The sequence below is a fragment of the Lepidochelys olivacea genome, assembly GCF_965140295.1.
Source record: "Lepidochelys olivacea isolate rLepOli2 genome assembly, chromosome: 14".
Taxonomy (NCBI): Eukaryota; Metazoa; Chordata; order Testudines; family Cheloniidae; genus Lepidochelys; species Lepidochelys olivacea.
The window spans coordinates 38,384,740-38,455,945 of NC_140424.1; the positions used below are offsets into that span (position 1 = coordinate 38,384,740).

General features: G+C 49.8%; 1 protein-coding gene and 3 pseudogenes across 4 annotated transcripts; 1 reads left to right on the plus strand and 3 right to left on the minus strand.

Annotated features, from left to right (window-relative positions):
* Positions 1 to 22,047: 22,047 nt before the first annotated feature.
* On the minus strand, positions 22,048 to 37,268 carry LOC311530836 (von Willebrand factor A domain-containing protein 5A-like; annotated as a pseudogene). Its single transcript, XR_014714577.1, has 15 exons — positions 36,878 to 37,268; positions 35,279 to 35,651; positions 35,030 to 35,105; positions 34,255 to 34,427; positions 33,462 to 33,576; positions 32,581 to 32,952; positions 32,174 to 32,318; positions 30,898 to 30,960; positions 30,233 to 30,396; positions 29,264 to 29,367; positions 28,802 to 28,995; positions 27,675 to 27,793; positions 26,310 to 26,445; positions 25,711 to 25,836; positions 22,048 to 25,267 (listed from the first exon to the last, which is right to left on the minus strand). The product of XR_014714577.1 is annotated as a von Willebrand factor A domain-containing protein 5A-like (transcript).
* Positions 37,269 to 42,673: 5,405 nt separating this feature from the next.
* LOC311530981 (olfactory receptor 6F1-like) lies at positions 42,674 to 50,538 on the minus strand (annotated as a pseudogene). The gene is made up of 2 exons: positions 50,521 to 50,538; positions 42,674 to 43,651 (listed from the first exon to the last, which is right to left on the minus strand). The product of its transcript is annotated as an olfactory receptor 6F1-like (transcript).
* A 9,098-nt stretch (positions 50,539 to 59,636) lies between these two features.
* On the plus strand, positions 59,637 to 60,524 carry LOC311530982 (olfactory receptor 6F1-like; annotated as a pseudogene). The gene has a single exon. The product of its transcript is annotated as an olfactory receptor 6F1-like (transcript).
* Positions 60,525 to 64,771: 4,247 nt separating this feature from the next.
* On the minus strand, positions 64,772 to 65,701 carry LOC311530912 (olfactory receptor 14A16-like; the record flags this gene model as incomplete). Its single annotated transcript, XM_084647944.1, has 1 exon — positions 64,772 to 65,701. The coding sequence occupies one exon, from the start codon at positions 65,699 to 65,701 to the stop codon at positions 64,772 to 64,774; it is 930 nt and encodes a 309-aa protein (XP_084504070.1).
* Between the last annotated feature and the right edge of the window lie 5,505 nt (positions 65,702 to 71,206).

Consider the following 71,206-nt stretch of genomic DNA (forward strand, 5'->3'; position numbering starts at 1 on the left):
CCCATCCCTGGGACAGAAAAATCTCCATCAATGAGCCACCCTTGTTTTTTTCCTAGCAAGAGGCTCCCAGAGAACTCCTCCTCAAACCTGTTCTCCTGGGAGCGTTTCTGGGAGGAGGCTCCCATCCTTCAGTCTCCAACTCCATCATGCAGTCTCTTTCACTAACATCTCTGCTCTCCAGCTCCACTTTCTGCAGCAGGACAAACGGAACTTCAGCTCCTAGAGAACAGACTCTGACCTCCTTCTGATCAGCAATGGGGTTTCACCATCCCCTCAGCCAATCTGTCAGCTGGGCTGGACCGGATTTGAAGGAGGAGGGTATCTAACAGGGTAGCTTGGCCTATGGCTGCCTAGCCTGGGGCTAGGCCAAATTGATGACCACAAGTGAGCCCCACCTGAGAGGAAACAAGGGAAAACAGCAGCAGAAGTACAGAAGCAAAGCGAGCTGTTCAGTAGACGGCCTTGGGCCAAACCCTGGAGTCCAGGGTAGGACTGGCTTCTCTCACCGTCCCTAAGGAAGGGGACATAGAAGACCCTAGAAACCCAAGAAGGGCAGGCCGAAGCAAAATCAGGCTGAGGAAGAACTCCCCACGAGGGTGGAAGGCCTTGTTCCTGTTCAAGACATTTTTGGACTTGGTTTGCAAGGAGCACGACCCAGGAAGGAGTGGAGTAAAGGACAGTCACCTGGTTGGAGGGCTGAGTTCCCAGCCAACAAACTGCAAGAGTGAGTATCAACGGGGTTGCTAGCCCAGCAAGAAAGCGGTGACATGAGGCCTGGCCGGCATCTAGCGGTGAGTGAACTCTGGTACACACCCAAAGTGGCTGTGTCTGGAGCCCTGTGTAGGCTCTTCTGTGGCAAGTTCCCATGGGTCAGTGGGGCCGGAATCTCTCCTGCTCCTTTGGTCTCTTTGGGCTTCCCACGAGATGTCTGGTGAACTGCCCTTGGACTCTGGGTCCAGCAGCACTCAGAAATTATTCGCTACCTTCAGAGAGACAGGGCACAGCTCAGCCTGTTGGGTAGGCTGGAGACTCACACTTCACTGGAACACACAACACTGAGGTGGTTTGGGAAGTATAGTAACAAAGAAGAAATTTAAGTGATACTAAGCAAGAGAAAGAGACACATTTCAAAGAGACACACAAAACACAACACACTTTGTAGTGACTAAAACTGAATCTTAATAAGTCACAATGTTTGTCTTAGCAGTTTCCAGACTAACATCTCAGCTTTCCTAACAGACCTTCTTTGATGTCCCTGTAGGGTAGAAAACTTCTGTCGAATCCGCTGATTTGATTGCTTCGTCTTCTGGTTTCAGACCCTCTGTTCTCCTTCTGGGGTGCCTGGACCCTGATTGTAACATCTCTCTGGCCCAGCCTCTTACACAGATGTGTGCTGCAGCCAGCCCAGCGCAGGGAGCAGTGGGGACAGATGATCTCCTCCTGTCAGACCAAGCAACAGGGGTCCCCTTGAGGCTTAGATGGAAGATCCCAGGCATCTCCTGGAGGTAAGAACCGTCCACTCTTCTGGACACTTGGGGCTGTTGCAACAAAGAGGGGGCTTCTGTTCCATAGCCTATTTGTCCTCATGACTGTGTTTTTTTCTTCTCAGAGGATGCATCCGGGACCCTGGAGACTGTTTCGTGCAGGAGGTTTGAGCGGGGAGAGATCACTCACTGTCATGACCCATGGGTCATTAACCCGGGTCTGCAGGGTTCCTGGGAGCAGCCACCCTCCAGCACGCCACCTGGAAGCCTACGAAAAACTGCTTACCTCGGACTTACGAAGTCCAGACCCAGTTTGAGGCTCCTATTGGCAGAGTCCCAGAGCAGCTTATCGGCCCCCTGGTATCTCCTTAAACCAGCAGCAGGAACAAGAAGCTGTCTGAACAGCCGCGCTCCTCCCCGGCTCTGGACCGTTTGTTGGCTGTTCCTGCTCCCACTCCCCAGGCTTGATTTCCTGGCATCCGGACTTGGGGTGACTCATCTGACTTGAGATTCTGAACACAATTTGGTCTTTTGCTTCTGACCACTAGGTCTGGCTGCCCATTACCCAGCCATGACACTGACTTTTCTTCAATTCCTTCAATGCCCTTCTCTGCTCTCCAGCTCTGCTCTCCCAGCAAGACACTCCGATCCCTTGGCTCCCAGAGTCCTGCTTGCCTGCTAGTCAAGGGCTCAGGGGGAGTGCTTGTCTTGCCCCCTCCCACACCACAGCTTCTTTTCCTCGGGGACTCTCCCAAGCGCAGAGGAGAATCCGTCCTGGCAGCAATTCAGGAAGTCACAGAAGGGACGGTCTGCTCAGCTCCCTCTGCAATGCCACTGCCCGAGACCATTAGGAGTGGGTGCCCAGTGACTGCGCCGGCAGCTCCTTGAGAGACTCCTGGGAGCAGGGTAGTCGTGTTTCACGGTGACCGCGGGAAGCCAAACAAAGAGTGCGGCATTGAGAAGACTCTTCTGCTGTCCCAAATGGTTTCTGTTCTCCTGCACGGTCAGACCGTGGGGCCGGGTGGAAGAGCTGTTTGGTGATGAGTCGGAGGATTCACCATACAGGTGCAACAGCTGCAGATCCTGGAGTTCCTCTGGTCGGGTTACCATGCGTCCAGATTTTCCCGGACATGTCCAGCTTTTTGGGTTTTCAATCGCCCTCAGGGAGGAATTTGTCAAACTCTCCAAATGTCCAGGATTTCCCTCCCAATGCAGCACTCTGGAGGCCGGGGGCGGGGAGCTGCCTGCTCTGCAGGGGAGCGCGGCACTGTGTCTGGCTCCGCACCCCAGACACAGTGCTCTGAGCAGCAGGCTAAGGGGGCTGGAGGGCTGGAGAAGGGGCATGGGGTCCCAAGGGACAGTCAGGGGACAGGGAGCACAAGGGGTTGGATGGGTCAGGGGTTCTAGGGGGAGCCTGTCAGGGGGTGGGCATAGGGAGAGGGTTCGGGGGAGTCAAGGGACAGGGAGCAGGGGGGGTTGGATGAGGCGGAGGTTTGGGGAGGAAGTCAGGGGCAGGGAGGGTTAGATGGGTCGGGCGTTCTGCGGGGGCAGTCAGGAATCAGGGAGTGGTTGGATAGATGTGGGAGACCTGGGGGTCTGTCAGGGGGCGGGGGTGCGGATAGGGGGCGGGGCAGTAAGAGGACAGGTAGGGGGTGGACTTCTGGGGGGGCAGTTAGGTTGGAGGGGTCTAAGGAGGGGGCAGTTGGAGACAGGGAGAAGGAAGGCTTAGATAGAGGGCAGAGTCCTGGGAGGGGGCGATCAGGGGACAAGGAGCAGTGGGGGTTGGATGGGTTGGCAGTTCTGTGGGGGGCAGGAAGTGGTAGGGAGGAGATTGGGGGCAGGGCTACCACTCCCTCCCCCCTCATTGGAGTGTCCTCTTTTTTGAAAGTTCAAATATGGTAACCCTACCCTATTGGCCCAGCCTCCACTCCTGAGAGTTCAGGCAAACCTCCCCCTGTTCTCAGGGAGTCTTTGGCTTTGGCGGCTGGGCCTGCCTGCCGAGACAGAGGACTCAGTGTTTCCATCCGGCTGCTCAGTTGCAAATGCAGCCGTCCAAAGACGTGAAGAATGGAAGCGAAAGAGCAAAGCTGGACCATCCGCTGAGCTCCTGCAATCAAGTGAGCCCAGCCTGGGACAGACCAGGGAAAGTGGCCAAGGTGGCTGGTGGCTGCAGGGAGCCAGGGGAGGAGAAATAAATAGTTCATGATGAATCCTAAGGGCTTTGTCTTGTGTGGTGAAGGGTTTAAAATGGGTCTAGTTACTATCACATTCAACTTTACAATCGCTGTGTGTGATTGAAGGGCAGGTCTGGAAAGGTCAGAGGTCCCTCGAGGAGCTTCAATCTCAGATTCTGTCCCTATTGCCTGCTTTGACCAGCTGATCTCAACCCAACACATCCCTCAGGTGGTCGCAGTGGTGAGCTCTTTCCCTCTTTTTCTGGATTAGCCGCCAGCATGGGGACAGGATACATGTGGCCAAGGAAATGGAGAGGCGTGGGGGTCACGTGCAGAGGCATGCAGATAACTTGCAGAGTTGCCTGTTAATGCAGCTCCCATGTGGGAAGCACGGTAGGGTACCGTGCACTCCGGGGCACCATTTCCAATTCTGGTGATGGCGGGGAGGATAATTTCACCCTGATTCCAGGGGCTACTTAGGCACCTGAAAACTTTAGTGTTTTGGCAGATAACTTAGCAATGAGCTGACAGGAACACTTGCCAGACTCTTTTCCGGGGAAGACAGCTATAAGAATGGATCCAGGGAATGGTTCTGTATCTCTGAGCTGTTTGGACACTTTCAGGGAACATTCCCGATGCAAGACAGAGATCCCCAAAGTTATCCTGGGTAACCCTGAGAGACTTATGGAAAACTAGCAGATCCCACATCTCTGCTGTCACTTTGCATGGACAAACTTGGACTGTCCCAACCTGTTCATATATTTTACCTACTTTAACCTCTCAAGAACTTTCACATATAAAAGAAAGAAAATTAAATAAATGACGTAGTACACCGATATAGGGCTGTAGCATAAACTCGACCTCAGAGTTGTCCCATTGAAATGGAATTATTCACAGCACTAATTAAAGTTAAACCTGCATGTAAGTGTTAAGCCGAGATTAAGGCCACAGTTTATGAGAGGTGCAGACGCAAGAAGAGAAGAGCTGTGCAAAGACTGAAATACCACTTGGAATTTGGCCCAAACAATGCATCATGAAAAATAAACTCATCCTGTTATACAGTAATAGAGCTGGTTCAAAAGGGTTTTACACTGACAATGCAACCTTTTAATGAAAAATGCCACTTTGGATTACATTGTTCATTTGAACAAAGTTCCCTTTTTAAAAAAAAAACATTTTGGATTTCTCTGCCCACCTGAGAGAGAAGGTGGAGTTTTTCCCACCAAAACTAAACAAAAATTTGATCATTGAAAACATTTGCAAATAAGTTTGAAGAATATGGCGGGGGGGGGAGTGGAGTGGTTTCTTCTTCAATTTTCATGAACCTCTCCACCATTGCTATTTTTGACCAGTTCTAATTATGAATAAATGTCTGTACGTACATGAATGATAAATATGTCTGCTACTGAAACATTTACAAACAATGGCTCTTATCAGGAGCACTGAAGTCACATTACGTAGAGAAACACCCAGGCCTGCAGGGTTCACATTCTCAAAGACATAAACAGCCCCAGGACGGGAATGTCACACACAATACAACGTGACTGGCCCGGATAGGTTAGGTCCGTGTTTTGCAGTTGCTGGCAAATTGTGCTTTTTTGAGGTCGGGGGGGAGGTGGGGGGGAGTTATATTTGAAAGGAGTTCTTCATCCTCTCCCACTCTCCTCCAGGGGTGCCGGAACAGGGGGGACCAGGGCCCACCACTTTTTACTGGCCATAAGTGTGAGCGACTGGATGAGTGGGGAGAGAATGGAGCTGGGGTGGGGGGGGCGGGGTTTTGGAGGCAAGGGGCGGCGTGAAGTGGGAGCTCAGGGACCAGGTGCTGGTTCCATGTGCCCTTAATCCTCCCTCATTCCTGGGGAGTGTCTCAGTCTCTGACATGGTCTCGTTCCCTTGCATCACGAGGATGTCACAGCCAAGATCATGGGCCAGCTTCACGTCATCCGGCAGTTGCACCAGATGCCCGAGGCGCTGCAAGGGCTGTGGCTCATCTGATGCTCTTCAAGGTTCCCCTCCCTGTTCAGCAAGTCCCGCTCCCTGCTGCAGGTACTGCTCTGTCTCACTGTAAATGGGGGGCTAGTGGAAGTGGAAATGGAGGCCCCTGGCACTCACAGAAACTCTCTCCCCTCTCTGTGGACCTTGGTCCTTCCCTCGGCCCCCCAAATTCCTTCATCTGAGGCAGGAGCTCTTTCCTTCACACCCACATCCCTCCCCTCTTTCCTTGATCTCACCCCCATCCCATTCCCCGTGCTCCCAGGCAGAGATCTTCCTGCCCCATATGGCGCAGAAGGAACTTTGGGTCAGGGCTACAGACTGTCTGTCCAACTGAAGCTCAGGTAGCTCCACATTTGAGGAGGTGAGGATGGGACAAAGGCTCTGGTCTAGCTTCATCTCCTGCCCTTTATTCTTCCTTTGGCCCTTCTCTGGGCTCTCAGAGTCTGACATGAAGAGGAGCTTCCTCCCCCCATGTCTTCTAGGCCCCGGGGTGTGTGACAGCCTCCCAGATGGGTGCAGTCAGAAGCTGAGCCACCTCAGGGAGCAGTGGGGACACTTCACCTTTTCCTATGAAACCAAGCAGTGGTAGTTCTCAAAGAGGCTGAGAGGGAAGAGCCCGCTCCCTCATGGAGGTAAGAGCCATTGACTTCTTTGGGCATATGGGTTTCTTGGGGGAGAAATGGGATCCCTGCTGCATAGCCTGGGTGGGAGCTTCCCCCATCCCTGGGACAGAAAAATCTCCATCAATGAGCCACCCTTGTTTTTTTCCTCGCAAGAGCCTCCCCAGAGATGTCCTCAAACCTGATCTCGTGGGAGCATTTCTGGGAGGAGGCTCCCGTCCCTCAGTCTCCAACTCCATCATGCAGTCTCATTCACATAACATCTCCGCTCTCCAGCTCCACTTCCCGCAGCAGGACAAATGAACCTTCAGCTCCTAGAGAATGGACTCTGACCTCCTTCTGATCAGCGATGGGGTTTCATTATCCTCTCAACAAACCTGTCAGTCTCTGAATGATGAAGGGCCTGAATGTCAGAATCACCAGAACCAAGAAAATTCCAACTGCAGCCAGTCGAGCCTTTGTGAACTTAGCTCATCTGGTACCAGGTCTGAAGTGGAGAGGTCTGAACTCATGGACTCATAGATTTTAAGGTCAGAAGGGACCATTATGATCATCTAGTCTGACCTCCCGCACAATCCAGGCCTCAGAATCTCACCCATCCACGCTTGTAATAAATCCCTAACCTGTGTCTGAACTATTGAAGTCCTCAAATAATGGTTTAAAGACTTTCAGGTGCAGAGAAGCCTCCAGCAAGTGAACAGTGCCCTATACTGCAGAGGAAGGTGAAAACCCCCCAGGGACTCTGCCAACCTGCCCTGGAGGAAAATTTCTTCCCCAGCCCAAATATGGCCATCAGCTAAACACTGAGTATGTGGGCAAGACTCACCTCCTCAACCCAATAAGAGCAGGGCTGGGCAGAGCAGGTGTGTAACAGGGAAAGGAGAGTGCTTTCCCCTGGGCTGCAGAGCCTGGGGCTTAGCTCAACTGATTACAGAATGAGTCCTATCTCAGAGGGACCATGTATTGGTCCCAAAAGAACCAGAGTTCAGCAGTGATAAAGCTCAGCTGGGCTATGAACTGGAATGAGAACTAGGTAGGAAGTTGAAAGCTGCAAGGAAAGCCGAGAAGGGAACTTGAGAAGAGAGGTAGGATGTGCCCAGGGAAACCTGCAGCAAAGAGAAAAGAGCAGACCTAGCTGTTGAGTACAGAGGCCTGGGCTGCTACCTGTGTCAAGGTGGGAGAGGGTTCCTCTACTGGCCCCAAAGAAGGGGGCATGCATGCACCCAGAGAGGGTTACGAAGCCCAGCAAGGGCGCTGCAGGCTGAGGCAGAGCCCCAATAATAATTCCCAACATGTTGTTCGCTTTTTTTATTAGCGGTGCATGTTAAGCTGATGTTTTCACAGAACCTAGCCACGAGGACTCCAAGATCCCTTTCTTGCCAGCTAACAGCTAATTTAGATCCTGTCATTTTGTATGTATAATTGGGATTATATTTTGTCATTTGGATTACTTCACATTTATCAACACTGAATTTCATTTGCCATCGTGTTGCCCAGTTACCCAGTTTTGGGAGATTCCTTTGTAACTCTTTGCAGTCAGTCTTGGACTTCACTATCTTGTGTAATTTCATATCATCCACAAATATTGCCACCTCACTCTTTATCCCTTTTTCCAGATCATGGAGGAATATGCTGAACAGCACTGGTCCCTGGCCAGGCCTTTGGGAGACGCCACTATTTACCTCTCTCCAGTCTGACAACAGATTATTTATTCCTAACCTTTGTTTCCTATCTTTTAACTGGCCTACCTGGCAATGCTTTCAGGATCATCCAATGATCCTTAATTGAATTGAATGACAAGCCTTTTGTGATCTTAATCACCCTGCCTCTGTTTATCAACAAACTCCCAGGCTCAAAGGGGGAAGCTGGGAGCAGCACAGAACTTATCACACTCAAGCTGTGCTGAAGCTAGGAGCTTCATCTGGGCCTAGGGCATGCCCTGTGAGCAGGCCTCTGGGCCAAAACATGGGGGCAAGAGCCCTCCCCTGCTCCCCCCTAAACGGTGCCCCTATCTGGCCTAGGCAGGAACCACATGTCTCCTAACCTGCACATCCTGAGGATCCAGAGACCTCTCTCCAGATCCTAGTGCTTCCAAAGACCCAGACAGCCTCTCTCTCTCCCTCCACCTCTTGCCAAGTCTACCCACAAGGGAGCTTTCCTGCTCCCTTTTAAATCCTCCCCCCAGTCTGTGCTTGCCCTGCAGGTGTGTTGGAGTGGGGCTGGCTGAGGCCAGAGCAGCTCCTTAACCCTTTGTTGCCCTGTTACAAGAGGTAAGGAATAAAGTCCTGCCTTCCCCAATTGCTCGGGGGAATCTTCTCAGAGCAATCAGTGTAGGGCTTTATGCCTCCCTACAAACTGATCACTTTACATGGTGTGTCAAGAAGCTGCACACCCCTCGCCCGCTTTGTTTAGAGCAACATTAACTGCCAGAGGGACTTCTGCTCTCAATGCGCCAGCCCTGGGGTGACCAGATACAGCAACTGTGAAAAAACGGGGCAGGGGGTGGGGGGTAATTGGCACCTATATAAGAAAAAGTCCCCTGAGTCCAGATTTGAAAGTATCCCTTCCTTCCCAGCTGCAGCTCTGTGGCTGCTTTGGCAAGGGAGAGCCCCCCGCCCCACCCCCCGTCCTTTCCAGCTCGAATTCAGGGGCTACTGTGGTGGGGGAGAGAACCCCACTTCTTCCCAACCCCAGCTTGGGGGCTGCTGCAGTGGTGGAGAGAGGGCACATCCATCGCATCAGAAAGTTTAAGACTATGGATATTAAAATATGAGTTGTGTGCTTTTAGGTGTAGAACAAAAAAAGTTGTTATTATTATTAAGGGGTTTTTTTTATGTAGCACTGTGACGAAGTGAGACTGTTCTTTATGTTTTCTCTGACTCCTCTGTGGGTGCCTCAGTTTCCCCTATGCATTTCTTAAGTATCTTGGTGGGGGGATAAGGGGATATGATAGTTGCAGAGCCCCAGAGGGCCAGTGTCATACCTTCAGCCTAGACACTGGCTAATTCCCTGTCTCCTGGCCACTGATGGCCTGGGCCCCTCCCCTCAAGGTGCCAACTGAAGGTGTCAGAGAACAAAGAGACCAGGTGTCCTCCTGGCCGGGGAAAGAGACAAAGGCCAGAGGAGGGGCTGGAGAGTTTCAGTTTGGAGCTGGCTGGGGAAACGGAGGGAGGCGCAGACGTGGTCTGGCTTCCCTGCCCCCCAAGATGGACCTGACTGAGGGGTCCTATTCTCTGTACCAACAAACTCTCTTTTAGACCGTGTTCCTGTCGTCTAATAAACCGTCTGTTTTACTGGCTGGCTGAGAGTTATGTTTGACGGCAGAGTTGGGGTGCAGGGCCCTCTGGCTTCTGCGGGAGCCCCGCCTGTGCGGACTCACTGCGGGAGGCACACGGTGAGGAAGGGGATGCTGAATGATCCGAGGTCAGACCCAGAAAGGTGGAAGCTGTGAAGCTTCTTGCCCTGGAGACAGTCTGCTCACAGCGAGGAACAACACTGGGAAAGATCATTGAGCGTGGTGTCCACACTGACAGTTTATTGCCAAAACGTTGCCACAAAAAGCTCTACGCCTCTCGTTGAGGCGGTTTTATTTTGCTGCAAAAACAGGAGACTTTTGTCGCTTGGAGTGACATTGCAGTGTGTTCGCTCACACAGTTTTGTCCCCAATCATAGACTCTCAGGGTTGGAAGGGAGCTCAGGAGGTCATCTCGTCCAACCCCTCCTGCTCAACACAGGACCGATCCCCGACTAAATGGGACATTTCAACTTGAATGGTCCCCTGAAATGTGTGTGAGCTATGATAGACTATCTGTTCCACCTTGTACTTAGCTGTGATACCGAGTACATTTCCCAGACTGAAGAAGAGTTCTGTGTAAGCATGAAAGCTTGTCTCTCCCACCAACAGAAGTTGGACCAATCAAAGATAACACCTCACCCACCTTCTCTCTCTCTCTCTCTCTCTCTCTCTCAAAAAAAAATGTTCTGTTGTTTTCAGTTTTCTGTCAAAATCTTTGGAGGTGGTTTGCACTGTGCTCCTTTCTACTCAGCTGAGGAAAGAGAGAGGGGAGAGGAGGGGGGAGAGGAGCTCCTAGATACATAGATTTTAAGGTGAAAAAAATCCATTCTGATCATTGTAGTCACATCTCCCGCACAGCAGAGGCTGGAGCTTTCCAGCCAGCGATTCCCCCCTCAGGCCCATCGCCCTAGGGGGCTGGTGAAGATACCCTTTGGGGGAGCTCAGGGAAATGGTCAGGCCCCACTCTCCGGTGTCGGGGTGGCTGTCTCTATCCCAGCCTGGTGCGGAGATGAGGCCCCAGCAAGGAGGGGAGGGAGGTTGGAGAGCCAGCCTGCCCCACGCTCACCCCACAGCAGCGTGCTGTGGGGCTGGGCCCGGCGCCCTGCTCTGGCCTGTTGGCTCTCCCCACTCTCAGATTTCCTGGGCGGCTCATTCCAATGAGTGGGGCTCAGACCTCTGACCACCCCAAGGAGACAAGGAAGGTCCCCAGCCCCACATATGGTGAAGGTAGGATGCTGGTGCCAGGGTAAAGCGGTGAGGGGCCTGTGGGGGGTTCCGGGGTGAGCCCCAGGGGATCGGAGCGACTGAAGAAGGGAGAGGGGGGTTGGTGTAGCCAGGAGCTGGGGGCATTCGGGCTGATGGGTAGGGTAGATGGACCGGGGTATTGGGGGCCACAAAAGGGCCCTGGGGGGAGTCGGGGTGCTGGAGCAGTGGCAGGAGGGGCTGGGGTGAAGACAGAAGGAGGTGTGGGGAGGGAAGTGGTTTGAGGATGGTGGGGGATGGGGGCGTAGGGACGGGCTCTCACCAAGCAGGAGGCTCGCTCAGATCTGGCAGGGGGTGAACCCCCTCTAGCCTGAGCCCACCCCTGGCAACACCCCTGGCTTGTCCCGGAGCTAGAGAGGATCTTTTAGAAGGAGGCATCCAGCCCTGATTTAAAGACTGCAAATGACCCAGAATCCACCACAGCCCTGGACAAACTGTTCCAATGGCCAATTGCCCTCTCTGTTAAAAATGTGCCCCTTCTTTCTCACCCAAATTTGTCTCCCTTCTGCTGCCAGCCATTGGCTCTCATTTCGCCTTTGTCTAGGAGACTAAAGAGTCCCTGGCAACCATCAACCCCTCCCTGTAGGTACTTCAAGTCAACTCTTTGTGGAAGCTTTGCTCACCTTCTCCCTGTTAAGTTACATAGTTTGAGGTTCTTGAGTCTTTCACTGTAAGGTTGCTTTTCCAGATCCCCAAATCGTTCTTGGAGCACAGGTCAGCACCACCATGTTGTGCGACAGACACTTGACAAAATTACTGGACTTAGTGACAGACATTGCAGGAAGGATTATGTCTTTCAGTCATTCAACCCAGATTCCAATTGCCATGGACATCACAACTCTGAACCATTTACCAAGGGATGTGGTGGAGTTGCCATCATCTGGAGACTTTACAGGAAGGCTGGAGTCTCCTTCTAAAAGCTACACTCCAAGTAGGGTCATAATTGATTGACTTTAAATAATGAACACGCCTTTAGAGCAGGGATGTCCTTGGGGAGCGCTGTAACCCCTGAGGCTCAGAGTTATGGGGCAGCTGTGTCTGATTCAAAGAGAGGGGCTGAGAGCCCCAGTCAGAAGTATGCACCTCCCTCCAGCCCAGGATTTAGGTGCTGAACTTTTTGAGGGGGCAGGTTTGGGACACACTCCTCTTAGCATCTCCCAGGGGCTACCTTAGGTGCCTGCCTGCAGAGCACGCTGGCTTTTGTGACTCCCAGTCTTAGTCCTGTTGCTCCCCATTCATTGTCCAGGGAGCCTGAGTATCTGTCTCAGGCATTGTGAACCCCAAGGGTGTTTTCCTTGCTGCTGACAAGCTTGGAGTTGCTCCACTCTACGTTCCTGTGTGAATCACAGAAATGCAGGGTGGGAAGGAACCTTGAGAGGTCCTCACTGCCCGGGGCAAGATGACCCCAGTGCCCTGCTATTGACACAACCTAAATCAGTGGTTTTCAACCTGGGATCCGCACACTATGTCTAAGGTTTCCAAAGGGGTTTGCACCTCCATTCAAAATTTTTTAGAGGTCCGCAAATGAAAAAAAGCTTGAAAACTACTGACCTAAATGATTCTGTGTTGGAATGGGTACTGACAGCAGTGAGATAGGATGTGAGAGTGGTCTGCGGCTTTAATGACGGGTAGGGAAAGCATAGGGTTAGTTGGTATCATGCATGCAACAGCGAAGGGATTGTTGTGACACAGGGGCCCCTTGGTGCCAACTGGCAAAGAGTTTGCTGTTTACAAGCAACTCCTGTCTCAGAACTGACAAACTCACTACAACTAATACATCTTTTTCAACGTGTTTATCCATAAAGGGTAGCATCCAAGGTGTCTACTGAAAGCTTATAATGTACTGCTACTCAATTATTGCGAGGTGTACATATAGGGAATAGTGTAGCTGTACTAAAAGTTTTGCTCTTATGGTCTTGGAGTAAGAGTTAGTCAGCAGGGAATCCTGCCTCGGTGATGGCCCATTTAACTGGGAGGGAGTTGTCATCCCTCCCTGGCTCATCTATTATGTAATGTTTCGCTCAATTGTCTACCAACCCAGAACAATCAACGGAAAGCCAAAGACACTATAAACATCAAAACCCCATGGAAGCAAAAAAGACGAAATGACAGGGAGGGGACGGCCCTGTCTGGGAATAAAGACAAAAGACTGATTCCATATATGATAGGAGAAAGAGGCTGCACTCGTTCACTGAGGAGGTACCTGGCCGAGCAGGGGTACTTTATGAAAGACCAGGTCCTAGCTCCGTGGGGCCTGCAATCCCTGTGACAGACTGAACTTTGGGGTGAGAATCTACTTTATTAGATAGGAAAGGTGACCATGAGTAAGCTTAGGCCCTAGTTTGTGCTTTATGATTTTGTTTTGTATGTAGCCATTTGCTTCTGTCACTCACTCTTGTTTCTGTGTGAATCTCTGTTCTTTATTAAATAAATTCCCTTTTGTTTTACTGTGACTGAACTCAAGTGCTGTGTGACAGAGGACCGGGGCGGGGGCGGTAAGGTGAAACTAAGGAACCCAGCGATCGGGGTGGATGCCAGAAGGGGACACTTTGAAGGGACTCAGGAGCTGGGGTGCATCGACTGTGAGGCTGCAGGGCTGGTGGAGACCAAAGGAGAGCGTCTGAGCGGCCAGTTGTGTCCGGAGCTCTCACTCAGCCAGCACAGGCAGGACTCCCTCGTGCTGGAGGCAGGGGGTAACAAGGTGACTCCCAGCCCTGGGCACCCCAAGAAGCATCATAGTTGTAAAAGTCTGGTTACATTTTACAGGGCCTGGCTCAGCACTGAGGGCCAGGCAGCTGTAGATATACCCGTCCATTGCCGCACGGTTGCTCTGTGATTCCGCAGTGTTCCTCCCCATACTTTGGTTGTAGTGAAGTGGCTTTCAACCTTTATTCATTGCAGACTCCTAAAAAATTTCCAAGGAAGGTATGCACCCCTCTGGAAATCTTACGCAGACTACGGACCCCCAAGGGGTCTGTGGACCACAGGCTGAAAACCACTGGTTTAGTGCAATAGCAGTGCCTCGCAATGTTTGCAGTTGCTACCAGGACTGCCATGGCAAGTTTTAACACAATCTGCATAAGCATGTGAATTTTAGAGCACTTGGAGTCATCCACTTAACAAGAAGGGCTTCCCAACCTTGGCTAGGGCAGAGCTGCCTTGGCTCTCCATTACTGTATGAAGCAGGGGGAGAATGAGTGGGAGGGGATCCACCCATCTATCTGCAGCAGATTGGGCTCAGAGAGGTGGGAAGTGGCCCACTCATCTCCCTGAGAGGTTCTCAGCTGAAAGAGAACACCCAGGAGGGCTCAATACAGCCTGAAAGCACAGCTCTGAGGCACGTGAACTGCCCCTGTTCACTTTAGTGGGGGTTCCCCTCCCCCCACCCCAGGGCTGGAGAGTTTCTGGTGTGTCAAGCACCCCCCTTCTCAGCAGTGTGTCCTTGGTACATGCCCCAAACCTGCCTGTTCTCAGCTCCCCCATCCAGAGGGGCAAGGGCTCCCCTGATCCTGGCCCACAGAAAGGCTAGCTCCACCTGAACCTGATTCAGGTAGGAGGAGACTAGAAGAAGGGGTCAGACCCCCATAGGGAGGCAGGCAGGCAGGCAGGGCCAAAAAAATACTGCAGAGCTGTGTGGGGACCATAAATTGGAGTGACCAGGACATCTCTGTAAATGCGCATGAGCTAGCCCTGACCTTAGTACAGACACACACAGACTTTCACTGCCATTCAGCTGGTTGTGGACATCCAAATCCCCTCAGCACTTTTGAAATCTCAGCCTGATCTCCCTGGGAAGGGAGTGACTCAACGCAGGCACACCTCCTCCTAGCTGGTCTGGGAATCAGTTCTCTCCCCATCTGGTGCCCTCTTCCATGAGTTGCTCACATTGCTACCCCTCCCTATAACTCAGGGTGCTCCCTTCTTGTGACTCAGCCCTCCGGCCAGGTCACTATGTGGCACCTCAGGGTAACGCAGTCCCAGCCGACAAGCTGTCCATCTGCCTTCTCAGGCAGCTTCTGTCCCCACGCCAGGTCCTGAGCCACTTTGTCGGTGGGGGGACCCAGGCACCCTCTGACTTGCAAGCTAGGCCTGCTCAGTCTGAGACCTGGTTGCTGCAGCCCAGCGCTCTATCTCCTTGCCTTCCCCTGGGTTCACCCCTGGAGCTTCCTCCATGCCCCTTTGCTACTTCACTCCTCTAGATCTCTTGTCAGACTCCCTAGCTCAGGGCACAACTCCAGGGCTTCTTTATCCCCCTGGATCTCCTCCTTGTCCCAGGCCAACTCCCTTTCTCTCCAAGGAACAACTGCAGACATCCTGCCTCCCAGCAGCTCGTTCCTGCATGGGCTTCCTGGCTTGATAATGCTCGCCCAGCTCCTCCCACAGCTGGGCTTCACCTGCCATTAGGCCCTATCAAGCCCTGGTTTCCCTCCAGGTGCAGCATCGAAGGTTAATTGGCCCCTCCCAGCCCACATTAACCCACTCAGGGCTTGTGTGGGGTGGACACCCCATCACACCCACATACCCAGTGCAATTTTCTTGAGCTCAAAGTCCTTACAAGAAAGAGAAGCATGGCTAACCCCCTTTTGCAGATGGGGAAACTGAGGCACGGAGGAGTCATGTGATTTGCTCAGGGTCACCCAGCTGGTCAGTGGTAGGCATGGAAATAGACAGCAGGCTCCCAGCTCCCCAGCCACTGCCTCCCAGGATATAAACACCAAGTTAGTGAAGAAAATGATAGAGGCCAGGATTGTCAAAGGGCCTCACGGGGGCCAGCTGAAATTCCAGGGGAGCTGGGCCTCTATATCCCTCTCAAAGCCCTTTGAAAATCCAACCCTAAGAGAGGGGATATTATGTCAATGTTTGGGTTTGTTTGTTTGTTTGTTTTTTGCATGTGTTTATTCTCCTTGACATGAGACAGGAGAGATTCTCTTGCCGTGAGCACCCTGACTGTGCTATGAACTAAGGTGAATGGAGCGTTAACTAACAGAGATACATGTGTGATTAATTCAAAAGTTGACGTGGGAACATGGAGGTTTTTGGGGGGGTTTCCCCAAGGTCAGACTGGCAGAGCCTGGGGGGTTTTCGCCTTCCTCTGCAGTGCAGGGCAGGGGTCACTTGCTGGCTTGAACTAGTGTAAATGGTGGATTGTCTGTCACTTGAGGTCTTTAAATCAAGATTTGAGGACTTCAGTAACTCAGCCAGAGGTTGGGGGTCTATTCCAGGAGTGGGTGGGGTGAGGTTCTGTGGCCTGCGATGTGCAGGAGGGCAAACCAGATGATCATGATGGTCCCTACTAGCCTTAAAGTTAACGTGATCTCCAGAGGGAAGACAGAAGCAGCATCCAGCAGAGCCCCTCTCAGCTGCAAGGGGTGCTGCAGGAGGCGATGGTGACCTGCTGTACAGCCTGGATCCATTTCATTTGAAACACATTAATTTCACTGACGCTCTGCTTAGGACAAAAATATTTAAAAAAACAAACAGAAAAACAAACCAACCCAAAAGGCTGCTTCATTCTGTGCTCATTAAAACCATTCCTGTTAGCAAAGCTCCTTCTAAAAAGAACTCTCTCCAATGAGCCTTGCAGTGTCTGTGAGTGTACCGAGACCGACAGGAGGACACACTGGTCATTACAACTTCGCATGTCTTAATGAGCACTCAGAGAAGGGCTCAGCCCAACACAGGGCTGGGACCAGCCTGGAGAGCTGACAACTCTCTCGAGGAATTACGGGCCAGCAGCACAAACAAAGTTACTCGTTGCTTTAATGGGTCCCGCCGCGGGCCATCAGAATGGCAACACTGCTGGGAAATGCCAGTCTCGGTGGCAGTCTCATGGGGGCTGATTAGAACAGAAAGTCAGAGGCATTGATTAAAGTTAGACAAAGGAAGGGACAGGCCTGTTCCTATGCAGATAGCCCCGATGGGCAAAGCCAAAGCAGTCAAGCCGTTCATTCCCAGTGCCTGTGACAGGTGATCCCCCCCTTCGTAAATTCCATCAGACCCTCAGGTAGTAAGGGAATGTGAGGGGCTTGCTGTGGGGTGGGGGGGGCTGCAGTGAAACAGACATGTAAACAAACCTCAGTTTCCCACGAGGTTAGCAAAGGCGTCACGGCCCAGGGGCACTGAGCAAATGGCAATTCCGGGTTTCTAGGCCTCAGTGACTGACGGGCATTGCTGTCCTGCCCGCAACCCCTACCTCTGCTGATGTCCTCAGTCCTAACCCACAGCCCCCTTTTCCCCCACCCTGTTCCATCTCTGGGCTCACACACACACAGCTGTGCTGCTGCCCCTCCATCCCGACCCGCAGCCCCCTGCGGTCCCAGCCCTGACTCCCTGATAGCTCTGCTGAGGGATCTCAGCCCTGACTGACAATACCCCTGTTGTGCCCATCCTAACGCTGCCCATACATCACAGCAAGGAGCTGTCATTGCTGCCCTGCCCCAAACACACAGCGCTGACAGTTCCCGTCCGTCCTGACCCTCTGCGATCCAAGTCCACCCCCCACCAGAGCTCTGTCAATGCACCACAGTTGTGACCGGCAGCTCTCCTCCTGCACTGCTCCTGCCCTGTCTGCAGCACGCAGGCGAAGGAGCCTGGCCCAGGCCCTGCGTCCTCAGAGCTCTGGTATTTCTGTGGAGTTCTGAGCTCCGGCAGCCCCTGCCAGGCCAGGCCCAGGCCAGAACTGAGCTGTCTCCATGCCTCACAAAGCAGCTTGCACTTCTCCCCCCTCACCCACCCACTCTCACAGAACAAGTGTCCTTCCTTCCAAGAGGGCGCAGAAGGGAAATACGCATCCCGCCCCACACCCGAACGAGAGAAGAGGACAGCAGGGATGCATGCACCCGCACCCACACACTGAGCAGGCCTCATTCCCTCCAGCAGGGGACAACAACAAAACACACACATACAAATACACAGCAGATCCCACAGCCTCACACACACATACTGTCCCAGATCCACAGGATCTGTGGTGCGCCCCCAGCTTTGGAACAGTTCCTTGGAGGATCCCCTTCGATGGGCCAGACCCCCAAAGGGTCTCTCTCTCCCTTCAGGGGAGGCCACGGGGCCTCACCACCTCCTGGACTGACCCTCTGGGGCTCCAGCCCCCCTGCTTCATCCCGTGAACTCTGTCCAGCGGAGCCAGACTCCTGAGACAGATGTGTCCACTGTGCAGGGTCCCGGGCGCCTCCCCCAGGATTCGCGGTGACATTCGGGCAGCGTGTGCAAAACAGCTGGCTTTTTCATTCACGTGGACTCAGCCTAGGAAGCTCTTAGGTTAGCACAGAGAAATGAAGGTGAAAACATCGTCCGTTCTGGTCAGCCCAGGGCCCCGCCCAGCCGCAGTGAACCCAATGTCCAGGCTGTGTCTGTCAAACCTCTGTAGTCAGTTCCCAGGAGAGAGAGCATCTGGAAGCCACCTCTGACCCCCCAGCTCACCCCTTCCCAGTCCTCCGTTCTCCAGCTGGCAGGTGGGTGTCTTGGCTCAGCTACCCTGCGAGAAGGGGGGAAATCCAGGCAGCCCTGGCATTGTCTCGCTGGCCCCCTTGTTCATCTGGGTCAGTTTCAACCAGTTCCTTAACGACTCTTCGTGCCACCCAGACAGGGAGCTGACACGCACACTCCTCTGTCTTTTAGCATTTCCTGAAAACACACGGAGTCCTTTTCCCCGCACTGGGTAACCACGTGCCATAGAGGGGAAACCGAGGCACATAGTGAGGTTGTAAAAATATTACCAAAAATTCCCCCTTCCTCACATATACACATACAATATATCACCAAAAATGTTAAACTTCTGTTACAGTTCTGGGTCTTCATAGTGTGAATCAGAATTCACCTTCCGTGACTTAAGTGGGGCTAATGCATTGGGGCACCTGAGACCCTGATTTGTCTCCAGAGGTCAGTTTCTAACCTTGGTCTCACTGGCGTAAGTTTGGAGAAGAAGAATAATTCATAAGAATAGTTTTCAGAGTAACAGCCATGTTAGAACGCCACTAGCCGTCACCTTCAGCCCCCAACTAAAACCCCTCCAACGCATTATTAAGGATCTACAACCTATCCTGAAGGATGACCCAACACTCTCACAAATCTTGGGAGACAGGCCAGTCCTTGCCTACAGACAGCCCCCCAACCTGAAGCAAATACTCACCAACAACCACATACCACACAACAGAACCACCAACCCAGGAACCTATCCTTGCAACAAAGCCCGTTGCCAACTGTGCCCACATGTCTATTCAGGGGACACCATCACAGGGCCTAACAACATCAGCCACACTATCAGAGGCTCGTTCACCTGCACATCCACCAATGTGATATATGCCATCATGTGCCAGCAATGCCCCTCTGCCATTTACATTGGTCAAACTGGACAGTCTCTACGTAAAAGAATAAATGGACACAAATCAGATGTCAAGAATTATAACATTCATAAACCAGTCGGAGAACACTTCAATCTCTCTGGTCACGCAATCACAGACTTGAAGGTCGCTATCTTACAACAAAAAAACTTCAAATCCAGACTCCAGTGAGAAACTGCTGAATTGGAATTCATTTGCAAATTGGATACTATTAATTTAGGCTTAACTAGAGACTGGGAGTGGCTAAGTCATTATGCAAGGTAGCCTATTTCCCCTTGTTTTTTTCTACCTCCCCCCCACCCCCCGACGTTCTGGTTAAACTTGGATTTATGCTGGAAATGGCCCACCTTGATTTTCATACACATTGTAAAGAGAGTGGTCACTTTGGATGGGCTATTACCAGCAGGAGAGTGAGTTTGTGTGTGTGTGGGGGGGAGGGTGAGAAAACCTGGATTTGTGCTGGAAATGGCCCAACTTGATGATCACTTTAGATAAGCTATTACCAGCAGGAGAGTGGGGTGGGAGGAGGTATTGTTTCATGGTCTCTGTGTATATATAATGTCTTCTGCAGTTTCCACAGTATGCATCCGATGAAGTGAGCTGTAGCTCACGAAAGCTCATGCTCAAATAAATTGGTTAGTCTCTAAGGTGCCACAAGTACTCCTTTTCTTTTTAAGAATAGTTTGGAGCACGTGATGGGGATCCAGAGACCTTAGCTTTAATATAGGAGCTGGCCCTGACTTTCTTTGCGACCTCAGCCAAATCACTTAGGCAAAAGTTTTCAAACTCAGGTGCCTAAAGTTAGCCAGCAAAAATCCCTACTAATCAAGGTTGCCAGACTTGTAGGTTTGTTGGGCACCTGCATTTCTCAGTGACCTGTCTGGGAGCCAGGGCTGCCCAGCAATCCTGAAAAACACACCCAGACTAAAACAGAGACGTTAAGACTAAGATTTTCAAACTGCTGAAGGGATTTGGATGCCCAATTTCTCTTCATTTCTACGGGAGTTAGGCATCTAACTTCCTTAAGCACTTGTGAAAATTCCACAAAGCACCTAAATACCTTTAAAAACCTGTCCCTCTGGATACTAGGATTAGATGCTTTTGAAAGTGTGACCCATCTCCTCTCTGTGCTTCAGTTTCGCCAGATGGGGCTGAGGTCTACGGTTGGGCCAGATGAGAGCGAAGTTTGGCACTTTGAAAGCAGCTTTATAGAAGCTAGATGTCCAAATCCCATTGAAATTCAGTCGGATTTAGGTGCCTAATTCCAGCCTAATTATTATTATTAATTTTAGGTCCCCCCATTTGAAAATGTTGGCCACAAATCAATCTTTCTAAAGCTGTTCATTTGGGAAAAGCAGAGGTTGCAATTTTCATTGAGGAGCAGGACGCTTAATGCTAAACAATTCTTTTGAACAGCCACGGATCGGTTTCGCCAGGAGACTCATAGGTTCCCAGCTGTTCCAAGGCCGGAAGGGACCTCTGTGATATAGTCTGTTCTGGGCATAGCACAGGCCAGAGACCCTCACCCACGGACCCCAGCGTGGCGGTGATGGCTGAGCGTGTGTTGGAGGCATTGGACTGGCCCTAGGAACTCCCAGCTCAGTTCCTGGCTTTGCCCCAGACGCCCTGTGTGGCACTGAGCGCATCGCGTAGGTTGATGTTTTCAAACTAAATGTGATGGGAATTGTGTGTCCAAATCACCTGGTCAGGATTGGAAAATATCAACCTTAAACTCTGGCTCCAGCTGAGGATCTGGCCCACAATCAGCCGTCACTCCATTGGAGTCGCTGGGCAGATCCCCAGGTGGTGTGACCCGGCCGTAGCTCCACTGGACTCATCTCATCCCTGCGTGTGCTCAGACACGACAGTGCTCAGAGGCATTTACCTACCTAGATAGACAGTGGGGGCAAAACCTGTCCCCACTGAGATCAAAGGCCAACCTCCCATTGGCCGTCTCACCAGGATTGGGGCCTACGTGCGTTCCCTGCTGGTGACTCAATACAAAGGCAAATCTCAGTGGGTGCCTGGGGCGCTGCGATCCCATCCACAGTCCAAGCGCCCCAACCAGCCCTTGCTGCTCAGGAGTTTTGACTGACAAATGGGAAGCATTTGGAAGCGAACCAGTAAAGAGAAAAGATGGAGAATACAGCAGATCTCCATGAAATTCTGGCTGCTTCATGCGGTCGCCAGAGAGCAGCAAAGGATAAGGAATGAGAGGGAAGCAGCATTATAGGGACTGGACGGGAGGGGATGACTCACTGGTCTCTTCTGGCCTTGGAAACTATGGGACCATCTCATCTTCCCTCGTGTGTAACACAGGCCCTAGCACTGGTCCCATTTTGGGCTGTATTAACAGGAGGGTCGTACGTAAGACGCGGGAGGTAACTGTCCTGCTCTACTCGGCCCTGGCAAGGCCGCAGCTGGAGTACTGTGTCCGGTTCTTGGCACCACACTGAAGGAAAGATGTGGACACATTGGAGAGAGTCCAGAGGAGAGCAGCAAAAATGACCAAAGAGTTAGAAAACCTGACCTGCGAGGAAAGGTTAAAATACTGGGCATGTTTCGCCTTGAGACCAGAAGACTGAGGGGGACCCGACAACAGGCTTCCAATAAGCGAAGGGCTGTTCTGAAGAGGACGGTGATCCATTTTTCTCCATTGCCACTGAAGGGAGGAGAAGCAGCAATGGGCTTAATCTGCAGCAAGGGAGATTCAGGTTAGATATTAGGAAAAACTCTCTTTCAGGGTAATCGAGCTCTGGAACAGGCTTCCAAGGGAGGTTGTGGAATCCCCGTCATTGGAGGTTTTTAAAACCAGGTTGGACAAACACCTGTCAGGGATGGTCTAGGTTTACTCTCGCTGACTCAAAGATTAAAGGATTTATTCCAAGAGGAGGTGTGAAATATACATTTGATAAGTGAAGTTTCTTGCTCAAAACTATTTCTGCTGCAGTAACTGACCAAGATGTTACCCATCATGTATCTACCCCAGGTATTATACCGCACCCAGCACTGTCATGTCTGACTCCCAAGTATTTTTCGAGTTATCCTCATAGCACAACTGGAAGTGGGAATATCATCATCATCCTCATCCCTATTTTTCAAAGGGGAAACTGAGGCACAAAGCAATGAAGAGACTTACCCAAGATCACGCTATGATTCAGTGACAGAGCTGACAATCGAACTCAGCACCCATGTTCCCCAATCCAGGGCATCACTGGGATGCTCTCTGCAGGCCAGTCTTAGATATCGCACCCCATCAATATTTCGAGGACCACACTGTATTAAGTTTATGTATCATTGTGGGCCAGGAATTGTACATAACTCCATAGGAAAGGGCTATACCAGCTCCTCCAGGAACCAAAAATACCAGGGGAGGGGTGAGTAAAGCAAAGCAACTCACCATCTATGTCTACGCTGCACCCTACGCCCGGACTCTGACTCGTGTCTGAGCCCAAGGCCCCCTTCTGCGTGCACGCAGGTCAATCTGACTCAGTGCAGGAAGCACTCAGGGTCCCAGGATGCTGCTCGGGGGATGGGTCAGAGCCCAACTCCCACTGAGACTCGGGTCCAAGCCCTGTCACTGTGCAGTGTGGACGTGGGTCAAGCCGCAGACCCGAGTCAGAAGGTCTGCACAGTGCAGTATGGACATGTTAGCACAGCTAACCCAGACCCAGCATTGTAAACCCAGGCTTCCAATGCAGCGTGGACACTCAAGCACAGGCTTGGAAACACCGAGTCCACAAGCCTCGGTTTACAATGCAGTGTAGACACCCCACCGCAGACTGATCTGCTCCACAGAAGTTCCACGCCCTCATGGGGGTTCGCACACATTGGGTCAAGCTGGCTTTTCCAGAAACGAGGAAACAAAGAAAGGACTTTTGCTCTGAAAGGATGAGCTTGAACTGACTCGGACCCATCGACGGACAGGACCTTCTGGGCTGGCGGAAGCGTTGGAAAGACTCTGACCTGCTGGGGCCCCATAAGACTGACGGGTGACTCCTGCTATGTTCAGTGTGTTTACATCGGTTTCTCTGTGATGCTTTTACCACAGTAGAAGCCAGAAGTCCTGAGTCCCAGTCCCACCTACTCAACCCACTAGGCCACATTTGCCTCCAGGAACCAAAACAGAACCCGGGAACGCCATGGGCCAGTCCCCTGCTCTAGTCGCTAGCATGCCAAGCCCAGCCAGAGCCAAGGAGAGGACCTAGGAGCCAGGACCAGATGGGAACGGATGGGGCATTACAGGCTGGAGGGTTCATACATTAATGGGTGTGCTACAGTACGTGAGGCTGTTTATGGTCACATACGTGTGAGTACAGATGGTCGTATGCTTTTATTTTGTTATTCTGTGTGTGGATTTTCTATCTATCTATCTATCTATCTATCTATTTATCGGCTCAGAAATACAGACTGGGTCTGCTTCAAAGTCCACTGGAGTCAGCTGGAAGTTGGGATATCCAAAGGCGCCGAAGGGAGCTAGGCAATCAGCTGCTACCAACGGAGTTTATCTAAAGACCACTGGAAAGACTCACTCCGGCTGGAGTTTTCAATGGGAGCTGGTTCCCCAGCTGTCTCTGAAAGAGCCTTTCCTCTGACTTCAGTGGGTTTGGAACAGGATAGTAGGTTGGGATTTTCAATTTGCAAAAGCCTCGTAATATGGGCTGAAATACTGTGCCCGTTGGAGTCGAAGACAAAACCGCCTTTGATTTCAATGGACCAGGGTGTCACTGCTGGTATTGAAGTTCCACTATTCACAGCGGGAAGTGAGAATTAAGATCTCTGAATTCCGTCTGGCCTTTGGGGAAATCTCCGTCCCAGGGCAGCATTCCTTCAGGCCTTAAGGCAATTAATCCATTACCTGGTATCTTAATCCTTCCCTGGAGTTGCTGCGCAATGTGGCTGTAAATTGAATTTGCTGAGTTGCCTTCTCAGACACGGAAAGGCTGAAATAGGGACACCACCCAGCACAGAGTCATATGCTGAAAGCTGTTCAAAGGAGGTCAGTGCTGGCTAACATGAAGTGGGAAAACTGTTTGCTTCTTCCGTATGTTCCTGCAGTTTCTTGATAAAAATAGCACTTTCTTTCCAGAGAATTAACCAGCTGAGGTCTTTCATCGTTTGCTTGAGTCCCAGGATGTCCTGAGAAGGGCCCGGTGCTGCCCAGGATGGACACAGCGTGAGCATTAACCATCAAGATGGACGGTCAGGTTTTGAAGCATTTCTTCCTGTGGTAGAGAATTCAGCAGCTGGTGAATGGGGAGGGATTCACAACACGCAGCACGGGGCAAGCTTCCTCCATCTGCTGCCTGATTCCACCTTTCAGCCTTCACCGCGGAATTGCATTTGCCAACACAGCATTGTTCAGCTGGAAAATGACTGACCAGCTCTAGTCTGGACCTAGGCAAAGAGGAAATGAAGAATTAAGCCAATCACTGTGCTCATGTTTGGGTTCAGGATTGTCCAGCGAAGAGAAAACCGCCATTACGACAAAGTGAGGTTGTGTTTGGACAAGCAAAGATCCTGTTGGTCTTGCTGGCTGTTCAGTAGCTGAACTCCGTGCAGATGGGACTAGGTTGACACTGGATGGCTCATGCAGGGTGAGGTCAGTGCAGCCACCTCTGGGGTGGGGGCCGGAGGCTGTTTACAGAGGGACCCCTCAGTCATTTGTAAAAAGCGAAGAGATGTGCGACATTGATGCAGACGATCCCGAGGACTCCCCCACAATGCAGAGAGGAGGCGGCGGCTGTGAGCAGCGTGGGGGTTACTCAACAGTGGGTCAAAGTGGGGTGGAGCCGGGGGGGCAGCCATCGCTCCTCTTCAGCCAGCGAGAGGCAGATGCATCCAAACTGGTGGCAGAGATGGGATCCCAGCTGGGGGTTTGCTCCGGGCTGGGCACAGGCCGCCCAGGTGGGTCTGCACCCAGTGTCCCCTGCTGGCCCTCGGGCTCCCAGTTGGACGCCCAGGGTAGTCTGGGGAGTGGGTGCAGGGATCCTGGAGGGGGCTCAGAGCCCGAAGATGGCAGGGCCAACGCTGCAGCCCAGCAGGGCGTTGGCGGCTTCCAGGCACTCACTCAGCCGGGCCCCTGAAATGAGAGGGGGGCACTGGAGAGACACCAGCCCGGGGAACGAGGGGAGGGCCTGGGGGCAAAGGGAACAGAGCTCACAGCACGTGGGGGACTGGCGTGGGGGTTGGGAAGCTGGGAAGTAAAGGTGCTGGGGGGCGGGTCATGGAAACCCCAGAAGGGTGCTGGGATTGGGATGGGGAGAGGCTGGGGACGGGGGCTCTCGAGGGCTGGGCTGTGGGGCCCTGGGGGGCAGGAATCTCAGGAATGGGGACCCATGGGGCACAGGCTCTCAGAGCCCTGAAGGGGGCTAGGCTATAGGACATGGGGGGCAGGCTCATGGCTCTGGGCCGTGAGGATGGAGGTTCTTGGGGCCCAGTCTCAGGGGCCCCATGGGGCAGGGACTCTCAGGGTCGAGACCTTGGACACTGTCCCTGCCCCCCACCCCCCAGGCACCCTCTCACCTGCTCAGTCCTGCACCTAGACTACAGCCTTGGCCTCCAGCAGCTCGACTCATCACGCTACCCCATGGCCCAGTCGTGCAGCCAGACCATGGCCAGCACCGTGGCCCAGATGCTGGGGGTCACGTCCTGTGGGGGGCAGGATAGAGACAGCCTGAGTCAGCGCCCAGCCTGGCCCCCTCCCCTGACCTCCAGCCCTCACCCAGCCCTCCCCCTTCCCTAGGGACCCCCTACTCCATCCCCCCACCCCGACTCGGAGGGTTCCTATAGCCCCCGCTCCAGCACCGTGGACCCTCTACCCAGATGCCCAGTGCCATGTCCAGGGAGTAGAGAGATGGCCTGAGACAGGGCCCAACTTGGGCGCCTCCATTTGGCCCTGGGCCCCCTCGATCCAATGCTCTGACCCCGTTAGGGGGTTCCCAGCCCCCCAAATCTGGGCCCGTCTCGCCCACTGGGCTCCAGGTTCAGGGGTCCTTTAATTCAGTCACCCTCAGACTCCCCCCCCGAATGGGTCGCCACCAATCTCATCTGGGAGCAGAGAACAGGCCCAATCAATGGCACCTGCCCCAGATCTCTCCCCTCTCCTCTGCACCCCTGCTCACCTCACTGAGTATCCTCCCCCGGCGTCGGTCTTGCTCACCCCCAGCACAGCAGCCAGCCAGGGGTCCAGGTTCCACGAGACGTCGGCATTTTGCAGAGACACCAGCCTCAGCAAGGGAGACTCCTCCGGTGCCCGCTCTGGGGAGAGACACAGGGAGATGGGGCTGGCACAGGGTTGTGGGTACAGAACAGCGACATGGCCTGTCCAGGCTGGGGGACAGACAACAGCCTTAACGGTCACACTCTGTGTGGCCTTAACTCTGTCCCTCCATGGGTGTCCTTAACCTGCTCTTCTGCACCCTTAACCCCACCACAGTCATCCTTAACTCTGCCCCTTCTTGCACCCATGGGATGACAATTAACTTTCAATCCGAGATGTGCACCCAACTCCCTGTGACTGTTCCTGCCCAGGCATTAATTCCACAACCCCACGGTGTTTCTCAAACACAGTCTGACCCCGGGACTATCCCCCACTACAACCTGCGATACAGACCTACGTCCGCAGAGAGACACAAGAGTCTAAAGGGGTAGCGGGGGATGGGATGTTACAGAGTCTATATGATAGTATAGCCATGCATGGGCCAGGGTTACGGGGCAGAATTAAAGTGATCTGGGCTACAGTCACTTTGTATTTCCAGACTCTCCAAATGCAGGTTTTAAGATAACTTTAAAATTTCTGCCTTTCGTGGGTTTCTTCGTTTATAAACCAGAAGGTGCCAAGAAAGACTTTTGCCCCTGAACTCGCCTGTACAAACCTCCAAGCTCAGACCCAGCTTCACAAGGTTTTTTTGCCTGGGAATTTCCCTCTGGGTTTATTTCAGAGAAAACTGCTCAGAGACATTCCTGTTATGAAAAACTACTGATCCCCGCCCCACACACACACCCTGAGCTCACTGACACAAACTCACACCCCAAATTCCACCTTCACAGAGTTTTTTGCCTGGGGGTTTCCTTATTTTTTTAGTCATTTTCTTTCGAGATAATTTGCTTCACAACACTAAAAAAAACAGCCAAGAATTCCCCCTCCCTCAGCGACACAAAGGTTTTTCACCCAGGAATTTCCTTCGTTTTCTATGTCGTTTTTAAAGACTGGCACAGCTCCGTGACCTTCAGGGCACATGGGTCTCTAACCCGATGAAGCGTCACCCTGGCGTTGGCCCACCCCCGGAGTCCTGACTCCCAGCCCCCTTCACCGTTCTGGGGTGCCGTCTCCGGTGGGGCCCCCTGATTGCAGGACGGTCTGCCCTTGTGTTGGGCCCCCCGGCTGAGCTTTGGGAGGCCACGGAGCCAGGACAGGCGCTTGCGAGGGAGGAGATGGCCAGTGCTGGACTTTGGGAGCTGCAGGCATGCGGGGCAGAGGTACTCACGTGCCGCAGCCAAGTCACGGGACAAGCGCCCGAAGACGCTGCGCTGGTTCGGTTCGTCCAGGCGCACTCCGCTCGCCGGCCGCTCGCAGATGGGGGTCTATCGAGACGCAGTCTATCATCTCCGTATAGTCCATGATGAAATCGAAATTTAGCGAGTAGATGGACAGACACAGAGACAGACGGACACGCAAACAGACCCAGAGAAGCAAAGGGAGGGAAGAGAATTCCGCCCCCCCTCCAGACACTTAGAGCCAACGCACCGCTGGGACCCCTCCTCCATACCCCCCAGCCCCTTTCTCCGAGCTGGGACCCCCCCACACCCAGCCCCATCCTCCTCTCCCCGCAGCTCCATCACAGCCAGGATCTCCAGCTCTTGCCCCTTCCCCCCTGGCTGTGACCCCCAGATCCAGTCCACACAGCCCCATTCTTCTCCCACCAGCCAGGACCCCTCCTCCAGCCCCAAGGGATGCAGGGGTGGGTGCTGCACTTCATGGATGAGGGCAGGATGCCGGGGGGCGAGAGGCCCCTACTAGCCAGGTCTGCTCATGACAGCAATGTGCCCGCCCCTCCTGTCCCTGCATCTGTCCGGGACGGTCTGTCTGTCTGACTGGGTCTGTTTCTCTCTCTGCGTCTCTCCGTCCTGTCCCCGTCTGGGTCTGTCGGCTGATTCTCGGTCTCTGTCCCTGTCTGACTCTGGGTCTCCGCATGCCTGTCTACTTCTGTCCGTCTGTCTGGCACAGACCCCTCTCTTCCGGCTGGGGTGGGGGGCGGTGCTACAAACCCGTCTCACCATGCTAGTGCCCCTGCTCTCCCCATACCCCGGAGGTATGGGGATTGGGGTCGCCGTCACCCTGGAGCAGGGAGGGGGCAGCACAGCCCCCGGGAGTCAGGGGGGCAGGGAGAGGGGCAAAGGGACATTACCCCATAAACATGATGCCCCGCGCATGCCCCTTCTGGGTCCCCCCCCCTTACACTGGGATCCCCCTGTGCTGGGATCCCTCCCTGGCGCCAGGTTCCCCCCACCTCCTTGTACCGCCCCCAGTGCCAGGTTCCCCCTCTCACCTGAGTTCCCCCCACATGCTGGGTCCCCCACTGGCACCAGGAGCCCCAGCCCCTTTGGGGGTTACCTGCCAGCGGGACATCCCACCTCACCAGCTGCCCCCGCTCCATGTCCACCCCCACGTAGGTTGTGAGGGAGCAGACGACCCCCGAGCTCAGGCTGGCCTCCAGAGCCCGGCGCCCGTCCCCCTCCGACCCCGCGCCCACGGCCCCCTCCAGCTCCAGCAGCAGCGACTTGGCGGCCAGCCGGTGAACGGGCAGCCTGTGCCAGGGAGAGAGATTCACGGGGTCAGCCCTGGACGCCTGGGTTCCAGCCGCTACGGAGAGGGGAGCAGGGTCTAGCGGGATGGGGGTGGGTGGGTGCCAGGACTCCTGGGTTCTATCCTGGCCCCGGGAAGGGAGTGCGGTCTAGTGGTCACAGAAGGCGGGCTGGTCCCATCCTGTCTCTGTTCTGCTGGGGTGAGGACGTGGGGGGTCAGGACCCAGCTGCCTGGGGTGGGGGATGGGAGCCAGGGGAGCATTGCTGTCACCTGTCTCCATCCTGTGGCTGCAGGGAGAACTGCAGCGTCTCCTTGTAGGTCTGGTCCTGGATGCGGTACTGCAGGGTGATGCCCCCCATGGGAATGTCTGGGGGCTGTGGGGAAAGAAAGGTGGTCAGAGGTGGAATGCAAGGGGGGAGAAGATGCCCTGGGACCCCTCAGACCCAGCTTACAGAACAAAGGGGGCAAATACACCCAATGAACACCAGTTGGGAGGCTGGCTTAGTAAGCCCAATGGCCGTCATTAGGGTCCAGAGATAACAATCCCCATTGAGCTCAGTGGGGCTGGGGTAGCACAGAGACTTCCAGCCCAGTGGCTATCATTAGACGTCAGAATTATCGATCCCCACTGAGGTCTCGTTTACACTACATACTTTGGTAGAATTACATCGCTCAGGGGCATGAAAAATCCACACCCATGAGCAGCATAGTTACACTGACCTTAGCCCCCCGTGCAGACAGTGCTACATCGGCAGGAGAGCTTCTCCCGTCGGCTTAGAGCGTCTTCACCAGACGTGCTACAGCGGTGCAGCTCCACCGATGAAAACTTATAGTGTAGACCTGCCCTGAGATCAATGCAGCCAGGCTGGTACAGAGACCCGCAGCCCAATGGCCATTGTTAGGGGTCAGATTTATCAATTCCAACACAGATCAATGGGGCTGGGGTAACACAGAGAACCCTGGCCCAATGGCCATCGTTAGGGGTCAGAGTTAACAATCCCAACTGAAATCAATGAGGCTAGGGTAGCACAGAGACCTGCAGCCCAATGGCCATCATTAGGGGTTGGAGTGAACTCTCCCCATTCAGAACAATGGGGCTGGGGTAGCACAGGGAGCTCCAGCCAATGGCCATCGTTAGGGGCCAGAGTTATCGCCCAGGAGGGGACTGTGGGGCTCCTGCCTCAGTCACTGACCCTGAGCCCTGGGGGCACCCCAGTTTGGGGGACCTCGCTCTCCCACCTGGGGCTGCCCGCGGAGCTGGGCGTAGACAAGGCACCGCTGCCCAGCAAAGATCACCTCGGGGTCCCAGTGCAGCCCTCCGCCTGGATCCCAGGGGGCAGATCCCAGCTCAGTGAGATCCCGGTCACCGCCAGCTGCAGGGCCCACTTCAGAGACTGAGGCACCTGGCGGGGGACCGGCACAAACATGGTGGGCCAGGACTCCTGGGTCCTGTCCCCAGCTCTGGAGGGGAGTGGGGTCTAGTAGGCTAGAGTGGGGGAGCTGGGAGCCAGGATTGCTGGGTTCTCACCTTGGGCTGCACGCGGTCCTGGCCGGTGATGAACTCGGCGCAGCCCCCGACTACCCGAGCAATGTCTTTGATCAGAGCCGTGGAGGCCCCATCCCCGATGCCGAAGGAGAAGCACCTGGGGCGGGGGGGGGAGGGGGCAGAGACTGGAGGGGGAGGGGCAGAGCTGGTGGGGCCCATCCAGTGCTGGGCGGGGGCAGGGCAGTTGGAGGGGGGCCAGTAGGGCTGGCTGGACTGGGGGGGCTCCCCATGCTGGCGGGGCTGGGAGGCAGGGTGAGGCAAAGGGTTGGGCAGATGCTGGGCACTATGGTGGTGGGGGTCCACATGATGGCAATGCTAATGGGGGCAGGGCTGGGGGGGGTTAGGCACCCCCAGTTACCTGTGGGTCCTCTGCGATGATGTCCTGGGTGTTCTCTACCTCCCCGTCCGTAAACACGAACAGCTGAGCGGGGGAGAGACGCTGTCAGAGCCGGGGACCCCAACCCCCTCAGAGACACCCCCTCCCTGTTGGGAACGGGAGCAGCCCCCTGGAGAGTCTGCCCCACTGACCTTCCCAGAGACCCCCAGCCCCATCCCTCCCCTCCCAGAGATCTCCCCTGAGGGGCTGACAGATGGGGACTGCTGACCTCCCCTATCTCTGTGACCCCCAACCCCGAGGCATGACCCCAACCCATCACCTGTTCACCGGCCCCTGGAGACAAGAACCCACCGACTGCTGTGGGCACTTTTCCAGGAGCTCCCTCCTGACCCCCCCACCAGTGACCTCCCTGCCCCTCCCGGCTGCAGGGCACCCCCCAGAGCTGGGCACAGCACAAAGCGCTGCCCCTCCCAGCTCTATACAGAGGAACCTCCCCTCCCCCCCGGTTGCTACCTGCCACGCCCTGCTCACACCCCCAGGGGCAGTGGCCCCCCATCTGGCCCAGAGCCCCAGGCCCATTCTGAGCAACCCCTTGGCCCCGCTCGGCTGCCCCCCAGGGCCCCCAGCCCCTCTCCGATCCCTTCTCCCAGGGTCTCCCCCTTGAACAGCCTCCGAGGGGAGCGGGGCGGGGGGGAGGGAGGGCTGGCAAGGAGGCGCCTGTAATGGCGTATGGCCCACAGCGACAGCTGGGAGCAAACACCCCATGGGCGGCAGCGGGGCACTGGGAGTGGGGGGGCGCTCAGAGTTACTGCAGAGAATCCTTCCCAGGGGGCTGGCTGGGGGGGTCTCGCACCCATCCTCCGGGCAAGCTGACTCCCACATGTGGGGTGGGGAAGGGATTTTCCCCTGGCTCAGACTGGCAGAGACCCGAGGGGGTTGGTCTCCCTCAGCAGCCTGGGGCACTCACTGGTTTGAACCGGAGCAACTGGGGGGAGTCGCTGTGACCTGACGCCTGTAACTCAGGGTTTGGGGGTGCCGGTGACTCAGCCTGAGGGGTGGGGCTGTCCCCGGGGGGAGCGAGGGGCTGAGCAGTGTCACGGGGGGCGGGGGGGGCGGGCGAGGAGCTGGGGCCTGATGAAATGATCAGGACGGTCCCTTCTGTCCTGAAAGTCTGTGAGTCTGTCCCCGCAGGCCCGCATCCCTCTCTGAACCCCGCCCCCCGTCATTCCTCGGCCCCACAATCACTCTCCAGGCCCGCCCCAGGATGCCCCTCCGGCTGGCCCCGGCACCCCGGTACCTGGCGTGGGTGCCCGTCCCGGCAGGGGCTGCGGTAAACGGCTCGTAGAGGCTCCAAGATCTCGGTGCCCCCCAGGTGAGCCTGGAGCAGCTGGAGGCGCTGCAGGGACTCAGCCTTGGTCTGCTGGGTATTCTCCACGCTCTGCCTGCGGGGGGCGCCGACAGGTCTGGGGCTGGGACAGCCGGAGCCAGGGACACCCTGCCCCCAGCCAGCCCTGCCCCCTCACCCACCGACACTCCTGTCCCCTAACCAGCCCTGCCCCCTAACCAGCCCTGTCCCCAACCCACCGACACCCCCTGCCCCCAACAAACAGACACACCCTGACCCCTAACCAAGAGACACCCTCTGTCAGCTAACCAGCCTTGCCCCCTAACCCAGCCAGCCCCCTCCCTGCCCTTCGGACTCACGGGTAGAACGACTCGAACTCAGACCCAAAGCCATAGATGTTGAAATAACAGCCCAGGGGCAAACTCTTCAACAGCAGGACCAGGGTCTCCTGGGGACAGACAGACGGATGGAGAGTCAGCCCCACGGGCCCAGCCAGCCTGGCTTGCTCCCCCGACATGGCCCCACGGGCCCATCTAGTGCAGCCTCCCGCCTGGCCGTCCCTTGGTGCTGCTGATGCGCTGGCGGGACAGGTCTCTGCGTCCATGGGGCAGGCCGTGCTGCCGGAGCGGCCCAGCAGGAGGACGAACTCCCCGGCTGGCTCTGGGCCGGCACCACCTCGGGCACTCTGGGCAGCAGGGTCATCATCACGGCCGGGTCGCCCATCAGGGAGCCTGCGGGGAGATGGGGGCCAGCCCCCTAATAGGGTGGGCATGGGGTCGAGACGCTGTGAGCCACCCCCTCAGAGCCCCATGACTGTCCCCAGAGACCCACCCCCACTGCTCTGTCCCTCCCCCACCCCCTCTCCCCTTAAATCCCCACCACCCCCATACCCAGCCCCCCAGTGCCTGCTCTCCCATACCCAGTTCTCCCCCATGCCTCCCAAACCTGCAGTGCTCCCCAGTGCCCGCCTGCTCCCAGACACCTCGCCGTGCCAACGCCAGCTCTGCCAAGATCCCCCGCTCCTGTCCTCCCACCCTCGCCTGCCTCCAGATTCCCCCAGCACCCACCTACAGCAGCCCTAGGACTCCCCATTCCCCCATCATCCCCCTCATTGCACCATGCCCCCCCCGATCCTATGTCACCGCTCAGCACCTACCTCACCCTCCCCAGATCCCCACCCCATGGATCCCCCTCTGCGCCCCCGCCCAGGGGTAGTAGGGTTCAGGATCCCCTCCCGCACCTGGCTCGGCTCCGGGCAACCCGGCCTCCAGCACCGCGCTGGGTTTGGGTGGCTCCGTGTAATACACCAGCAGCTCCAACTCCCTGTCCCACGGGGGGGGCTGGGCCAGCGACACCTGGGGGGCGACAGACACACAGTCACCTCCACACGGTTCCAGGGGGGGGCAAGGTCCCGCTGGCTCTCGCGCCCGGCTCGGCACCCCCCAATGGAGACGGGGTGAGGGGCAGACCCTGGGAACGCTGGCTGGGCCCCCCCGGGTTAGGTGGAGAGAAGAGAAGGAAAAACAATCCCAAAGGCCAACGTGGGAACTTGGCTTTTCCTGGTGAAAAATTGCAAAAGTTTGACATTTTGGGGGAGTCTAAATCTTTCCAATTTGGGGGTGACATTTTCCTGGTCCCCTCACCTCCATTTACTTCCACTGAGAAACAAGAAGAGGGAAAATCCCAGACACTAAAGACTTACAGAGCCCAGCAACTGCCAGGGATTTCATCGCCAAACTGGCAGATTTCAGCCTGTCCAGATTTTCCCCAGAGAAATTGGGAAATTCCCCAGATCCGTTGCTGTCACTCGATCCCCCACCCCCTCAATCACCCAAAGAGTCTGGCCCATGCTCTCCCTTTCGGGACCCACCCCTGCCCTACACCACATCTCTCACCCCCTGGGACCTTCCCCCCACCCACAGCCCCGTTCCCTGGAACCCACCCCTCAGCCCAGAACCCTCCCCCTGCCCCACCCCCAGCACCCTCCTCCCAGCAGGGATGGCTGGGACCCAGGTGTCCAGGTGAGCCCTTACCTGGGCAGTGGTTAGGTTCCCGGCTGTATAGCTCAGGGGGGCGAGGGGGCAGTTGGAGAGCACGTGGTCGATGCCGTGGGGCGACTGCAGCATGGCGCTTCGGCTCAGGGTGTAGGGCAGCTCCCCCTGGAGGACCCGTGGGACCTCCTGGGTGATGTTCTCCCCATCCCACCCTGCAGAGAGAGACACAGGGGTGAGGGCCAGGGGGCTGGGAGAATGGGGGGAAGATGGGGGGGTTGAGTTATTGGGGGGGTATTGGGCTTGGATATCAGGGGATTTCGGGATGGCTGGGGTGGGTCATATACCCTGGGACGGGGACTGCAGACCCGGGGGGGGGGGGCACTTACCGCAGGGAACACAGTAGTGGCCTATGGGGCATTATGGGGGCTATATGGGTCTTTCACTGTGGGGTACGTAGAAGGGGCTATGGAGGTTTCAGGGGGTACAGGCTGGGAGGTCACTCACAGTGGGGTGTGTAGCTGGGGTTCTGGGGGCTATGTGGTACAGGGAGATATGCGGGACCTAGGGCACCTAAAGGTCTGGTCTCAACATGGGGCATGTAAAAGGGGTGCAGCATGGCTGGAAGCACACAGCTGGGGTACAGGAGGGTCTCACCATGGGGCGTGTGCGGGGGGGGGCGGGGGTCTGTTGGTGTCACAGTGATGGGGGTAGGGGATCTGTGGGTCTCACCGGAGGGCGCGGAGTGGGGACAGGGGGATCGTGGGTCTCACAGTGGGGCATGTAGCAGAGGCGCAGGGGGATCTGTGGGTCTCACTGTGGGGCGTGTAGCGAGGGTGTAGCATGGTCGGCAGCACGTAGCGGGTGGCCCCGTCCCCGTACAGCTCCTGTGCCTGCCGGGAGAGACAGGGTCACCCCGAGATCCCTGTCCCCCGAGATCCCCTGCCCCCCCCGACCAGCACATCCCTGTACAGCTCATGCACCTGCTGGGAGAGATGGGGTTACCCCGAGATCCCCCCAGCCCGGTCCCCTCCTCTCTCCCCCCCAGGACCCCCACCCCCAGCACCTGTCTCTTCTCCTGGAGCTGGGCCGGGATGCAGGCCCCCCGCAGCCGGGCCTGGAAGGCGTCGACAGCCGCCTCAGCGTCCACGGGGCATTTGAACACGGCCTCCACGGGCCCCGGCTCCTCGTTCCTGCAGAGCAGCTGGCAGCCCACGTCCGCCACAAAGCCTCGGATCAACACCGACACCGACCTGCGGTGCAGGGGCACTGGGGGGAGGGGGACATCAGCCACAGGCCCCCCACGGGCACTGGGGGGAGGAGCCACGTCAGCCATGGGGCCACCCTCCCCCTCACGGCACCGTCCCCCGCAGCCCTGACTCACCCGGCTCCTTGGAGCTGGTCAGGAGGCTGCAACTCATTATCTCGGCTCCGGGGATCTGTGTGAGGAGAAGGTCGGGGGGTGAGATACGGGGTTCCCATGGAAACTGATCGGCACAGGGTGCCCTGACACCCCCACACACACACACACTTGGCGATGGCTCTGAGACCCCAGCCCCACCCCTCTGCTCAGCCAGGTCCTGTGGCAGGGAGTCCCACAGGCCCAAGCTCCTGAGATCAGAGTCATGGCTCTGCCCCAACTGCACCAGCCCCCGCAGGGAGGGGCAGGCAGGGACTGGGGTGCAGCTGGGAGTTGGAGGATGGAGAGAGAAACATAGGGGGATGTATGGGGATGGATGGACAGATGGAAGGAAGGAGAGGTGCAGGGGTCAGACGGACAGATGGAATGAAGGGGGATGGGGGACTCGTGCGTTAGAACGAGGGGGCTGGGAGCCAGGACTGCTGGGTTTTATCCCCAGCCCCTGGGGGGGGGGCCCTGGAACAGTGACAGGGGTTGCAGAGGACTCGGCTCGGTCACTGGGGGGTTGTTAACCCGGCTAGGCCCTTCTCCCCACTGTCGCCCTGCAGAGAAGCAGAGGTTTGTGGAGCAGGCTCCAGCTCCTGGCCGTTCTTGGCAGGGACACGGCCCTGCTATTTACTCAGCTTTCACCCCAGACTGGAGCAGTCGCCATAGACCCCCCCCACCCCAATGGGGGTGAAATGCAGCCCTTGGCCGTGCCCAGGGGCTCCCGGCGTTCTTGCTCCACGCCCCCGAGCCGTTCAGCCTGGGCCTTGGATTTGCTGCCTTACGACGGGGTAAGAGGGCGGCAGCCGGTTGATTTCTCCCGCAGCAGAAATCTGGCTCTGAGGCGCGCAGGGAGTCTCTGCGGAGGAGTGGGGAGCTGAGGGTGGGATGGGGGCGAGGAACGCCAGAGCTGCCGTGAGCGAGAGGGGCTCCCAACCCCACTCTCCGAGCCTCGTTTCTGCTGGCCACCACTCCAGCCCCCTGGAGAATTCCCAGCTGGAAGGTGGGACGGGGAGACTGGGATCACCTTGGGGGCGGCCGGGGGCGGGGGCGGGGAACGTAGGCAGATTTCTAGACAAACCTCCTGCCCGGCTTCACACATGGCCCAGGATGGAGAATCCACCCAAGCCCCCGGGGAGTTGGGCCAGCAGCTAATTCCCCCCCCTCCCCCCCGACAGGTGAGCCTCCCTCCTCGCCTGAATTCATCTGCCTGCAACTCCCAGCCACAGGACAGGCCACGTCCCCCCCGCAGGTATTTACCGCCTCTCTGGGCTGCGCTCCCTAGGCTGGGAAAGGGCTGAGGCCAGGGCAGGGCTCCAGCGGGGCGCGGGGCGGGTCGGTTGGTCCCGGCACTGAACTCTGATGCCTAATTCCCCGCCCGGAGAAAGGGAGTCGGCGTGAAACTTCGGCCGATTCACAGGCGGCGGCTCCTGCTGCAGCAGCTGCTTCTTGGGGGGCGAGGGAGCCGCAGGGCGGGGTGGGCGGGGGTGGGGAGCTCCGACCCCTCATGGGACCCAGCGGACCCCAGGAGCCTGTGGGGAGCAGGTCAGGGCCGGTGCCCCCCGGTGCAAAAGGGGAGAGCTGAGATTTGTGTCGTCACACCGGCCGGGCGCCACGGGGATGGCCCCTGGGAAACCCACGCAGGGAGAAGCGCGGGAAGGGGGGGGTGGATGGGGAGGGGGAGGAGCAGAAACGTTTCGGGGTCACCTCCCTCCAAACACCCCCAAACCCGCCCGGCACGCAGGGCCCCGCAGCCAGGGCGGGGAGACTCTGCAGGGGCGAAGCCCTGAGTCGGGGGATGGGCCCAGACCAGGGGAAGGGGGGCCCTGGACACGCAGGGGAAGGGGGGGCTGGGGCCAGGCCCCCCAGGGGAGGGGGCTCGACTGGGGCCCGATCCGCACCCCCGGTACCTTCTCGCTCAGTCTCTGAGCCAGGCTGGGAGGGAAAGTGTCCCCGCGAGCCCCGCCCCCCGCCAGGGAGCGTCTGCAAACGCCTCACCCCCCACCCAACCCAGCCAGGGAGCGTCTGCAAACGCCTCACCCCCCACCCCACCCAGCCAGGGAGTGTCTGCAAACACCTCACCCCCCACCCCACCCAGCCAGGGAGCGTCTGCAAACGCCTCACCCCCCCACCCCACCCAGCCAGGGAGTGTCTGCAAACACCTCACCCCCCACCCCACCCAGCCAGGGAGCGTCTGCAAACGCCTCACCCCCCACCCCACCCAGCCAGGGAGCGTCTGCAAACGCCTCACCCCCCCCCCCCCGCACCTAACCCAGCCAGGGAGCGTCTGCAAACGCCTCACCCCCCACCCAACCCAGCCAGGGAGCGTCTGCAAACGCCTCACCCCCCACCCCACCCAGCCAGGGAGTGTCTGCAAACACCTCACCCCCCACCCCACCCAGCCAGGGAGCGTCTGCAAACGCCTCACCCCCCACCCCACCCAGCCAGGGAGCGTCTGCAAACGCCTCACCCCCCACCCAACCCAGCCAGGGAGCGTCTGCAAACGCCTCACCCCACAGCCAGGGAGCATCTGCCAGCTCCCCGTCCCCAGCTTCTATAACCCAGGGACCGTCTGCACAGTTCGCCGCCCGTCCACCCGGGAGCCAGGGACTGTCTGCAAACTCTTCGCTCCACACATCCTGCCATGTCCCCCCATTGAACTGGGGCTGGGGAGGGGGTTCTCCAAACTGCCCCTTGCTCCTTCCTGCCCCTTTATGGTGCAAAAAGCGGGGAGGATTGTGGATGCAAATGTTTCAACTCCAAGATACCCCTTTCCCATCAGGGTATTCACCCCACACTCTCCATCCAGGGGCAGTGGTGAAAGAGGGGGGAGAATCCGTCAGTCGACCATCACACCTTCCTCTCAGTAGCGAGAAGGCATCCGAGAGACATGAGGAAGCTCGGACAGATGTGGGGAAGGCAGGGGGGAGTTTTTCCACCCACTGCGTTTCCTCTGGGGTCTCTGCAGAACCTGCTTTTAATGTCCCGCTGGATGGTGTTGGATCTGCCCCCCCAGCCCTGAGTCCTCTGTGGGTGGGAGCCCAGAGCTGGGGCAGAGAGAGGCCCCCCCCCTCCACACACAGCCCCACACCCAAGGACCTCTGGCCTGGAGGGACTCATTGTAATGGGGAGGTGGGAGGTCAGTCTCCATGGCTCCTCCAGACCTCGCTCTCTCTGCTGAGGCTGCCAATGAGGTAGCGCCCAGGGGGATGGGGGCATCTTCTCCCCTACGGCCTGAGCTGGGACCCACCAAATGGACCCCACAAGCAGGCTTCAGCTAGGGTCGCTCTTCCACCCCCATGGAAGTGGCTCTGGACCGTAGCTGCTGCTGGGGCAGGTTCATAGGAGGCACCTGTGAACGGGGCAGCCTGACCCGCCCAGGGGATGACACAGGGGGCACCCAGGGATCCCCTCTTCCTTGCAATTCCAAACATCACAGTATGAGAGGAGGGGTATCCCCACCCCCCACTCCCTGATACCCCCTCACCCTCGCTGCGAGCCTCTCAGCAAGGACTGCGGGGGACTCCAGCCTGGGGAGAATCTGGAGAGAGAAGAGAAGAGAAGAGAGCTCCAGGGAGGGGATGGGGGTGCAGAGGGATGGAGGGATGCTGGACGGGGGGGATCTCCAGACAGACAGACAGAGGGATGCGGGCCGAGGGAGGTCATTTACCCAGCACAAGCAGAAGGAGAGTTCGTGCCAGCCTGAGCTGGTTGCCCTGGGGTGGGAGCTGGGTTCTCAACTCAGCCACCGCCCCGTCTGGGTGCAGGGAGCGGGACGGGCCCTTCCCCTCTGATGGAGGCAGAGGAAGTCACAGCCTTAGGCGCAGTCACCGCTCAGCTCAGAGGGCCATTACACTTTAAAGTAAGAGGACTGCAGTTACAATGCAATGTGTATCCCTCTTTTGTATTTATATAGGGCTCATGTTGAAGGAGATTTTTGTCCACCCACTCTGTTCCTGTGAGACGCTAGGGCAAATTCTCCAAAGCCAAGTGAGTTACACCAGATGTGAATTTGGTCCAATGTCCCTTTGTAACATCAGTACCCAAGCTTGTATCCCAACTTGATAATCACTCCATAGGAAGGATAAATAAGTCTTTAATTTAAATACTCAGATCCTCAAACCATGAGCCTGAGATTTATATTGCATATTAGACAAAAAGCGCACAATAAAAATCATATCGTATGAGGTGATCAGGTCCCTCATTCACATTAACTGCTGTGTTTCTGGGTCTTGCTATCACTGTACACTGAGTTGAGTATGTTGTGAAATCAGTAACTTGAAATATTCTTTTATCTTGTGAACCATCAAATGATATTTCCCGAATTGTTTCAGGTGGTCCGATGGTCCAGTGAAGCACAATCTAGAAATTCCATTTGAAACATCCATGTTTGCCAAGAGAAACCAAAGCTACCAGTAAAATTCTATTCAAGTATCAGGGGAAAGGAAGGTGTATTAACTGTATGGAGATCACAGTTAACAAAAATTCTCTCTCTCTGTGTCCCCAGACACATCTATCTATCTAATCTAATTTATCGTACTATCTAGGTATTCCAACAATAAATATATTCAGACTAATCAAGTGCATAGTGTCTCACAAAAGTAGAATTCACAGAATAAACTAAATTGGTTAAGAACGATTTGGGGACATAATCTTCCTTGGACATATCACTTTCATAACCTTTAACATTTTGAAACAGCCTCCACCAGGCCCAAAGTGATAGCTATCCACAAAAGCACCACATTTCGGAGGCACTTCACTATTCTAACGCCTGTGAGTGCATGGAAACGTTAGAATTTACACTCATGAAACTCAATGGGCTCAAGATTCAATGGAAACATGGACACTGCTTATGTGAATCAGTGAGTGACCACTTACAATGATCTTTATGTGAATATTAGGTAAATCAGATGGCACAAAATCTTAACCAGTTCCATGTTATTTTATGAAGCGATATTAATTGTACATAGCACATCCTCATGTTTTAAGTACATTTGGTAGACCAATGCTAATCTACTGTAAATTGGCAGTTGAAGGTCTGGCCCTAGACAGCAGGCAAGCCTCAAAGGGTTTGAATGTTGGGTTAAGATAAAATTCTGGACAATGTAGGGTGAAATCCTGGCCTCACTGAAATTAAGTTCTGCATTGACGTCAGTTGGGCAAGGATCTTCTTATGATTTTTAATGTCTGTCTCACAATATTTGTTGTTTTTCTTCAAATCTCAACTGCTTGAATCAACAGATCAGGTTTCATATTTTCTTTTACATAATCATTATCCCTCTCTCTTCGGTAGTTCTTTTCATCCATAGATCACAAAGCACTATATAAAGGAGGTGAGAATCATTATCCCCATTTTACAGATGTGGAAACTGAGGCACAGAGAGAAGCCATTTGTTAGGGGGCTTATTCCTTCACCCACTTACTTCCCTGGTCCTTCTCGCATGAACAGAGAGCAACAATACCCGAAGTCCAAAGGTGCAAACAATTCAATGTTTATTGGGGTGAACTTCCAGCAAGCATGATTCCAGTTTCCTTCCTTAGTGTCCCTCTTCCCAGCTCTGATACCACAGAGCCTTACACCTGTGTCCCTGTTCCCGTTCCTGCCCTTAGCTAAACATGATTCCAATTTCCCCATCCCTGTTCCCATTTCCCCCTGCCCACCCACCCACCCACCCACTCACTTCCTGTTTGACTGCAGACTATGCAGCCCCCTAACACCATTACTTGCCCAAAGTCATCCACCAAGCCAATGGCAGAGCCAGGAATAGAACTAAGAAAAGGAGGACTTGTGGCACCTTAGAGACTAACCAATTTATTTGAGCATAAGCTTTCATGAGCTACAGCTCACTTCATTCTCCTAGTTGCAGTCCAGTCCTCTTGCCACCAGGGCATACTCATGGTTACAGAGAAAAGCATAAAAACACCCTACAGACTCAAAACCCAGACAGCAAATCAAAAGAACCCAACATTTATTATTTAAAGCCAATCTCATGATTTCTAACAACGTGTCCTCTCCTTGCTGGGATGCTCGCAGCGAGGGTGAGGGGGTATCAGGGAGTGGGGGGTGGGGATCCCCATCCTCTCACACTGTGATTTTAAAGGTGAATCAGAACTAAGATTCCGGATTCAGTTTTGACATCATCAAAATTTTGTAAGCTATTCTCACATATTATCAGTCCAAACTGGCAGAATCCTTGTGAAATCAATCTTTCCAAAATTTTGGAATGCCCGTGTACTAAAAACAAAGAAAAAAAAAGCCTACAAAAATACCCATCTGGGTTTTTACCCAGTCTGTAACTGGAACCGGAACTTTATTCTGAATCCCCTTCAAAATCCACTGGGGTCTTGATTTGAGGTTCCTGTGGGTTTACTTTGGTTTGGAAGGGTTAAATTTTTATCAGGAAATCTCAGGAAATCCCAGTTTCGCCAGGCAGAACGTCAACCAACCAACCAAAAAAAAAAAAAAGTCCAAAAAACCAGTTGTCATTAAATAATTATTCTCTGACCCACCTTGTTGTCTGACACGCCACAGTAATTTCCCACAAGTGTGAAAATAGAAATAGACAATATTTTTTTAAAAAATGCTTACAAATAAACCTTGATATTCTCTGTCAAAATTATAAAAAATAAAAATTGAATTCTGCCAAGTCTATCGATATCTCTGTCCTCTCCACAGGCCAGGCTTTAATAGAAATAAATAATTGGCACATGTGCAATTTGTTTCATTTTAAATTAAATACAAAGTAAGAGGATAACAATGCATAAGGGCTGGATTTTGAAAGGTATTTAGGTGCTTAGTGGGGTTTTAAAAAGTATCTAGGCCCTTAAAACTCATAGAAAATCCCATTAGGCACCTAAATACATTTAACAATCTGGCTGTAAATGTTTAAGGATGTGACACACTAAGGACCAGATTGTGAAAGGTATTTAGTCACCTAACTCACTTTGATTTCCATTGGAGTTAGGCATCTGATTACCTTTAGAATTCTGGCCCTCAGGGATTGTTGTTGTTTTTTCAGTACCCTATCAACTTTGGTATATCTTCCATGTGCAGACTCATTTTTCTTTCACCACATTTTCTATGACAGCCAATGACCTCCAGCACATTTTGAAAAACATCGCTTCCCTGAATACGTGTCTCAGGGCTTCTTTTACCTCTGGGTTCCTCAGTGTGTAGATGAAAGGGTTCAACAGGGGTGTGACAATAGTATTCAAGACGGTGACTATTTTGGTCAATTCCAATGAGTTCTGCATGGAAGGGCTGACATGTAGGAAAATGGTCGAACCGTACCAGATAATCACAACTGTGAGATGGGAAGAGCAAGTTAAAAAGGCCCTTCTCCATTCCTTATCTGATGGGATTGTCAGTACAGTGGAGAGGATGTAAATGTAGGAGAGCAGGGTTATGACACAGGAGCCCAGGATGACGATGAAGGAGATGATAAAGGCCACCGGATCAATAAGGTAGGTATCTGTGCAGGAAAGAACTATCCACGGTGCTATATCCCCAGAGAAGTGATTGATGACACTAGGGTACAGAAGGACAACCAGGTGATCAGAAATGCTGGGACACAAATAGCCAGGAAACCACACAACCAAGAGCCAACAGCCAGCTGAGCAGTCAAGGTGCTGTTCAGGATGGAGCTGTAGAGCAAAGGATAGCATATAGCCAAATAGCAGTCGTAGGCCATGACAGCCAAGAGAAAATCTCTGTGCATCCTAGGGAGAAAACAAAATACATCCGTAGGACACGAAGAAGATGGATTTGCTTTGGGACACAAGGTTGGCAAGCGTCTTTGGGATACAAGCTGTGGTCTGCCATACCTCCGGGAAGGAGAAATTGCAGAGAAGGAAGTACATTGGGGTGCGAAGGTGATGGCTGGTTGCCACTAGGACTATGATCGCCACATTTCCTGTGACAAGGAAGAGCACAAAGAGCGAGATCTGCAAATATTAGGTCCCAGGGAATCCCAGGAGAATAAATTCCTTCACACTGGTGTGATAGCCCTTTTCCAGTGCGGTCAGCTGTTTTACCTGCCAAAACAAATGAAGACATGAAATTAAACTGATTAAACACAACCGTGGCTCTGTGGGTTACAGATGATTTTGATGCACAGGAAGAGCAGATAATTAAAAGAGGCAGGAAATAATGGTTTAAGGCTGAAAATATCCTATTGCTATTACATTTCTGGAGCCTTCCTGCTCACAGGGTCAATTTAAGCTTGTCCTAAATTTTCCTGTGGAAACTTTTTTTCCAGTGGAAAGTAGCTTTTGGACCAAAAAGAAACTTTCCGGATAGAAATTCCATTTTCAGGTGTTCCTTGAAAAACACAATTTTTAGTTTTTGTCAATGAAACATGTTTTTTCCACGGTCAGCATCCAAAGCCCAAGATTGATTTTATTTTAATTGATACTTTTGTTGTTTTAAATTGAAAATTTTCAAATACAAAGTTGTTTTCTGGGTGTGTGTGGGGGGTGGGGGTTGTCCTTTTGACAAAACCCTGAAAAATTTCAACAGAAAAAACAACATTTTTCCTGTAAATTCTTCAGGATTCAGGAGCCAAATCATTTTCAAATGAGACCTATGGGTGTTAGGCATTCAGCACAATCTGAAATTCCTTTAGAAGTGAACAAAACCCCATCGTCTCTTTTGAAAATCCCTGCTAAATAGGGTGAGCTTTTCAAAAGTTCTCAGTATAGGCCTATTTCTGCTCCCGAGGAAGGAAGTCAATAGGATTTTTGTCATTGAGAGCAAGCTTAGATCAATACTGAACACATGAGATTTGTACCTGTCAATTTCCTTCCTACAATGCAAGAGGACCTTTAATTCTTTTTGTGCAGAAAGTCTCAGGTTCTAAGCCTGCTGAAGTCCCAGGTTGGAATGGGGATGTTATACAAAGTTGCAGTTCAGAGGACAGCTACTCAATTTTGGAGCATAAATAACCATTTACATCTATAAACCAGCATTCATTTTGGGTGGTTGAAAATGAGTCAGTTGCAACCTCCTTTGACCAATTGAGACTGAGGTGTGCAAGGCCATGCAATGCGCCAATTACAGCAAAGCTCAGGGCCAGAGAGGACCAAAGAACAAAAGGAAGCAATTTTCCTAAAAAAAAAAATAAATAAATAAAAATCAAAAAATGCATCCCTTTTTTAATCAGAATTTTAAATTCTGATGAAGGATTTAATCAAAACTGTGAATTTCAAACATTTTTGACCAGCTGTGCCAGGAGTCTGCAATTCTTCTCCCCGTTTAGTCATTCGAACATACTTCTCAACCAGAACCGTTAATAGAATCCAGGAGCCCTGATTCTCAGCCCCCGCTCTGCTCAAACCACGATCCTAACTCCCCTCAAAGAATGGGAATAGAACCCAAGTGTACTGATTCCTGGTCCTTTGATACAACAGCTATTCTACGCATCCCTAATAGAGCTCAGCACAGAATCCAGGTACCCTCACTCCCACACAACAGACTGCAAGCCCCACAAATACAGCAAAACTGTAATATGCCGAGTTTCTAAAACACCTTCAGAAAAAAATATCAGGTTCCCACTGCTGGCCAAAAGTTTCCTTCACAGATGGATTAATGCTGAGGTCTCAAATTTGAGGCATTCAGAATTAGAAGCCACTTTTGAAAAAGTTGTCCCTACCTTGAAATCTGTCAATGACTTTTACAGTGAATGTTCTGAATTTTTGTTTGATGGCTTGTTTTGGGTGTTCTGATTTTTCATTTTTCATAACCTAAATTTAGTCCCCCTCCCTATTTGGATTTGAATTTGCAAAGGATCGGAAAGGAGTTATGAAATGTAATGGAGTTGGGTGCCTAACTCCCACAGACACCTTTGAAAATCCCAGCCTTAAATATTTTGAATCGAAGTCTAATCAACACGGGCAATCAACAATTATATTTTCTCCCTCTTCAATATAAGCCATTTATTTTGTTATGAATAATATCCTATGAATAACATCTAATGCCCTGATTCTGCAAACAGTTAATACATAAATAAACTTGCATATATAGACATATATAAAATAAAAATGCCTAAATTTACTCACATGAATGATTCCTTTGAAGTCAAGGGTTCCACTCACATGAGTAAAGTGAGGAAAATAAGTAAAATTTTTAAACATTTTTAAACAATGGAACTTACTGCAACTCATCATTCAGCAAATCTTCTCACTGGGCAAACCTTCAGCTGGTGTGAATTATCAATAGACAGGGCTGATGAGAGAGGGAAGGTGGAACAATTGTACTGAGGTCCTGAGCTCAGTGCCCCCGCAAAACCATCTATTTAGGGTGAAAGGGGAGGGGGAAAACATAATTTACCGGGCCTCCAAATTTCTCTCAGCAGACCTGTCAATGGAGCTATGATTATTTAGACCAGCTGAGGATCTGGCTCTTTGTATTCAGTCTCCACTGATGGAGAGAGCAAATTTCCAGAACAGTTAAAACACCTCATTGATAAAATCTACTTGTCTGCCCTTTATCACGATGAAAATGAAGAAAACAGCCGTGATATTCTATTTTCTCCATAAAAAGAAGGACTCATCTCAGCTGAATGGTAGAGTTATTCTTTTCAAGACTTTCCTTGTACCAACGAGACCTTATTGGCTTGCAGGGAACTGTATGCCTTTCACAGTAAATTATGTTAAAAATATGAAATTCCTTTAAAAAATACCTCGTTTGTAAGGTAGTGAACTGTAAGCACTCAGAATCAAGTTGGACACTAAGATGATGATTGATTAGATAGATAGGATACGATTAAAGTTCAAAATGATCTGGACAAACTGGAGAAATGGTCTGAAGTAAATAGGATTAAATTCCATGAGGACAAATGCAAAGTACTTCACTTAGGAAGAAACAATCAGTTGCCCATATACACAATGGGAAATGACTGCCCAGGGAGGAGTACTGTGGAAAGGGATCTTGGGGCCATAGTGGGTCACAAGCTAAACATGAGTCAGTAGCGTAACACTGTTTCAAAACAAAGAGCAAATATCATTCTGGGATGTATTAACAGGAGTGTTGTAAGCAAGACACACCACACGATCCATCGTCTACAGCCAAGCTCTGCGATACAACCGCATTTCCTCCAACCCCTCAGACAGAGACAAACACCTACAAGATCTCTGTCAAGCTTTCTTACAACTACAATACCCACCTGCTGAAGTAAAGAAACAGATTGATAGAGCCAGAAGAGTTCCCAGAAGTCACCTACTACAGGACAGGCCTAACAAAGAAAATAACAGAACGCCACTAGCCGTCACCTTCAGCCCCCAACTAAAACCCCTCCAACGCATTATTAAGGATCTACAACCTATCCTGAAGGATGACCCAACACTCTCACAAATCTTGGGAGACAGGCCAGTCCTTGCCTACAGACAGCCCCCCAACCTGAAGCAAATACTCACCAACAACCACATACCACACAACAGAACCACTAACCCAGGAACTTAACCTTGCAACAAAGCCGTTGCCAATTGTGCCCACATATCTATTCAGGGGACACCATCACAGGGCCTAATAACATCAGCCACACTATCAGAGGCTCGTATACCTGCACATCCACCAATGTGATATATGCCATCATGTGCCAGCAATGCCCCTCTGCCATGTACATTGGTCAAACTGGACAGTCTCTACGTAAAAGAATAAATGGACACAAATCAGATGTCAAGAATTATAACATTCATAAACCAGTCGGAGAACACTTCAATCTCTCTGGTCACGCAATCACAGACATGAAGGTCGCTATCTTAAAACAAAAAAACTTCAAATCCAGACTCCAGCGAGAAACTGCTGAATTGGAATTCATTTGCAAATTGGATACTATTAATTTAGGCTTAAATAGAGACTCGGAGTGGCTAAGTCATTATGCAAGGTAGCCTATTTCCTCTTGTTTTTTCCTACCCACCCCCGATGTTCTGGTTTAACTTGGATTTAAACTTGGAGAGTGGTCAGTTTGGATGAGCTATTACCAGCAGGAGAGTGAGTTTGTGTGTGTATGGGGGTGGGGTGGGGGGATGTGAGAAAACCTGGATTTGTGCTGGAAATGGCCCACCTTAATTATGCACATTGTAGGGAGAATGGTCACTTTGGATGAGCTATTACCAGCAGGATAGTGAGTTTGTGTGTGTGGTTTTTGGGAGGAGGGTGAGAGAACCTGGATTTGTGCAGGAAATGGCCCAACTTTATTATCATGCACATTGTGTAAAGAGTTGTCACTTTGGATGGGCTATCACCAGCAGGAGAGTGAATTTGTGTGAGGGGGTGGAGGGTGAGAAAACCTGGATTTGTGCTGGAAATGGCCCACCTGATGATCACTTTAGATAAGCTATTACCAGCAGGACAGTGGGGTGGGAGGAGGTATTTTTTCATATTCTCTGTGTATAAATAAAGTCTGCTGCAGTTTCCATGGCATGCATCCGATGAAGTGAGCTGTAGCTCACGAAAGCTCATGCTCAAATAAATTGGTTAGTCTCTAAGGTGCCACAAGTACTCCTTTTCTTTTTGAAGACACAAGAAGTAATTCTTCTGCTCTATTCCGCACTGATTAGGCCTCAACTGGCGTATTGTGTCCAATTCTGGGCACCACATTTCAGGAAAGATGTGGACAAATTGGAGAAAGTCCAGAGAAGAACAACAAAAATGATTAAAGGTCTAGAAAACATGACCTATGAGGGAAGACTCGGGGGAGGGGGCGAGGGAAAGAGCTTGTTTAGTCTGGAGACAAGAAGACTGAGGGGGGACGTGATAACAGTTTTCAAGTACATGAAAGGTTGTTACAAGGAGGAGGGAGGTAAATTGTTCTCATTAACCTGTGAAGATAGAACAAGAAGTAAGGGGCTTAAATTGCAACAAGGGCAGTTTAGGTTGGATATTAGGAAAAACTTCTGAATTGTCAGGGTAGTAAAGCACTGGAATAAATTGTCTAGGGAAGTTGTGGAATCTCTATCTTTGGAGATTTTTAAGAGCAGGTTAGACAAACACTGTCAGGGATGGTCTAGATAATACCCTTTAACAAAGTTAAAATAATTTTCTAACCTCAGATCAGGTTAGGTGGTTGCTTCAGATATTGATGGAAAATACAAGGTCTTTGGGAGAGGAAGAGTTATTTTGTAGATTTGCAAACTCCCTTATGATTAGTTCTCCACAGAATGTTTACGTCCTTTCTGAGGTCATATGAAAAAGTCACACATGAGGTACTTTCTGAGGAACAGTTTATGATCCCATGGGTGGCTGAACTTTCTGTTCAGCTCACAGTTGCTATCATGCATTACATTTGTTCTTGTTCACATTTGCTTGTACTAACAGAAGAAACTTCCAGTATGGGCGGACTGTTCCCATAACTGCTTCTGCATGTGGCCTCTTACAGCTCTTTCTGAAGGACGAGCATTTGGTGAGGATTACCATACACTCGAGACTGAGACAATCAGGTTTATTCATTCAAACCTTTCTTTGAACCAAAAGCAAGGCCCTGCACGTTACAATTACCATAAAAGCAATGAATGACAGATATACAGAAAAAGGTATTGCCCAATTACCTTCTCTTGGGGGCTTAGTCGCTCTCGATTTCTCCTATGAGGGTCTGACTAGTCCCTTACACTCTAGCATATTTATACCTTTACACGTTATCTGACCATCCAATCAACATTAAGCATTGTGTCTTACCTAACCCATAGTATATACATGTGCAGGCTTCAGTTTACAAAACGTTGTCTGTCCAGGCTACTTTTATGTCATCGTGTCCCTTTTCCAATTGGTTTATTTACTTGGATCGTACCACTCAAATATAGGGACTTTTCTGTTTTTCACAATACAGGGACTTTTTGGCAATACCTTTTATGTATTCTACTGATTAACTTCCTTTTATCTATGTCCTTCAACACAGTACAAAACACCCTTGTCTTACCCAGCCGCTGTAAGCATTCTTTAAAGAAGTCTCTCAACACGGACGAATTTCGCAAGCAACACTCATGTCAAGCAAAGAGTTGGCTGAAGCCAGTGAGCTTAGCATAAGTATTACCCTGGCCTGTCCACATTTCTTCACCAGACTAGACCCATGTGTAGGACTCTTCCAACACCAGGCACTGGTCACTGTTACAGATGCTTTCCTTAGACTCCAACAACAGGGTGCAAACTGGTAACAAATGCAATGTTGATATTTTTCCACCACAATGTGAGCAAAGACTTACTAATTCATATGATACAGATCATCAACTCACTATATCAGCTGTAGATTTTTATCAACCTATGTCTTTGGTCCTGTGTCCCATGCTGAGATGAGGAATCAAATTCAGTCAGTGCACTACTGAAGACCTCCTTAAGTGATCCTGTGAGGGTTAGGTGTAAGGTAAGTGCTTCTCTGCACAGCATGATTTTCACCCTAAGGCGTACGGAATCTGCCCACCGGCTCTGAACTGGAACAAGTCACAATTTCTGTGTTCTAGCCACCAACACATGTGCTCTCATCTTTGCAGCTCATTTACATTTAGGAGCTCTGACCCATCATTTAGAATGGGGTGTCCATGTTGCCAAGCCTAGCGATGTTATCATGAATCTCTCACGGAGTTGAGGGCCATAAAGTCACAGATCCTGATTCTCTTCTCACATGCATTGCACTATTATGGGGAGTAGCTTCTGCTTTAGGGGCCAGTCCTGCCTCAATTAAGTCCATGCCAAAGTGGACTGGTATTTTCAAATGTGCCTAAAGGAATTTAGGTGCCCAAATCTCATTAATTTAAATTGGAGTTGGAAACCTAACTCCCTTAGTCGCCTTTGAAAATCCCAGCCTAAATCTCTGGAAGGGGAAGGGAGATCAGGTGCATAATTTCAGCAATTATTTTACCCCTGACTTAAATTTTATTCAGTCCTTAGCCCAGCAAATTCCCATTGTATTTACCGGGATGATGCCTGACATTGCTCAGTAATTTTCACACCCATGTGGATGGCAAATGCTCTGAGCAGTTCAGGATTTCATGAGCACAATGACAACCTGGTGGAACTGGATAGCTAAGCACTAGGGCTGAGCTCCTCAAAGGTATAAAGGTGCTAAAGAGACAAACAGGTGCCTAGCAGGATCTTCAAAAGCACTTTGGTGTCTAACTTCCATTGAAGTCCCTAGAATTCAAACTATATTACATTCAAGCACACTAGGGAGCCTTAGGGTAAAATTTCCTAAAGCACCTAGGTGACTTAGGAGCTTAAGTCTCATTGGCTCTTTAGTCAATTAGCTGCACTTGAAAATTTAACTGTCCATCCTATTTTCAAAAGTGATTTAGCACCAGATTAGTTGAGGTATTGTCAAGGTTCCTTCCCCACTCTGAACGCTAGGGTACTGATGTGGGGACCTGCATGAAAACCTCTTAAGCTTCTCTTTACCAGCTTAGGTCAAAAACTTCCCCAAGGTACAAAATATTCCACCCTTTGTCCTTGGATTGGCTGCTACCACCACCAAACAAATACTGGTTACTGGGGAAAAGCTGTTTGGAAACGTCTTTCCCCCCAAACTCTTCCCAAAACCTTGCACCCCACTTCCCGGACAAGGTTTGGTAAAAAGCCTCACCAATTTGCCTAGGTGACTAGAGACCCAGACCCTTGGATCTTAAGAACAATGAACAATCCTCCCAACACTTGCACCCCCACTTTCCAGGGAAATGTTGGATAAAAAACCGCACCAATTTGCATAGGTGACCACAGACCCAAACCCTTGGATCTGAGGGCAATAAAAAACATTCAGTTTTCTTCCAAGAAGACTTTTAATAGAAATAGGAGTAAATAGAAGTAAAGAAATCCCCTCTGTAAAATCAGGATGGTAGATACCTTACAGGGTAATTAGATTCAAAACATAGAGAATCCCTCTAGGCAAAACCTTAAGTTACAAAAAAGATACACAGACAGAAATAGTTATTCTATTCAGCACAATTCTTTTCTCAGCCATTTAAAGAAATCATAATCTAACACATACCTAGCTAGATTACTTACTAAAAGTTCTAAGATTCCATTCCTGGTCTATCCCCAGCAAAAACAGCATATAGACAGACACAGAGACCCTTTTTTTCTCTCCCTCCTCCCAACTTTTGAAAGTATCTTGTCTCCTCATTGGTCATTTTGGTCAGGTGCCAGCGAGGTTACCTTTAGCTTCTTAACCCTTTACAGGTGAGAGGAGTTTTCCTCTGGCCAGGAGGGATTTTAAAGGGGTTTACCCTTCCCTTTATATTTATGACAGGTATTTAGGCACCTTGGTATCTAAAACATTGATTTCAATGGATGTTAGGCAACTAGAAGGTTTGAAAATTCCACTAGGTGCCTAAATACTTTTAAAAATTTGGCCCTAGGGCTTGTCTATACATAGAAGACACAGCAACTTAACTTCAATATGTTTAGTTAGGCCACTGCCACTTTTGTGCCTTTGTGGACTCTTAGGTTGAAAACTGGTTATATCAGTTCAATTTGCACCTGAAAATTGGTATACGTGAGGTTTAAACCAATATAATATCCACACACAAAGTTGCACTCTTTTAGCTAAATTGGTATAAAATCACACCTTTCATTATGTCAGTACAACTTTTTGTGTAGACTAGAGGCAAATATTTCAAAAGCACCAAAGTGTCTTAGAACCAGATTTTCAAAGGTTATTAGTGTCTAGTGGGATTTTCAAAGGCCTAGGCCCCTAAACCCCATTGAATTCAATTGGAGTTATGTGCTTAACCTGCGTAGGTACTTCTGAAATTCCCACTAGGTGCCTGTCTGCCTATCTTCAGACGTCTGAATGTTTTCAGCCTCTGGTGCTTTATACGTCTGTATCTTAGATCACCTATTAGGTTGTCTAAATGTGGACGTAGTTGCCTAACTTTGGGCAGCCACTTAGGGCCAGATTTTAAAAAGTATTTAGTCACCTAGTGAGATTATTAAAAGGACATAAGCACCCAACATCCACAGAAATCAATGAGTTGTAGGTTCCGAGGTGCTTCTGGAAATTTCAATAGGCATCTAAATACCTTGAGAAATCTGGCCTTTTGTCTTTTACAAACGGAGAAACTGAGGAACAAAGAACTTAAACAATTTCACAGTGGTCCTTCAGCAAGTCAATGGAGACACAGAACCAAGGTCTCCTGACTTCCAGTGCTCTTCTTTAAACAAGGACACCGTCCTTACTAAGCCAGGGGTTTGGCACATTCTTGAGAAGACAGTGAAATTCTGTTGAGACCAAATCCCAAGAGCACTTCTGAGGAACATAAATTCGTCTTCTTTCTTGGACCTGTTGAGTTGCATACATAAACAAAGCAGGTAAGGGAAAAAGACAGCAGGGTGATGACAAAATGGTAATGCAATGAGATTCTAATCAATATAGAAATTTATGCAATAAGTAGGAGGATTTTGTGTATGAAACCTTTAAATGTTTGATTTATAGCTGGAGGAAAAAATATGGCTCGCAATGCATTTTTTTCCTCAGAATCCAAGAACGCCTCATTCTAAGGAGAGAATATAATGTGTGAAGGGAGTCTGTTCTGGCTAGTTCTGTCAGCAAAAGCTAATAAGTTAGGTCCACTAGAGAGAGAGAGAGAGAGAGAGGGAGAGGATCCCAGAAATATACTTTAAACCACTTGTATTAAGACCTATTTTTTGTATACTTGGTAATGTGACCTAGTGGGCCATATCTGGTTGGAAGGAATAGGTTTCCCAGTGAGTAATTGGTTCATCTGTAACATACTTCCTTCTCTCTCACTTACTTTCTCACTTTCTAAATTTCACTCATCTTTTTCAACTCTTGAATGCAGAAGAGAAAATAACTATATGATAGATCTGTGGAACTCACTGCTGCTGTAATTTATTGAGTCGCATAGATAAGAATGTAAAAATGGATTGGATATTTCTCTTAGAGGTAGACTTTAGGTTTTCATAGTTACAAATGCCACATGGATGCCCACTCCTCATTAATTTTCACGGGTATTTCTTTGTTTAAAAACCAGATTTTTAAAGGTTTTTAGGCACCTAATGAGATTTTTAGAAGCATCCCGGCACCTAAAAATCCTTGATTGCAATGGGTATTAGACACCTAGCTGCTTTGAAAAATCCCACTACGCACCTAAAAGCCTTTAAGAATTTGCCCCATAATCCCTTAGGCAGCTTTTGAACTCTCAGCTGTAGCCTGGTCTGGTAGATGGGAAATAAGGAGTTGGAGTTTGTCCCAGCTCTGTCACTCATTTACTGTGTGAAAGTCAGATTAACTCTCTGTGCCTCAGTTTCCCCATCTGTAAATAAATGAAATAATACCATTCACCCACCTTGGTAAAATGGTTTGAAATCTACAGGTGAAAAAGCACCATGAATTTCTTCCCAAGTCTACTAGAGTGAATCAATAGAATAACTTTGACTTCCTCTGTCATTGGATCAGGCCCTCTGTAACTATGAAGTTTAGGGTATTAGAAGGCAGGAGATCCTGGTCTCTGTTCCGGGCTTTTCCCCTGACTTCCGATGCATCCCTAAGCAAGATCCTTTACCCCTCTGCCCCAATTTCTCCTCAGATGGCAGAGGATTGATAATGATTAATTATTTACTACAGAGGGGCATTGGGCCCATTCCAAACAACACTGAAGTTATGGCTACAAAGGCAGTTCTTTTCAACCTGTTGTAGAATAAAATAGCTTATGACTGGACAGTGATTTGAAGATGTAAAGAGGTTTATAAGTACAAGGTATTATTATCTTTGCCAGACTAGTTCAGATTAGCATAAGGAGGATAATCATTATGGGTGCGATTTTTAAAAGAGTCTGTGGGAATCAGGCATTTACATTCCACTGAATCACAATGAGATTTGAATTTTTAATTGTTTTGAACTCCTTTGAAAATCCCATTGCACAGTAATAATCAACCGTTTATCCTTCAGGGCAAAGTCTTATTTCCGTCTCAGCTGAGCATGGAATGTGCCTCTAAGGTCCAGCACTGCAAAATCAGATACATTTATTTTGGTTTATAATTTCTTCTTTTGTAAAATGGGGACAATGACCCGGACTCCGGCTGTAAAATGTGTTGAGATCTACTGATGAAAAGCATTGCACAAAAGCTAGGGGTTATACTTAATGAGCATTGTCAATTAAGCACTGTCTGGTACATAATTCTGTATGAAATTCTTGTTCTGTTCTCACTTGTATATTAATATGTCATGGATAGGCTTGGCAGCATTTTATTTTTATTATTTATAATTTTGATGGGTACTGTCACTGTTTATTTTTAAGCATTTTCTCCACTATTTATTTATTTCAGTGTTCATAGTTGTACAAAATTATGGGGGTGGGGCGTGGGAGACTGTCAGACAAATGATAGTTAACACTGAGATTCAAAAAGTGAAAGCTCTATAAACCATTAAAACACAAATTGTCAACATCACGTGTTAAACTATAGAAAGTAAATATCCTTAATTCAACAGATCATACCTGTTTTAACTATTCATTCACTAATCCATTTGTAAGCCAAATTCCAAAGTCTAAGTCACTGGATTTTGACTCTAATAAGTTCTCCCGCAGTATTTTTCTTACTTTGCCTATCTGTAAATTTTGAGTATTATCGATGAAAATACATTTTCATCAGTTTGCGTGTGTGTGGTGAAATCGACATTAACCAACATTCACCAATACAAATCTAATCCTTCCAAGCCTAGTCATGACGTCTGTTCCTTGATTGTTAGAATTTGATCCTGGGCAAAATGTACAATCAGTTTTAATGTTCAATACAAAGGGGGAGATTGTCAAAGGATTTTCAATGGGAGTTGGGCCACAGAATTGCCCACTTTGCCTCTGAAAATCTTCACCAAAGACAAAAATCATGGTCCTGGACTCAGAAGAAGACACATAAATAACCCCAATGTTCCAAAGGTGTGTATTGGGAAGGGTAGCTGAGTTCTGAAATGAGCTGGAGAATGGAAAATGAGGGAGGATCTAGGAGAAAAGATTAGGAGTTCAAGTTTGGCAATGTTGTGCTGGAACTAGAGATTAGGATTCTCTGCCTTGGAATATACCAATGTAAAATGTTCATCGTAGAGCCTTTGAGGAACAAAGACAAGTCCTGCCTGCCGCAGAGCACAGCAGAGATTCATGAAGGAGAAAATAGCAGAGGACAAGACTGACCCATTTACCTTAATATTAGAAGAAAGGAAATTTTCAGGGAAACTGGGATATTTTTCTTCCTATTCTTCTTCATGCTAAATTCCGTAGATCTGTTAAAATGGGATTTGCATATCAGTGATTCTCCAGAGTGCAAGTCAAGACCATCCCTTAAATATGGACATCCAGAATCAAGGGAAATTCTACATGCTGTGTGTCCATAACCTAATGGAGTTCAATGGGTATTGGGTACCAAACTCTCTTAAACTCCTTTGAAAATCCCAGCTAAGAGCATGGAGGGACTTTTGACAAGGAATAGCACTGGCTGAAGATTGAATGAACACTTAGTAGATCAAAAGTGCCATCAACATTTCCAATGTCAATGGGAAAAATGATGAAATGATCAGGATCCCCTTCCCTTCCCTTGCCCTGTTTCTTGACAAACTCTAGTTGCAAGTAGTAGCTGATTGAGGCTTCGGGAGATAGGGGAGGTGGTAATAATTGTTCAGGCATTAGGATTCTGACTTGAACATTCAAGGAACATCCAGTAATGTATTTTAACTGTTTAACTCCATGGGTATCTCTTGTGACCTACAGAAATCAAGACTGGGGTAGAGATGGAGAACTGATTCGGTGCGTTGGTTTTCACCCTTTGAGTCAGCAAGGTATGCAGGGACCCTGCCTATGGACAGAACGCTGAGGTTTTTCTATGCCATGTGCTGGGCAGCTTGTCTTGAGGACAAAGAAAGCGGAGGCCAAATGACAAGAGACTATAAAAAGCTGCTGCAGCTCCTCCATCTGGTCTTCAATTCTGCTTCTTACGTCTGGAGGAACTTTGCTGCACACTGAAGCTCTGAACCAAGGACTGAAAGACCCATCCCAGCTGTGGATGTACTCCAGAGACTTGATTTGAACCTGCAGTTTATTCTCTCACTGCTGCAAGCCTGAACCAAGAACTTTGCCATCACTGTATGTCATTGATTCCATTGAACCAATTGTAGCTTTCATCTATATCGTTTTCCTTTTATGAATAAACCTTTAGATTTTAGATCTAAAGGATTGGCAACAGAGTGATTTGTGGGTCAGATCTGATTTGTATATTGACCTGGGTCTGGGGCTTGGTCCTTTGGGATGGAGAGAAGCTTTTTCCCTTTACTGGGGTCTTGGTTTTCAGCACCATTTGTCCTCATAACATGTGGCACTGGTGGTGATACTGGGAAACTGGGGTGTCTAAGGGAATTGCTTGTGTGACTTGTGGTTAGCCGAAGTCTTCTCTGTCTGGCTAATTTGGTTTCCTTGGTGTGCACAGAAACCCCAGCCTTGGGCTGTAACTGCCCTGCTTGAAGCAATTTGTCCTGAATGGGCACTCTCCGTTGGGTCCCGCCAGAACCAGCATCGTTACACTGATAAGGGACTCAATTAATAAAGAAATAAAGTAATATAATTAATGTCATTTAACATGGGTTTATGGTAAATAGATCCTGTCAAACTAACTTGGTATCATTTTTGATGACATTACAATTGTGATTGATAAAGGCAATAGTGCTGATATAATAGACTTCTCTATGGCATTTGACTTGGTGCTGCATGACATTTTGACTAAACAACTAGAAGGATACAAAAATAACATGGCACACAATACATGGACTAAAAGCTGGCTCACGGTTAGGTCTCAAAATGTAATTGTTAAAGGGAATTGTCTTGGAACAGGTATGTTTCCAGTGGGGTCCAAGAGGGTTCTGTTCATATCCTAACGCTATTAAACATTTTTTCATGACATGGAAGATGACATAAACTCATCACTGATAAAGTTTGCAAATGACACAAAAATGAGGAAGTAGTTAATAATGAAGAGGACAGGGTTACAGAGGGATCTGGATCGCTTGGTAAGCTGGGTGCAAGCAAACAATGTGATTTTACTATGGCTAAATGTGAATGTCTACATCTAGGAACAAAGCATGTAGGACATACTTGCAGGATGTGGAACTCTATTGTGGGAAACAGTGATTCTGAAAAAGATTTGGCGGGTCATGGTGGATAATCAGCTGAACATGAGCTCCCAGTGTGATGCTGTGCCAAAAGGACTAATGCAACTCTTGGATGCATAAACAGGAAAAAGACTATGTCCAGTTCTCGTGTCAACAATTCAAAAAGGATGTTGATCAATTGGAGAGGGTTCAGAGAAGAGCCATGAGAATGATTAAAAGTTTAGGAAGCACGCCTTATAGTGACAGACCCAAGGAGCTCAATCTATTTAGCTTAACAAAAAGAAGGTTAATGGATGAATAAACCACAGTCTATAAATTCCTTCATGGTCTCTTCAGTCTAGCATAGAAAGGGATAACACCATACAATGGCTGGAAGTTTAAGCTAGGCAAAATCAGACTGGAAATAAGGCGTACGGTGAGAGTAATTAACTTTTGGAGCAATTTACTAACAGTCATGGTGGATTCTCCATCACTGAGAATTTTTCAATCAAGATTGGATGTTTCTCTAAAAGATCTGCTCTACAAATTATTTTGGAGAAGATCTATGTCCTGTGTTATACAGAAAGTCAGACTAGATGATCACAATGGTCCCTTCTGGCTTTGGAATCTATGAATCAATGAACTCAATCAGTTTAGGTGCCTTGGTGTTTTTGAAAATCCCACTACATGCCTAAATACCATTTAAAATCTGGCCCTGGGTGACTTGAGCAACTACATCCAATTTTCAAAAGAGCTTTAATCTTGCAGAGCCAGATTTTCAAAAGTATGAAGATGTCTAAAGCTTCAGATAGATGCTGAGTGGGATTTTCAAAAACCCCTAACCAGGTTAGGTGCCTAACCTGCTTAAGCATTTTTGTCAGTCAGCACCGTTGACATCTAAACACTTTTGAAACTCTAGCTCTTAGGCTCCTAAGCAACTTACATGATTTTGTAATGGGATTTAGGCTTCTATATCATGTAGGCACTGTCATAAATATAAAGGGAAGGGTAACCACCTTTCTGTATACAGTGCTATAAAATCCCTCTTGGACAGAGGCAAAACCGTTTCACCTGTAAAGGGCTAAGAAGTTAAGATAACCTCGCTGGCACCTGACCAAAATGACCAATGAGGAGACAAGATACTTTCAAAGCTGGAGGGGGAGGAACAAAGGGTCTGTCTGTCTGTCTGTGTGATGCTTTTGCTGGGAACAGATCAGGAATGCAGCTCAGAACTCCTGTAAAAAGTTAGTCAGTACTCTAGCTAGAAATGCGTCAGATTTCCTTTTGTTTAATGGCTGGTAAAATAGGCTGTGCTGGATGTAATGTATATTCCTGTTTTTGTGTCTTTTTGTAACTTAAGGTTTTGCCTAGAGGGATTCTCTATATTTTGAATCTGATTACCCTGTAAGGTATTTACCATCCTGATTTTACAGAGGTGATTCTTTTACCTTTTCTTTCATTAAAATTCTTCTTTTAAGAACCTGATTGCTTTTTCATTGTTCTTAAGTTCCAAGGGTTTGGCTCTGTGTTCACCTGTACAAATTAATGAGGATTTTTATCAAGCCTTCCCCAGGAAAGGGGGTGTAGGCCTTGGGGAGATATTTTGGGGGAAGACGTCTCCAAGTGGGCTCTTTCTCTGTTCTTTGTGTAACACGCTTGGTGGTGGCAGCATAGGGTTCAAGGACAAGGCAAAGTTTGCACGTTATGGAAGTTTTTAACCTAAGCTGGTAAGAATAAGCTTAGGGGTCTTTCACGCAGGTCCCCACAGCTGTACCCTGGAGTTCAGAGTGAAGAAGGAATCTTGACAGGCACCAATGAAAACTGTACTTGTGATGTCTAACAATCCATGTAACAAAGCTTCTCCTGAATTATGGTCTCTTGTGTCTTGACAGATGGAGCCTGTGACTGGAATAGAGAAGGAAAACCAGTCCAAGATATAAGAATTTATCCTTCTGGGCTTCCCCGGTAGTCAGTATTTGCAGATCTCTCTCTTTGTGGTGTTTGCCATGATGTATGTCCTGACAGTTGCAGCAAATGTTGCCATCCTAGTCCTAGTGAGGGCCAGCTATCAACTCCGCACCCGCATGTACTTCTTCCTTTCCCACCTCTCCTTGCTGGAGATATGATACACCACAGCCTGTGTTCCCAAGATCACTGCGATTTTCCTGGGGAAAAGCAGAACCGTCCCCTTTAGTAGCTGCATCCTGCAGATGGACTTCATTTTCTCCCTGGGCGGCACAGAATATTTCCTCTTCTCTGCCATGGCCTATGACTGCTATCTGGCTATTTGCTACCCATTGCACTATAGCACCATCATGAACAGCACCTTGTCTGCTCAGCTGGCCCTTGGCTCCTGGGTGTGTAGTTTCCTGGCTATTTCTATCCCAGAATCTCTGAGAGTTAAGTTGTCCTTCTGTGGCACTAATGTTGTTACTTGTTTCTCCTACAGCATAGATTCCTTCATCATTCTCTCCTGCCCAGACACCTACGTGACTGAGATGGCAGCTTTTATCATCTCGATCATCGTCATCCTGGGATTATGTTCAATAACTCTGGTCTCCTACATTTACACCCTCTCCACCATACTGAGAATCGCGTCAGCCCAAGGCCAGCAAAAGGCCTTTTCCACTTGCTCTTCCCCTCTCACTCTTGTGATTATATGGTACAGCTCCACCATCTTCCTGTATGTCAGGCCTTCCAGACAGAATGCCTTGGACATGAACAAGACTGTCAACACTTTGAATACTATTGTAACTCCGCTGTTAAACCTCTTCTTTGGCAGTCTGAGAAACAAAGAGGTGAAGAAGGCTTTATGGAAGGTATTCAGTGGGCCATGAAGTTGTTTTTGAATGGCTTAGATGTTACTGGGTCTGATTCTCAGCCTGTGCTCATGTTCCCTTTGGTAGTAACTGTCCTTGTTGTTGTTCTTTTAATCCTGGTTCCAGTTTTACATTGACAACTTTTGTATTTGAGTAAAATGTTCAGAAGTGCCTAAGGGCCAGATTTGCAAAGGAATTTAGGCACCTAAAGATTCAGATAGGCCTCTAAATATGATTAAAGATCTAGCTTCTAGGAGCTTAATTTTTATTGAAAATCTACCGGACATGAGCTCCTAAGGGGCATATTTTCGAAGATATTTAGGTGTCTAAAGATGCAGATAGTTGTTTAGTGGGCTTTTCCAAAGCACTTCAGCAGATGAGGCACAAAATCCCATTGATTTCAGTGATAGCTACAAATACTTTTGAAAATCTGTCCCTTAAAATCTATCGAGAGATTTCATCAACAGCCCATTGACATCAATGAACATCTTTCAACTGAATTAAATGGCCTTTCGATCAGGCCCTATGTGGACATTACTTTTAGCAATTCACATTTAGGCCCCTGTCATAAATATAAAGGGAAGGGTAAACCCCTTTAAAATCCCTCCTGGCCAGAGGAAAAATCCTCTCACCTGTAAAAGGTTAAGAAGCTAAAGGTAACCTTGCTGGCACCTGACCAAAATGACCAATGAGGAGACAAGATACTTTCAAAAGCTGGGAGGAGGGAGAAAAACAAAGGGTCTGTGTCTGTCTGTGTGATGCTTTTGCCAGAGACAGAACAGGAATGGAGTCTTAGAACTTAGTAAATAATCTAGCTAGGTATGTGTTAGATTATGATTTCTTTAAATGGCTGAGAAAATAGCTGTGCTGAAAAGAATGAATATTCCTGTCTGTGTGTCTTTTTTGTAACTTAAGGTTTTGCCTAGAGGGATTCTCTATGTTTTGAATCTAATTACCCTGTAAGGTATTCAAAATCCTGATTTTACAGAGATGATTTTTTTTTTTTTTTACTTCTATTAAAAGTCTTCTTGTAAGGAAACTGAATGCTTTTTCATTGTTCTAAGATCCAAGGGTTTGGGTCTGTGGTCACCTATGCAAATTGGTGAGGATTTTTACCAAACCTTCCCCAGGAAGTGGGGTGCAAGGGTTGGGAGGAGTTTGGGGGGAAAGACGTGTCCAAACTTTGTTCTTTCAGAAACCCAGATAAAGTTTGGTGGTGGCAGTCGAAATCCAAGGGCAAAGGGTAAAATTAATTTGTACCTTGTGGAAGTTTTAACCTAAGCTGGTAAAAGTAAGCTTAGGAGGTTTTCATGCAGGTCCCCACATCTGTACCCTAGAGTTCAGAGTGGGGAAGGAACCTTGACAGCCCCCATCCGGAGATCCTTACTCAAGTGCTAAATTATATTTTTTTGAGTCATCCAGTTGATTCTAATGGGACTACTCACACTAGGAAAGAAAGCTTGTGCATAAAGCTTGTGCAGGATCAAGACCTTAGTGACACTGAATCTGCACTCAGAAGTTTGTTCTAAGTTTAAATTTGTAGCAACTCCAGAGTTTTCATTATCTGTGATCTATAACTGGTTGGCCAACTCACACAACATTGTGTCTGTTTCCTGATTCAATAGCTGAAAAATTATTAAACAGTAGACTAAAGAACAACATGCAGGAAATACAGAATGATGAACAACGATGGTGGATTTTTTTTTTTTAATTAGTGAAGAATTTCAAAAAATCAAACTTATTTCCCTTTTTAAGGGTTCTAAGTTTGGGGGTCCTACATGTTGGTAAATGGAAATAAGTCAATAACGTTTTTTATAAAGCTTTCCGTTTACATGTTGTCAAAAATTGAAATGAAAAAATTAATGAAAAAAAGAAAACAAAAATTCACTAAGTCAACAGTTCTTTACAAAAATTTTAATTTTTGAAAATGGTCATTTTTCAACAAAAAGGAATTACAAGGGAGAAAGAAGTTCAATTAATGGTGATCAATATGTTTTCACAGAATGTTTTTTATCAAATGAACTTAATTTAACTGTGACATTTCTGATTGATAAAGGCAATGGTGTTTATGTAATAAACTTGCATTTTTCTAAAGGTTTGATTCAGGGTTACATCACACTATTTAAAAAAAACACAACACAAAAACAATAGTAAATTGATTAAAAACTGGCTAACTGATAGTGCTCAAAACATAACTGATGATAGGAACTGTTCATTTTAATGGGTGATAGATGCCTAGATGCTTTTAAGAATCCCACTAGGTTCCTAAAGACCTTTACATATCTTGCCCTTGATGCCTGACTTATTTGTATTTTTGTATATTTGTATCTAGACCAGTCTTATCATCAGAGTGTAAATAAACTTTAACTTTTACCTTTGTATCCCCCTACCTTTTGGAAAGTGTTTTACTTATTAAGGCTGGGGATTTCAAAGGAGTGTAAAGACGTAGGCTGGGTTTACCAAAGGAACCTGAGAGAGTTTCAATAGAATTTGTTCACCTATGTCCCTTTGGCATCTTTGGAAGTCCCAGCCCTAATTAGAGCTGGTTGGAATTTTCATTGTAGAGGAAATTCCAATATTTCGAAATTGGTTTTTATCCCAAATCTGGATGAAAATTTAAAACGTGCTGATACAGACTAATACGGCTACCACTCTGAAAATTGTATTTAGCTGTGACATTCTGAACACCTTTCCCAGACCCGAAGAAGAGCTCTGTGTAAGCTTGGAAATTTGTCTCTCTCAACAACAGAAATTGGGCCAATACAAGATGTTACTTCACCCATTGCTTGGAAAACCCCATCAAGGAGATGACATACGGGCATGCCCAATAAATGAGAAAATACTGACAACACTGTCTACCCAAACATTCAGCATCTCCCCAGGCAGAGGAACCAGAATGGAGATGGGGGGAGGCAGGGGGCCATGGATCCATCACTCTTAAAAGTGGGAGGGCTGTGTGCTCCCACTTTTTACTGGCCTTAAGGGTGAGCGATGGTGGGGAGGGGGCAGAGAAGAGCAAGCATGGGGAAGGGCCTTAGGGGGAAGAGGTGGCATGAGGGCAGGGCCTCGAGGAAAGAGGCCGTGTGGGAGTGGGGCCTGGGATCAGGTGTCGGTGGCCCCCCACTTCTAGGGAGCTTCCAGTGCTCCTGTGCCCAGGCACTCCCACCTCATAAAGAAACAAATCAATCCACTGGTAAAAAAAACAAACAAAAAAACCCCTAAAATAAAATAAAAAAATCTGAGAAAGAAGCAAGAACCAAACAACTGCACTGATACCACAATCATATTTTTTACCCTGAGGGGAAGAACAAAAAAAGGAATGGAGTCTCTGGCTCCTCAGGGTCTACTGGGGCTTTGCTATGGCTCCTGATTTTATGTGGAAGGTGCTCAGATAGCATGGTGATGTGTGACAGTGTGGAATCCTACGATAGATAGATAGATTAGATTAGATAGAAGGAACTCCTGCAAGTCCTTCTTACATGGGATTATGGCTGGCACCTGACACAGGGTAGGACTCTGCACTTAAATAGGTCCCCTGTCTCTTTGTCATGTGCTAAAATTAAGACTTCCAGACCCACCAGCCATGCCGCCTGCCCCTCCCTCCGGCGCATCACTTGCAGACTCCCTATACAGCAAAAGACTTGTTCCATGCTGCAGGGCCTGTAGGTGAAAGGCAACAAAAGTCAGTCTTGATTTCTCTGAGTGATAGTCCTTCAGCAAAGTAACAGGCACCTTTCTCAGGTAGGAGAGCTGCCATGAACAAAGAGCGATAGACAGCTATTGAGCAAGCCCAGACTTCTGCAGTCACCATGTCAATATTTACCCAGAGAGCAGAAGACAGAGTTCATGATCTGATGCTGCCGTATCCCACTCTGTCACATTAGCAAACAGACACCCAAAAGCCATCATACCCCAAGCAAAGCTTTGACCCCAAAAAAGAAGAAGAACCAGAGACTCCATGAAGTCCACTGGGTACTTTCTAATGGCTACTGATTTTATGTGGAAGGTACTCAGATAACATGGTGAGGGGTGGCAGTATAAAAGCAGGAGATAGATAGATTTTCATCTTACTTATACTGGTATAAACCTGGAAGAACTCCACTGACTTAGTGGAGTTAGTGTGGATTTACCACTATACAGACAGCATTTTGCATAAAAAAATCACACACCATATTCTTATGGGGACAATAATGTCATCAGTTGATTCTATTGTAAAAAAACCACAGATAAAACCATGTTCATAAGAGAAACGCAGACATTTTGTTCTAGTTGAATAACCTCCACCCAGTCAGTTTCCTCAGGGAAGCTTTGATTTCCTTGTTCCTTATGCTGTAGATGATCGGATTCATCACTGGCGGCAGCACGGAATAGAGAACAGCCACCACGAGATCCAGAGCTGACGGAGAGCTGGAGATGGGTTTCATGTAGGCAAAGACAACAGTGGAAAGAAACATGGAAATTACAATGAGGTGTGGAAGGCATGTGGAGAAGGTTTTATGTCGTCCCTGCTCAGAGGGGATTCTCAATACCGTGGTCAAGATCTGAACATATGTCACAATTATAAAAACAAAGCAACTTACGGTTAAACACACACCAAATGCAATAAGCCCAACTTCATTGAAGTATGAGTTAGAGCAGGCGAGCTTGAGTAGCTGGGGGATTTCACAGAAGAACTGATCCACCATGTTGCCTCCACAGAAGGTTATCGAAAACGTGTTCCCGGTATGCAATGAAGAATAGAGAACTACACTGATCCAGGCACTGGCTGCCATTTGGACACAAGCTCTCCTGTTCATTATAGTCTCATAGTGCAGTGGTTTGCAGATGGCGACATATCGATCGTACGCCATGATGGTGAGTAAGGCGAAGTCGGCTACAGCAAAGAAGATGAGGAAAAAGACTTGGGCGACACATCCAGAATAGGAAATGGACCTGTTGTTCATAAGGGAATTGGTCATAGATTTGGGGATGGTGACAGAGATGGAGCCGAGGTCTAGGATGGACAAACTCATCAGGAAGAAGTACATGGGGGTGTGAAGGTGGTGGTCAAGAGCTATGGCTATGATGATGAGAAGGTTCCCTGTCAGGGCTGCCAGGTAAAGCACTAGAAACACCATGAAGTGCAAAATCTGCAGCTCTCGAACGTCAGAGAATCCCAGGAGAAGGAACTCGGTCATGGTGGTTCGGTTGAACATTATCTTTCTTAGTTCATTGTGTGATGGCTGTGGAGGGAAGGACAAGAGCAATGATCAGGGTTATAGTGAGAGAGGGAATGACACTGTTTCCCCTCTCTATGATTTCTCATGGTGTGAATGTCAAAGGTGCACAGCACTTGTCACTTCCATTGTCTGGAGTAATGAGGGCTCCTCACTGCTCACAACCAGGGCACTACTCTGGTGCGTTATTACAGGAGTGTAAATTGGCATCGCTCCCTTAAAGTCACTGGAGCTGGGTCAGTTTACACCATCTGAGGATCTAGCCCAAGATGTGGCTTGATCAAATGCAGGATGAAAGATGGAACAAAGTACAACCCAAATCCAACAATCTGAGCCAAAATTATGCCCCTATTGCTATAGACAGCAGGCTCACAACTTGGCCAACTAAAATACTAAAATGCCAGCACAGTCTGATTCCCACTTAACTGAGAAACACAGCACAGAATCACCCAGCTTCCCGCATGGCAGCTTTTCTGCGATGATTCCACCCCAACATCCCACATACCGCCTGATGCCTACTTACATGTTGATTTATGGCACCAGATCCCAGCTGCACTCCCATTGCTGGGTGATGATGGGCTGGTCGCATCGCTCAGTTGCTGCTGGGTTGTGTGGTTCCCCTCTGTGACTTTATTTCTGTGCTGTGTGAGTCAGGAGACTTCGGTTCTAGTCTTGCCTCTGTCACTTTGTGACCATGGAGCAGTCACCGCTGCCTCTCTTTCCTCCCCTTCCCTTTGTCTGTCTCGTGTACTTTGAATGTGAACTCTTTTGGGGATGGATTGTGTCTTCCTGTGTGCATGTTCTGTGCACATGTTGACAGTATTTTTGTTTAGCAGGCAGCAGTGTGGGACAGAGGCTATGATGGTAGAAGTGGAGATCTGGGTTCTAGTTCCATCAACCTCCTGCCTGTCCTTGGGTGGGATAAAGAGAGACAGCCTTTGTCTGGGAGCTTCAACTCTCAGGGCTTTAGTTTAGAGAGGTTAGTATGTTTAAAACACATTCTCTGGGCGACCAACTTTGCTACTTACTCAGTTTTACCATCCTGCAGCTACCCCTTTGAAACAGACAAACACAGTTGCAGTAGAGGGAATGGGGTTGGAAATTATGGTGTTATTGGACAATATTTATGTTCCCCACTCTGGCAAAAAGCTAAATTTCCAGGTAGGAGTAGTCAGACAATTTCTACTTTATTTCAAAGGAAAATTCAGATTTCAGTTGAATATATTTTCATGGAAAGTCTCTGATATCCATAAAAATGAAAACTTTTTTTGATTATGCTTAAAAATTTTCAGGTTCCAACAGTTTTTGGCTGAAACTGTTTGGTTCTCACAACCTCAATGAAAAGTCAATTTTTTCTGGTGGAAAATAAAATCTGATCATCTCTATATATCTGCATAATTTGATAGTAAAAGTCTTCAAGAGTTCTAATTGCAATTCATATTTCTGATATTAAATTTGCCCCATATATGAATACTCTAACATATTTAATTGAAATAGAAAACTTACTTTGTTGGTCTTTATTCCAATTTGCGATGCATTTGATCCGACTGTGTTAGGAATCATTGGTCATTATCTATCTATCTATTCACCCACTGCCAGGATTGTTTGGTTCTCTCTCTCTCTCTCCTGCCCCCAGCACTGTCGTATTCACCAGCTGTTGTCGCATCCCTTCGCTGGATGTCCTGAGTTGCAGGGGTCTCTCTGCAGTTCCTAGCACAGATGGGCGCTCCCTGCTTCCCTCCTAGGGCAGGCTTGGGTGAAAGGTGATGGACTAAATGGGATCAGGGACTGAAAGACAGTCCCAGCTCTCGAGCTGATCCTGGTTTGTGCCAGCTTCAAACAAGGTCACAGCCCAAGATATCCCTGCTCTGGGGCTAAATAGCTGAATCTGGTCTCCAGAGCTGTGAGCCCAGCTCTGCTCTCACCTCAGGAGCAAACCATCCTGACAACCTGCCCTAGTTGACCCTAATCCCCCAGAGGGGGAACAGCACCTGCCCTGCATCTCACATGATGACAGCATCTCTTGAAGGACCTTTAGCTAAAAACAAGGCAGGGCTGGATCACAAAGGGGGTCCCCACAGGATGGCAAAATAAAACAGATATTTGTAGCACAGACATGGGCTCTACAATAGCTAAGAGCCTCTTGGCACCAGAGTCTCAGTTGGCCTTGAATAGCCTGTTCCTTCATTAACTCCATATAGTCACCTCTAGGGGAGCAGAGATGTTTTTCTCCTGCATTGCACCAGCAGCTCTTGGGATGCAGCCACCAGAGGAACCCACAGCTCAGGCTGCCCTGGCTGCTTGAAGTTCCTCACTAAGAGACAAACACTAAAAACTAAGGACCAGGTCCTGGGCTGGTGTAAGTTGATACACTTCCATTGACTTCAGAGTAGCGTGGGCTATTTATACCACTTGGGGATCTGACTCATTGACTTCCAGGGAGCTACATCCATTTACACCAGCTGGGGATCTGGCCCATGACGCAGTTTCCAACCCATATCCTTTGCCTGTGAAACTGAACCAAAGAAGAGTCAAACATTTGTAACCAGGCTCCTCTTTCCTAGCTCTTTGTCCACTGGGATGCATTACAAGTATAACTTGTAAGGGTGACAGAGCGATTCATTCCCACTTGGGACAGAACTGGGGACAGTGTTGTGGAGATTTTCTGCATCTGATCTTCAACTTTTATTGGGATGAATAGCCCAGGTCTTTTCCTTTCTTTCTTTCTTTCTTTCTTTCTTTCTTTCTTTCTTTCTTTCTTTCTTTCTTTCTTTCTTTCTTTCTTTCTTTCTTTCTTTCTTTCTTTCTTTCTTTCTTTCTTTCTCAGTAGTAACATTGTTTTCCTTCTGGCAGACGACATTAAAATAAAAGGCTCCTTTGGCTACAGATGCACTGTTTAAAAATGTGTAATTTACACGAGACATTCATGTCAGAGAAACTGATGAAATGCAAAGAGCCAGAGAGTAGAAATCAGCCCGAGGCCGATTGGAATCAATGGTTCCGATCCTCAGCAAGTTCAAATCAGGGTAGCTCCACTGAAGTGAATGGGTCAGTGCCCCAGTTTCTGTAAATCACCTCTAGCTGCCTTGGACTCAAAGGGTCCAGATCCCCAAACAACTGTTGTGTAAGTCAGCCCCAGCCCCACTGAAGTCAATTAGACCAGCTGCTCAGCGAATGTAAATTGGCAGAGTGCTATAGAACTCGGCCAGGTTACATGAGCTAAATATCAGTGCCGTGATGTCGAGTTTTTTGTTTGTTCCTGTCTCTGAGATTCTCATTGCTGAACATCACAATCCCATCTCAATGCTCCTGGAATATTCCAATAGCAGGGTTCATAGAAACCTGCAAGATGGGTACCCAACCAGTAAATGAACTGATGAATATTATTACCATCACAGCAACGCCCTTCTAGTTAAGGTTGCACCATGACTTCTGTTTAAAGGTCCTCCTTTTAAAAAAAAAAAAGGGAAAAAACAGAAGAGAAGCTTAGTCAGATTCTTTTGAAACTTAATGTGTCTTAGGAGGGTGCAGGGTAGGATTAGTGACCTAAATGTGGGGTCATTTGAGCCAAGGGTTGTGGAGATATGAGCCCCGTTACAAGTTTCTAGGTTTTGTTTATTTTGCTCAAAGCTAGAGATCAAACTATTGATGTGAGGCAGGTCAAACTGGTCTCAATCTGTCTCATTTTACCCAAGGTAGTGCATGGCCCCCACTAAATCTTGGGGGACCCAAAATGAGAATGGAATTTAAGAAAGTCTGTGTGTTGGATTGTGCGCTTGTGCCAATGCAGAAGGAGGGCTAGAGGATTTCCATTCCCGCCATTGTGTATGGTTTAAAGCTCAGTTTCTGGACGTGCACTAGAAGCTGAATGGTTACTCGGATAGCTTTGAAATTTGGGTGCCTCAGGCAGGCCCGGGGTAGCATTCGAGTTCCAAATTTGTTGTCATTTGACCAAGGGCTTCCGGAGTTATAAGCCCCTCCATAACTTCCAGTTTCCTTCTGCTGCCTTGTATTGTTAAACTGTGAGGTACGAATGACGGGATCAATCACAGACCTCATTGAGATTGACGGCTGTGAATTCATCCTTCAATTAACATAACTAACAATAAGTTGACCAAAAACCCCCACCTTAAGCTTTGTCTACACTACCAATTTTGTCGGTCGGGATGTGAAAAAACCACCCCGACTGACAAAAGTTTGACCCACCCAAGCGATAAAGGAAGAAAGATCCGAAGGGTAGACACGGCGGTAAAGGTAAAAGCTGTAAGGTCCATAGTGTCAACATGGCCTAACTCTGTTGAGTTACTCACTGGGTGAGTAAGAGGAGAAACAGCTCCATTTACTCGACTAGAGTTACTCTTTATTTACACCAGGCTGAGGAAGAGAAGAATGAGTCTCACTGAGTCCAGTGGAATCACTCCTGGTTTGCATGGGGGGAGCGTATCAGCACCAATGACCAGTGGGGGAACACACAGGGATGCCATTAACGTCTCTCTGTTTGAACTGGGGTAAGTCAGCTTGGAAACCCCAGCCCATGTTTGTAGCTCTCTCCGTTCCTAACTGTGCAACTCTGTACTAGGTCCCTTCATTTCCTTCCCCACCTACATTTCCATCCATACAAATGTCCTTTGCTTGATGTGGCCACCTCTCCATGGAATGGGGGAAAATTAAACAGAAACCTGTGAAGTGAAGAAATTTCCTTGGAGAAATTTGCTCTAATGAACACACGGCGTGCACCTCTATGATCCACCCCTGGAACTGCTGAAGTCAGCGGGAGCATTGCTAGTGACTGCAGTGGGATCAGGACCAGGCCTTCCCTGCTATGTAAGAGCTGAGGGTTGTGTGGCTGACAGAAGAAGACTATTTCTATCAGGAAATTGCAAATTAATTTGAGATGGGCCCAGCTCAGACACTGGGCTCCTTCTTGGGATCCTCACTTCCCCAAAGCTCAGGCGAGGGGGCTTAGGATCTGAGGTTCTGGTTCCACACTAAAGCCCATCCCTACAGAACCCACCTTTACTTTGACTGGCAACAATTGGCTCCTTTGATGTTTATCGCAATCTCCATGGAGAGACCATGTAGTGAAGGGGACTGGGAGCCCGATCTACCCTCTCCCATTTTGAGATGAGCTCTTCAGGTCCGCGCTGGTCCATGGTCTCTGCTGAGGCTGCTCACAGGGGATTAACACGTTCTAGTTTGGATGGATGAGATGTTTGGTGGGTGCTTTCATGATGTGTCCAAGGAGATAAGGCACAAAACCAATTTTTCACAGAGCTCAAAAGGGGAGGACACTGGGGCACTGCTCACTGGGGCTGGGTTGAATAGGTGACCTAGACATGAAAGCAGCCGCTTCATCGGTTATCTCCCAAGCCAGCATGTCCCATCCTGCACCGAGATGGCTATAGCGTTCATGTGGACATGGGGTGTGAACTGAGACCTCCTCTCCTTTCATATGTCCAGTGCTGGAAGCGAAGGCCAGAGACT